Raw genomic sequence first — 72089 nt, forward strand, 5'->3', positions numbered from 1 at the left:
GGCCGAGGCAGGTGGATCACTCAAGGTCAAGAGTTTGAGACCAGCATGGCTGACATGGGGAAACCCTGTCTCTACTAAAAATACAAAAAAAAAAAAAAAATTAGCCAGGCGTGATGGTGCAGTCCTGTAAGCCCAGCTATTCAGGAGGCTGAGGCAGGAGAATCACTTGAACTTGGAAGGCGGAGGTTGCAGTGAGCCAAGATTGCACCACTGCACTCCAGCCTGGGTGACAGAGTGAGACTCTATCTCAAAAAAAAAAAAAAATAGTAACCCTGTACCCTTTAGCTGTCACTCACCTAAACCCCCATTCACCCCAGCTCCTAGCAACCATAGATTGACTTCTTTCTCTATGGATCTGCCTATTCTAGACATTTCATATCAATGGTATGATACAGTATGTGGTCTTTTCTGTCTGGCTTTTTTCACATAGCATCATGTTTTCAAGGTTCATCCATGTTGTAGCATGTATCTGTTTCTCATTCCTTTTTATGATTGTGGATTTACTGTATCATGTTTCTGTTCATCAGTTGATGGACATTTGGGCTATTTCCACTTTGGGGCTTGTATTAGTCCATCCTCATGCTGCTATAAAGAAATACCCATGACTAGGTGATTTACAATTAAAAGAGGTTTAATTGACTCATGGCTCTGCATGGCTGGGGAGGCCTCAGGAAACTTACAATCATGGTGGAAGGCACCTCTTCACAGGGCTGCAGGAGAGACAATGAGTGCAAGCACGGGAAATGCTAGACGCTTATAAAACAATCATGTCTTGTGAGACTCATTCACTATCCCAGGAACAGCATAGGGAAAACTGCCCCCATCATTCAATTACCTCCACCTGGTTCCGACCTTGACACACAGGGATTATCACAATCCAAAGTGAGATTTGGATGGGGTCACAGAGCCATACCATATCATTCTGAGCCTGGCCCTTCCAAAATCTCATGTACTCACATTTCAAAACACAATTATGCCCTTCCAACAGTCCCCCAAAGTCTTAACCTATTTCAGCATTAACCTAAAAGTCCAAGTCCAAAGTCTTGTCTGAGACAAGGCAAGTACTTTCCAAGTGTGAGCATGTAAAATCAAAAGCAAGTTAGTTACTTCTTAGATACAATGGGGGTACACATGTTGGGTAAATACACCCACTCCAAGAGGGAGAAATTGGCCAAAACAAAGCGGCTACTGGCTCCAGGAAAGTCCGAAATCCAATAGGGCAGTCAAGTTTCAAAATGATCTCCTTTGACTCTATGCCTTATATCCAGGTCATGCTGATGCAAAAGGAGGGCTCTCAAAGCCTTGGGCAGCTCTACCTCTGTGGTTTTGCAGGGTACAGTTCCTCCCCTCGCAGCTACATTCACGTCTGGCATTGAGTGTCTGTGGCTTTTCCAGGCACACAGTTCAAGTTGTTGGTAGATCTACCATTCTGGGGTCTAAAGGATGATGGCCCTTTTCCCACAGCTCCACTAGGCAGTGCCTCAGTGGGGACTCTGTGTGGTGGCTCCAACCCCACATTTCCCTTCCACACTGCCCAAGCAGAGGTTCTCCATGAAGGCTCTGCCCCTGCAGCAGAATTCTGCTGGACATCAAGGCATTTCCATATGTTCCGTGAAATCTAGGCAGAGGTTTCCAAACCTCAATTCTTGTCTTCTGTGCACCTATAGGACCAATGCCACATGGAAACTTCCAAGGCTTTGGACTTGCACCCTCTGAAGCAATGCCCTGAGCTGTACCTTGACCCTTTTTAGCCAAGGTTGGAGCAGCTGGGGTGCAGGGCACCAAGTTTCAGGGCTGCAAACGGCAGGGACCCCTGGGTCGAGCCCAGGAAATCATTTTTCCTTCCTAGGCCTCTAAGACTGTGATGGTAGGGGCTACTGCAAAGGTCTCTGACATGACCTGGAGACATTTTCCCCACTGTCTTGGTGATTAGCATGTGGCTCCTCATTACTTATGCAAATTTCTTTAGCCAGCTTGAATTTCTTTCCAGAAAATGGGTTTTACTTTTCTACTGTGTCGTCAGGCTGCAAATTTTCCAAACTTTTATGCTCTGTCACCTCTTGAATGCTTTGCTGCTTAGAAATTTCTTCTGCCATATAGAATTTAAAGTTTTTCAAGTTTAAAATTTCACAGATCTCTAAGGCAGGGGCAAAAAGCTACCAGTCTCTTTGCAAAAGCATAGTAAGAGTGACCTTTACTCTAGTACCCAACAAGTTTCTCATTTCCATCTGAGACCACCTCAGCCTGGACTTCATCATCCATATCACTATCAGCATTTTGGTCAAAGCCATTCAACAAGTCTCTAGGAAGTTCCAAACTTTCCCACATTTTTCTGTCTTCTTCTGAGCCCTCCAAACTGTTCCAATCTCTGCCTATTACCCAGTTCTAAAGTCGCTTTCACATTTTTTGGTATCTTTATAGAGAACTCCACTTCTGGTACCAATTTACTGTATTAGTCCATTCTCGAGCTGCTATGAATAAATACCCAAGGCTGGGTAATTTATAAAGAAAAGAAGTTTAATTGACTCCCAGTTCTGCATGACTGGAAGGACTCAGGAAACTTACAATCATGGCAGAAGGCACCTCTGCACAGGGCCACATCAGAGAGAATGAGTGCAAGAAGGGGAAATGCCAGATGCTTATAAAACCATCACGTCTTTTTTTTTTTTTTTTTTTTTTAAAGCATCAGATCTTATGAGACTCACTATCATGAGAACAGCATGGGGGAAACTGCTCCCATCATTCACTTAACCTCCACCTGGTCCCACCCTTGACATATGGAGATTATTACAATTCAAAGTGAGATTTGGATGGAGACACAGAGCCAAACCATATCAAGGCTATTATGAATAGTGCTTCTTCTTTTTTTTTTTTTTTTTTTCTTTTTTAAGATGGGGTTTCACCATGTTGGTCAGGCTGGTCTTGAACTCCTGACCTCAGGTGATCCACCCACCTTGGCCTCCAAAGTGCTTGGATTTCAGACATGAGCCACCACGTCCGGCTTGAATAGTGCTTCTATGAGTATTTATGTACAAGCTTTTGTGTAGACACGTTTTCAATATCTAAGGGTACAATTGCTAGTCATATGGTAATTCTGTGTTTAACTTATTGAAGAACTACCAAATTGTTTTCCACAAAGGCTGCATCATTTTATATTCCCATCAGCAATGTATGATGGTTACAATTTATCCACATTCTTGCCAGCACTTATTATTCTCTGCTTTTTAAAGTCATAGATAGCTATCTTATTGGGTGTTAGGTAATATCTCATTGTGGTTTTAATTTGCATGTTCCTAATGACTAATGATGTTGAGCATTTTTTTTTTTGAGACATGGTCTCACTTGGTTGCCTAGACTGGAGTGCACTTCATCCAAGGCTCAAGTAATCATCCTGCTATGGCCTCTTGAGTAGCTGGGACTACAGGTGCATGTCACTACTCAGGAGGCTGAGACAAGAGAATCATTTTTTATAATGTTTTAAATAAAAAATAAAAAAGTGATCCTTTTAATTGTTTGTGTGTGTGGAGATAGAGTCTCACTCTATTGCCTAGGCTGGTCTCGAACTCCTGGGCTCAAATGATTCTCCTGCTTCAGCCTCCCAAAGTTCTGGGACCATAGGCTTAAGCCACCATGCCTGGCCCTCAGAGCATCTTTTTATGCACTTGTTGGCTAGGACTGTTGACTCCATTTTACTGATAAGGAAATTGAGGCTCAGAGAGGGTAAGTGACTTGTTCCACATCACACAGTCCAAAATTCATTTGTCCTTCTACTACAGCGCTGCCACCTCCCTGGAAGGCAGGATCCTCTCAGCAGATAATCACGAAACTCAGCCTAGTTCTTGATTCCAGCCACCAGGCCCCCCTTAGGAATCTGCTTCGTCCCTACCCTGAGTCTATTGGTTTGTGTGGGTCAGTTTCTTTGCTGCCACCAAACCCCTGAAATCTTACTGGGTCCTCTGGCAACAACTCACAGTGTTTGTCATCTGTTTGTTCCATCTGAGGCCTTCTTGATGCCCATAACTTTCCTACAGAGGGGATCTTGGCTTTACCCAAATCTGATACTCAGATATCCCAGGTTAGCAAACAGATAGAGAATCCCAGAATGTCAGGACTGGCAGGGTCCTGTGAGAGCATCAAGTCCAAACTTTTATCATTCCGAGGCTAAAATTGAGGTTCAGAGAAGGCCAGGAGCTTCCTAAGTTCTTACAGAATGTTTAGTGGTAGAGTTAGGGGCAGGGCGGAGCTCGTCCTGCTATCCACTGAAGAACATTCTTCGCTTTACACTATTCTCATGCAAGGAAGCATGTGGCAAAGGCTGTCTTGATGGGGAAGGGCAAATGTTTCCTGGCTGCTGCCCAGGCAAGAAGGAGGCTAGAGCCACTCTTCCACATATATTGGTGGGTGCTGATGGTCAAACAGGCTGCAGCCGCTGAAAGCTGGATTTGACATCCCCCTGCACTACTCTGTGTTGCAGCTGTCCTGATTGAGGAGCACAAGGTCTTCTGCCCTGGTGACAGGTTAACCACAGTCACTTGAGAAAGGTAAAGATAAATAGATCTCTCCTCCAAACCCTTTGACCTCTGCTAGCCAGTGGCAAAGCATGCTTAGACTCAATGGAGTTGCTAGGGTGAGGGAAGAAATGATAGGTCTTTTCTTTTTCAGTTTTACAAGCTTTGATCTTCGGCCAGTTCCACTTGTTTCCTCAAAGTTAGTCTCTCACTATGGCCAGCAGGAGGTTGGAAAGCCAGTATCTGCTGGCCCCCTCCCAGTGATGTTGTTCCTATTCTACTTAGAGGACTGGGCCTGTTGGGGCTGGAAGTCATTGTCCCAAAAGTTCACCCCTGCTTATAGAATGTCAATGGTGCAAGAAGTCCTAGGGAAACCACCTCTTTCAGTCCCAGTGGTGTTGAGAAAGCACTCTCGGCTAGCAGATGGAGGCCTGGGTTCTGCCCTCAATTTCTCTGTAAACTCACTCCATCCCTATGGGCACATACTTCGCTCTCTTTCTCTCTCTCTCTCTCTCAATAGAGTCTTGCTCTGTTGCCCAGGTTGGAGCGCAGTGGCATGATCTCCGCTCACTACAACCTCTGCCTCCTGGGTTCAAGCAATTCTCAGCACATATTTTTCTAAGCCTCAGTTTTCATTTATAAAATGGAGTTAAGAATAACACTCCTCATACCTTTCTCATGGGAGCCTTGTGAAGATAAAATCAGATCATGCATCTTGCTGTACTTTTAAAGTTCTGTTTTTTCTCTTTTTTCTTTTAATCAGCCTACATGGAAAAAGTAGTTTTAAAGTTCTGAATGGGCAGATAACCAGGTAATATCCTGATATAAAAAGAGCTATTAATAGGAATAGGGGCAGGGAGTGGTGGCTCATGTCTGTAATCCCAGCACTTTGGGAGGCCAAGGCTGGCAGATCACCTGAGGTAAGGAGTTTGAGACCAGCATGACCAACATGGAGAAGCCCTACCTCTACTAAAAATACAAAATCAGCCAGGTGTGGTGGTGTGCACCTGTAATCCCAGCTACTCAAGAGGCTGAGGCAGGAGAATCGCTTGAACCCAGGAGGCGGAGGTTGCAGTGAGCCGAGATCTTGCCATTGCACTCCAGCCTGGGCAATAAGAGTGAGACTCTGTCTCAAAAAAAAAAAAAGTGTATATACTTTACTCTTGGAGCGTACCTTAAGAAAGCCACTCATATATGTGCAAAAATATAAGTACATACCATCATATTGTTCTTTTAAAAAATTTTAATTTCAGATGGTAATTTTTATTAAAGCAAACTTTTGTAGTGCTTTTAAAAATATACCAATCTAGGCAGGGCGCAGTGGCTAAGGCAGAGGCAGTTGGATCACCTGCCGTCAGGAGTTCGAGATCAGCCTGGCCAACGTGATGAAACTCTATCTCTACTAAAAATACAAAAAATTAACCGGTGTGCTGGCATGTGCCTATTACCTCAGCTACTCAGGAGGCTGAGGCAGGAGGACTGTGTGAATCCAGGTAGCAGAGGTTGCAGTGAACCGAGATCATGCCACTGCACTGCAGCCTGGGTGACAGAGTGAGACTCTGTCTTAAAAAGAAAAATCATATATATATAAAAATTCAAAAGTATATTTATATTAAGATAAAAAATTTTCCTTCTAATTTATCTTCTGACTATTTATTCAAGCAAAAAATTTACAGATTTTCCGTTTTATATTTCCTTACTGTGCAGGATACAGAAAGATACAAATTACATATTAAATATATTTAAGTGGTAGAAATGGAAACTTTTATTAGAGAATAAATACATTTGCCCTATATCCTATATATGTAAAAATGTATAATTGCAAAGTAAAAGTCTACACAGTTATAAGACTACTCTTTATACCTCGTACACCTACCTACTCTTTATATTGTTTTAATGTTTTTTTTGTGTATATGGAATATTTCATAATACACTTTAAAAAAGAAAATAAGGCCAGACACTGTGGCTCATACCTGTAATCCCAAGGTGGGGGGATTGCTTGAGCTCAGGAGTTTGAGACCAGCCTGGGCAACATGGTGAAAACCTGTCTCTATCAAAAATACAAAAAACTAGCTGAGCATGGTGGTGCATACCTGTAGTCCCAGCTACCCAGGAGGCTGACATGAGAGGATCACCTGAGTCTGGGAGATTGATGCTGCAGTGAGCTGTGACCATGCCATTACAATCCAGCCTGGGTGACAAAGTGAGCGCTTGTCTAAAAAATAAGTAAATAAATGAAGAAAAAAGAAAATAAAGAAGGTAAATGTATTATAAACTGGAAAAAATATGGAACAAGGATGATTATCATGGCCTTGCTTATAGCAGTAAATAATTCTAAAAATTTTATGTGTGGTAGATTGTTATAATAATGTCCCCAATGAATTATACCACTGTGTGTCTGTCTTATTTTTACAGTGTAACACTGCTGCTCCTTCCTCTTTGATTCTGGATTGGCCTTGTGACTTGCTTTGACAAATGGAATGCATCGTAAGTGATATTGTGTGACTTTCAAGATTAGGCCTTAAGAAACCTTGCTGTCTCAATTTTTACCCTCTTGGAATATCCAGACAATTATCCTGTAAAGAGACCCAGTATTGGAAGATAAGAAGTGTTCAGTAAAGGGTTAATTTAGCAGGCTTGAGTTGCATAAAACCTGCATACTCCAAAGAAAGGGCTGGCTTTTGGCTCTGGTGAAGACAACCTCTGAGACTTTGGAATAACCTCTGTCTGAGAGTGTTTACATATGCCTCATGCTTTGGGCTGTGCTGTATCAGTTTGACCTCTAGGGGGCTGGATTCTGAGTAACTGAAGTCAGTAACATGGGCATTGCATGCCTACAATACTGAGCCCCAACAAAAACCCTGGACACTAAGGCTCAAGTGAGCTTTCCTGTTTGGCAGTACTTTGCATGTGTTCTCACACGTTGCTGCTGGGAGAATTAAGCATGTCTCCATCCATGAGATTCCACCGTGAGCAGATGCCTGGAAGCTTGTGACTGGTGGTTTCTCTTGGACTTTGTCCCATGGGCCTTTTTCATTTGCTGATTTTGATCAGTATCTTTTCACTATGGTAAACCCTAACCACGAATATAACAGCTTTTCTGAGTCCTGTGAGTCTTTCTAGTGAATCATCAAGCCTGAGGGTAGTCTTTCAGATCCCTGACACAGAGGCATGTAGAGAACTGAGGAGCACTCGCTAGTGGCCAGTACTGACTGGCAGACATATGAGTGAGAACATCTGGGGCCCCTGAGCCACACTCAAGCTGTGGGATGTCAGCAGCTGTGTGAGTGAGCCCAGCAAAGCCCAGCAGGACAGCCAGCCAACCTGCAAAATCATGACACAGAATATATTATTATTCTTTTAAGGCATTATGTTGTGAAGTGGTTTGTTAGCACAAATAAGTACATGAAACAGTAAATGATCAAAAATAGACAATTGGTTAAAGGAATCATTGGATATTTATACGTTGAAACACTAAGATGACACTAAAAATGCTGATGTAGATTCTATACATATTATTTTTATTTATTTATTTTTTTTTGAGACGGAGTTTTGCTCTTGTTACCCAGGCTGGAGTGCCATGGCGCGATCTCGGCTCACCGCAACCTCTGCCTCCTGGGTTCAGGCAATTCTCCTGCCTCAGCCTCCTGAGTAGCTGGGACTGCAGGCACGCGCCACCATGCCCAGCTAATTTTTTGTATTTTTTTTAGTTGAGACGGGGTTTCACCATGTTGACCAGGATGGTCTCGATCTCTTGACCTCATGATCGACCCGCTTCAGCCTCCCAAACTGCTGGGATTAGAGGCGTGAGCCACCGCGCCCGGCGATTCTATACATATTAACAAAGAACTATGTTCATATATATTTCAAGTAACAAAATGTTATAAATATGTATAAATAATCCCATTTTGGAAAATTTTAATATATATATATATTTATATTTATATCTAAATGTGTGATTAGGATGAACCACATTCAATCATTTTTGACTTCCCGAAACAACTGTTTCCGGTGATATTGATATAATCAACTCTGGAAGGTGCCATAGCAAGATGTTAACTATGGTTCTGTTTGGTTGGTGAGTAATACGCATTGTTTTCTTTTTGTTGTTGTTGTTGTTCATCTGTATTCTCTAATCTTGGACTTCAAATATGTATTTTTTCTTGTAGTATTAAGAAAAAAATTCTGGATGTGATGGCTTACACCTGTAATCCCAGCGCTTTGGGAGACTGAGGCAGGTGAATCACAAGGTCAAGGGATCTAGATCATACTGGCCAACATGGTGAAACCCCTGGGCGTGGTGGTGCATGCCTGTAATCCCAGCTACTCAGGAGGCTGAGGCAGGAGAATTGCTTGAACCCAGGAGGCGGAGGTTGCAATGAGCTGAGATCACACCACTGCCCTCCAGCCTGGCAATAAAGTGAGACTACGTCTCAAAAAAAAGAAAGAAAGAAAGAAAAAGAAAAAAAGAAGGCCAGGCGAGGTGGCTCATACCTGTAATCCCAGCACTTTGTGAGGCTGAGGCAGGAGGATTGCTTGAACCCAGAAGTTAGAAACCAGCCTATTTCCTCACAGTAAGAACTGCCTCTCCAAAAAATTAAAAAAAAATTAGTTAGACGTGGCCAGGCACAGTGGCTCGTGCCTGTAATACCAGCACTTTGGGAGGCCAAGGCAGGTGGATCACTTGAGGTGAGGAATACAAGACTAGCCTGACCAAATTGGTGAGACTCCATCTGTACTAGAAATACAAAAATTATCCAGGTGTGGTGATGTGTGCCTGTAGTCTCAGCTACTCAGGAGACTGAGGCAGGAGAATTGCTTGAACCTAGGAGGTAGAGGTTGCAGTGATCTGAGATCGTGCCACTGCACTCCAGCCTAGGCAACAAGAATGAAAGTCTGTCTCAAAAAAAAAAAAAAAAAATTGCCAGGGCTAGTGTCATGTGCCTGTAGTCCCAGATACTTGGGAGGCTGAGGAGAGGGGATTACTTGAGTCGAGGAGTCCGAGCCTGCAGTGAGCTATGATCACATCACTGCACTCCAGCCTGGGTGACAGAGTTAAATCCTGTCTCAACAAAAGGAAAATGTATTATTATTGTTGTTGTTGTTATAAAATGCTAAATAAACTTGTTAAAACGCAATGAATAATGAGAAAAGCCAGAAAGGTAGAAGGGCTGAGTTGGAGCTTGGAGACAGGTCCCCATTTGTTGGGATTTAGGCTAGCTGGGGAGCTAGGCTCATGTTTTGTATCTGCTTGTCCAGAGCCTCATTAATCATTGCCTTTTATTTCTTACCATCTTCTCCCTAGGTACTTAGTTGAGCACTGTCAGCCTCAGGCCTCAGGCAAGTGAGCAAGAAGTGAGAGCCAGCCTTCCCCCTTGGGCAGCCTGGGCAGGTATGAGAGGGCCAGCTTAGGCCTGTGATCTTAAATGCTTAGTGGAACCCCCTGCTCAGGTGGCTGCCTCTTTCTTCAAACTGGAGCATATCTGGGGGCAGGGGATGGGATGTCTTGGCTCTGAAGAGAACATTGAAAATCATCTGGTGCCATCCCTTCAGGATGAGAGGACTCTCCCCAGGATGAGCTCCCTGCACCCCCTACAAAGGTTACCATCCTCTGCTTGTCTGCCCACAGCCTTGCAGTAATGGGCACACACCCCCATGTGGCAGTGACCGAAGAAGGTTCATACTTACTTGATGTGATGGTTAATTTTATGTGTCAACTTGACTGGGCCACAGGATGCCCAGATCTGGCTAAACATTCTTTCTTGGTGTCCTTGTGAGGGTGTTTGTGAAAAAGATTAGAAGTTGAATTGGTGGATTGGGTAACACAGATGTGGGTGAACATCATCCAGTCTGTTGAGGGCCTGAATAGAACAAAAAGACAGAAGGAGGAGGAATTTCCTCTCTGCCTGACTGCTTGAGCTGACACATTGATTGTTTACTGCCCTGGGACTGAGACCTATACCATTGGTGTTCCTGGTTCTCAGGCCTTTGGTCTTGGATGGGAATTTATACCACTGGCTTTCTGGGTCTTCAGCATGCATATGGCAGATGTTATAACTTGTCTGCCTTCATAATTCTGTGAGTCAATTTCATATAATAAATCTCATTGTATATACATATATACAATGAGATTTATAGAAATGTAATCAATATTATATATACATATATGTATATATTTATGTGGATGTATATTTGTGTGCCTATGGTATCTAGATCTGTATAGTCATGCACCACATAATGACATTTTGGTAAGTGAGGGACTTCATATGGAACAGTGGTCCCTTAAGATTATAATACTCTTTTTTACTATACCTTTTCTATGATTAGATATGTTTAGGTGTACAAATACTCACCATTGTGTTATAATTGCCTACAGTGCTCAGTACAGTAGGATGCGTACAGATCTGTAGCCTAGGAGTAATGGGCTATACCGTACACCCTAGGTGTGTGGTAGGCTACCACTTGGATTTGTGTAAGGGCATCCTAGGATGTGTCAGAACAAAATAGCCTAATGATGCATTTCTCAGCACGTATCTCTGTTGCTAAGTGATGAATGACTGTGTATAAGTATGTATATATATATATATATACATACACACATATAGATATGTATTTGTATGTATTTATATCCTATTTGTTCTGTTTCTATGGAGAACCCTGTCTAATAAACTTGGAATCACAAATCAGCCTCAACCTTTGCCCTCTCCCCCAGAATCTTCTTTCTTCCACTCAAGTATGAAGCCCATGGCAACCAGTTTTTTCTAAATGAAATACCTTCCTTAAAGAAATATAATTTTTTTTTTTTTTAAGAGGGAGTTTCACTCTTGTCACCCATGCTGCAGTGTAGTGGCACAATTTCGGCTCACTGCAACCTCTGCCTCCTGGATTCAAGCAATTGTCCGGCCTCAGCCTACTGAGTAGCTGGGATTACAGGCATCTGCCATGAAGCCTGGCTAATTTTTCATATTTTTAGTAGAGACAGCTTTTCACCATGTTGGCCAGGCTGGTCTCAAGCTTCTGACCTCAGGTGATCCACCCGCCTCAGCCTCCCAAAGTGCTAGGATTACAGGCATGAGCCACCACACCCAGCCTAAAAATATATAAATCTTTATTGACTGCATACTATATTTCAGGAATGGGGCTTGGTGTTTTGATGTATATATGATATGGTATTTTATTGAATTTTCAAGCAACCTTGTGAATGTGACATTATTATCTTCATTTTACTGATGCCTACGGAGGCCTACCAAGGGAACATGAATGCCCAAAGTAGCATACTAGGAAGTGGCAGAGCTAGGGTTTCAATCCTGGTCTGTCTGATGAAACCTCTATAGCATACAGCTGTCTTTATTTCATTGATTGACACCTGGCCTCATTCCACAATGGATTTGGGGCAGCTTACAATAAAACACAATTTAATAAAAGAGGAAAAGAGAATCAGGCCTAAAGAAAATAGAAACAGCAGTATAAAATCAAGACCAGGTAAAGAACTGTATGAATATGAAGAACATCAGGGCTATAGCTAAGAGTAAGGATTATTGTTGGCTCTGAATTTCCAGGCTGCCAAAGCAAAATGGGAAAGCCAATTAGTTTTACAATTCTTATTACCAGAAGCAAATGATTTAGCAGAAGCTAACAATACATTCTAAAAGCCATCTTTGAAAGCTGTTGATGAGACTGTCAATTCTTTTTTTTTTTTTTTCTTTTTTTTGAGATGGAGTCTTGCTCTGTCACCCAGGCTGGAGTGCAGTGGCACGATCTCGGCTCACTTCAACCTCTGCCACCTGGGTTCAAGTGATTCTTCTGCCTCAACCTCCCCAGTAGCTGGATTACAAGCATGAACGACCACGCACAACTATTTTTTGTATTTTTAGTAGAGACTGGGTTTCAGCATGTTGGCCAGGCTGGTCTCAAACTCCTGACCTTAGGTGATCCACCCGCTTCGGCCTCCTAAAGTACTGGGATTACAGGCGTGAGCCACCGCACCCGGCGAGACTATCAATTCTTAAAACTTGCTATCTTCCATGTGCCACTAAACCTAGCTTTAGATTAGACGTCAATATTGAGGAAAAAGTATACCTGTACCTATGTCTTCTGGATTTATCTGTCTATACCTGTATGTGTGTCTCTATATGTATCTCTATCTGGTCTGTGTCTCTGCTGTTATCTGTATGTGTATCTATGTGTCTACCTGGATCTGTATTTGTGTTTATATCTGCACTGATGTCTCTATATGCATTATATCTGTGTCTCTCTATCTGTATCTGTGTCTCTAGATGTTCTCTTTCTCCATATGTGTGTGTTTTTCTGTCTCTGTGTATTTGGTTGATGTCTCTATCCACATCTGCGTCTGTTGCTGCATGTATCCATATTTGCGTCTCTCTCTGTGTCTCTACCACTATCTGCATCTGTACCTGCTTCTGTGTCTATAGATTTCTGTGTGTCTATGTCTAGTTCTATCTGGGCCTGTTTATATATTTGTATCTGCATCTCTCTCTACCTTGTACTTAACTGCACCTATATGTGTATCTGTCTCTATCAGTATGTGTATCTGTGTCTCTGTTTCTCTGCCTGTACCTGTATCTGTGACTCTCTATAGATACAGATCTGTGTCTCTGGCTGTATCTGTCTCTAACTTTATTTGTATCTGTGTCTCTACCTGTATCTAAGTCTGTGTCTATGTCTCTACCTTTATCTATATCTGTATCTGTTTCCATTTGTATTTGTCAGTCTATTTGTATCTATATCTGTGTCTTTAACTATATGTGATGATCTATGTGTACCTGTATTTGTTTTTAATTTTTTTCTCTTTTTTCTGCTACTTCTTCTGAGGCAATTGTACTTATATTTGTGTGTCTAGGTATCTATATCTGTATCCGTGTCTTATTTTTATTTGGTTTCTGTCTATGTGTATCTAACTGATTCTGAATCTCTGTCTCTACCTGTACCTGCATCTGTATCTGTATTTTTGTCTCTACTTGAATAAGTATCTGTATATGTATCTATACCTGTATCTGTATGTCTCTAAATCTATCTGTATCTGTACCTTTATGCATCTGTGTCTCTTCCTTATGTTGTCTGTACATGTATCTGTGTCTTTACCTAATCCTGTATTTGTGCCTCTACCTGTATCTGTCTCTCTGTGTCTATCTGTACCTGTGTCTCTTCCTGTATCTGTGTCTATATCTCCATTTGTACCTATATCTATGTCTACACCTGCTCCTGTGTCCTTATCTATATTTGTATCTGTACACATGTGTGTCTTTATCTGTATCTGTGTCTCTACCTATACGTGCATACGCATTTCTACCTGTATCTGTGTCTCTTCCTGTATGTATGTGTCTCTCTCCATCTCTGTCTGTACCTGTATCTGTGTTTCTATCTGTACCTGTATCTGCATCTTTACCTGTATCTATCTGTATCTGTGTCTATGTCTGTGTCTGCATCTCTGCCTGTATCTCTGTCTGTACCTATATTTGTGTCTCTATATCTGCATCCATGTTTTTACTTGTGTCTGTCCTTGTATCTGTGTCTGTATCAGTTTATGTCTCTGTGTCTGTATCTGTGTCCCTATCTACATCTGTATCGGTGTCTCTATTTGTATCTGTCTATACCTGTATCTGTATCTCTACCTTTATCTATATTGTATCTGTGTCTCTCCATTTGTATCTGTTTCAGAATCTATGTTTCTCTCTCTATCTGTACCTGCATCTCTACCTCTCTCTATATTTGTATCTGTGCCTGTATGTGTATCTGCATCTGTGTCTCCACCTGTATCTGTTCTGTACTGTGTCTATATCTGTACCTATATTAGTGTTTCTACCTTTATCTGTATCTTCCTCTGTACCTTTATCTGTGACTTTATATCAGAATCTGCATTGCTGCCTTTATCTCTGGATCTTTGTGTGTATATGTATGTTTATCTGTATCTGTCTACCTCTATCAATATCTCTTCCTGCAGGTGTATTTGTATTTGTGTCTCCAGTTATAGCTGTATCTGTATCTGTATCTGTATCTGTGTGTCTCTACCTATAGCTATATCTGTGTTTATCTTTGTGTCTGTGTCTCTATTTGTATCTGTATCTGTGTCTCTACTTGTATGTATATCTATCTCTATATGTAAGTTCTGTACCTGAATCTGTATTTCTATCTGTATCTATATCAGTGTATCTAACTTTATCTGTATCTGTGTTATACCTGTCTCCATTTGTATCTGATCTGTGTCTCTCCCAGCATATATATCTGTGTATCTATCTGTTTCAATCTTTACCTCTGTCTCTTTCTGTATCAGTATCTGTGCCTCTATTGTATTTATATCTGTGTCTGTGTCTCTATCTTTATCTCTATCTGGTCTGGGTCTTTACCTGTATCTGAATTGGTATTTGTGTCTCTAGTTATATCCAAATCCATATCTGTTTCTGTATCTGTGTCTTTATCCATATCTGTATGTGTATTTCTCTCATCCGAGTACTAGCCAGGCCCAACCCTGCTCAGCGTCTAAGATCAGAAGAGATCAGGTGAATTCAGGGTGGTATGGTCGTGGTATAGACTGTATATATATTTCTACCTGTATCTCCACCTGTGCTTCTACCTCAATCTATACCTGTGTCTCTACCTGTATCTGTGCCTCAATAAGTATCTCTGTCTGTACCTACATCTATGTCTCTATCTGTATCTAATCTGATCTATCCCTGTATGTATATTTGTATCTGTGTCTTCTTGCATGTATGTCTCTATCTGTGTCTCTATCTGTATCAGTGTCTGTACTTGTATCTCTCTGCTCTGATGGCTGAGTCTCTGTATCTCTATCCTTGGTTCCACCTGTGTTTATATCTGTGTCTGTGTCTATTTGTATTCATGTTTTTACCAGTATCTGTATCTGTGTCTATCTACAGCAGTACCTGTGTCTCTATCTGTATCTGTACCTGCATCTGTAGCTGTATCTACATCTGTATCTGCTATTCAATATGTATCTCTTTCTGTAACTATATCTGTATCACCATCTGTAGCTGTATCTGATTTGTTCCTATATGCGTATTTGTATCTCTGTCTCTACATGTATTTGTGTTTTTACCTGTGTTTGTGTCTCTACCTGTACCTATTTCTGCATTTGCGTCTCTATCTGTATCTCTCTCTTCCTGTATCTGTGTCTCCATCTGTATCTCTGTGGCTCTACATGTGTCTATATCTCTATCTGTGTCTATCTGTATTTAGGCCTCTTCCTGTATCTTTATCTATGTCTCATCCTATATCTCTATCTGTACTTGTATCCCTGTCTATCTGTATTTATATCTGTGTCTTTACCTGTTTCTATATCTGTGTTTCTATCTCTATCTGTGCCTCTACGTGTGTCTATGTTTGTGTCTGTATCTGTGTATTTGTCTCTACCTGTTTCTGTATCAGTGACTCTTCCTGTATCTCTGTCTGCACCTGTATCTGTAACTATGGCTCTACAAATATCTTTATTTATACCTGTATCTGTATCTGTGTCTCTTATTATTTTTGTTTTCAACATGTATCTCTACCTCTATCTACATTGGTATCTCTATCTCTATCTCATCTGTACTTGTGTATCTACCTGTATCTCTTTCTGTGCCTGTATGTTTGCTTCTATTTGTATCTGTGCCTTTCTATGTATCAGTTTCTGTATATTTATCTGTATATGTGTCTCCACCTATATCTCTGTCTGCATTCATTACTGTGAGTAGACTTCTATCTCTATTTGCTTGTGTATTTGTGTCTTTACTTACATCTCACTTTGTACCTGTATCTTATCTTTATCTCTATCTGCATCTGTATCTGTGTTTCTACTTACATCTCTGTTTCTGTGTCTTATCTGTGTCTCTTCCTGTATCTATACCTGTATCTGTGTCTTGTCTGTACCTGTATCTGTGTGTCTCTACCTCTTTCTATACTTGTTTGGTAAAAACACTAGTAGGATATTCAGAAAAATATTAATAGTGGCTATTTCTGGACTCTAGGATTATGAGTAATTTTTCATTTTATTCTTATACCTTCTGTCTCACCAAGTTTTCTACAATGAGCACTATTACATTTAAAAAATACCTAACTTTTAATTTTGTTACTATTTTGAAACATTTATTTGTTTAGTTAAAGACAAAAAAGAGGCGGGGCTGCAGATTTGACAGACAGACCAGCAAATACAGCGGGAAGGAGTGGGACAGTCTTTAGCCTGTGTTCCTAGGAGCCCCTGAAAGTCAGTGTGAGGTGCTTTAGGCCTTCAAACTACCCTCACTTAATTCCAATGGGACAGGCTCTGAGTTCATTTTCTGCCTCCATGTAACATTTGGTTTAAAGAAATTACTTTATGGCAAAAAAAAAAAAAAAAAAAAAAAAAAAAAAAAAAAAAAGCTTGGAAAGTGCTGCACTAGAGAATGCCATTGGGGAAATGAGCTTAGCCCAAATTTTGGGATCATGTCCCAGATGTCAGTGAATATATTCAGGCCGGGAGCATTTAGAACTCACCACTCCGCCCAGGCTGGTTACTGAAGGCTCTGTTTACTTAAGATTTTTCACTGGATGAGCTAGCTGAACCCAGCTCAGAGAGACTCAATCCCTCTGGCTGAGAGAGACTTTGGTTTTACACATTATGAAGCTTCAACCTAGGATAATAATGCTGTTAAAATGTGTCCTACCGGTGGCTGGGTGTAGTGACTGACGCCCGTAATCTCAGCACTTTGGGAGGATGAGACAGGCAGATTACCTGAGGTCAGGAGTTCGAGACCAGCCGGGCCAACACGGTGAAAACCCGTCTCTGCTAAAAATACAAAAATTAGCCGGGTGTGGTAATGCACACCTGTAATCCTAGTTACTACTAGGGAGGCTGAGGTGGGAGAATTGCTTGAACTAGGGAGGCAGAGGTTGCAGCGAGCAAAGATTGCACCACTGCACTGTAGCCTGGGTGACAGGGCAAGATTCTGTCTCAAAAAAAAAAAAAAAGTATTCTACTGAGAATCCATTGGCATCAATATGTTTATACTTTGCCTCAATAAAATTATCTCTGTCAAACTCTACCCCTTTCTTCCTAGGTGAGTTCCACTGTGGCTACAAATAGGTCCCAAAAATGTTATGCGGACATTTGGACAGAGAGATTATCAGGCAGAGAGGAAAGACGATGTGGAGACACAGGGAGAATGAATGCCATCTCTGTGCCAAGGAACACTGAAGGCTGCCAGAGGGTAGAAGAGAGGCCTGGAATGGATTGTCCCTCACAGTTTAGTTATCCAAAGGTACTCACCCTGCCAACACCTTGATCTTGAATTTGTAGCCTCCAAAACTGTTAGACAATACATTTCTGTTGTTTATGCTGACTAGTCTTTGCCATCTTTGTTATGGCACTCCAGGCAAATGAATACAGGACCCAAACATCTCTGCTGGGTAGAGCAGATCACAGGCTATGATCACTATCCATCTAGAGCAGCACTGTCCAGTAGAAATACAATGTGAGCCACATGTGTAATTTTAAATTTCTTACTAGCTACATTTAAAAGTAAAACAAAAAACAAAAAAACTGAAAAGGAGTGGAATTAATTTTAGCAATATATTTTATTTAACTCATTATTTGCAACATGAAATCATTTCAAGACGTAATCCATAAAAAAATTATTTTTAGTCTTTGAAATCCAATTTTTTTTTCTACATCTCAATTTTGACCAACCCAGCTTTAAATGGTCTATGACCACAGGGGCTTGTGGCTCCTGGATTGGCCAGCATGTTTATAGCCCGGGTCCCTGCAGTGGGCCTGTGCATGCAGTGTCCCCAGACTTATTTCACAGGCAGCCAGTCAACACCAAATCGAAATGAGACTGGACCTGACTTATAAATCTGCAGATCAGTATTAGGAAGACACATTTTCCTCAGTGGTAATTCCCGGGTAAACAGCTCTTCAATCTACACTGACTTCAGGCAGATCCCCGGTATGTCTGCTTCCACCTGGTATTTAGCTCTCCCGAGCCTTTGGATAGCTTGGATATATATGGCCAACTTGGCGTATGCCTCAAATGCTGTTCAGACTATGGCTGCTGATGGCTTCTGTGAAGGAGAATCCTGCAACAAGCTCCATGTTTTTTGAGGGCTCCAGCGTCCCTCACTCCTCAGTCTGAACATTTGATTCTATCCTCAGTGCTCTCACTCAGCACTCACCTGCCATGGTGCTTTCCTGGGCCGCTTCAGTACAACACACCTGCTGGGCACTGCCACCACGTTCCAACACTGCCTTCCTTCCCACCTACAATTTCAGCTTCCTTTCTGGTATTACTTGTTGGGTTTCAGGGAGCTCAATTCACAGCATTTCTATTCCTCACTGGAGTCTGCAAGCAGCTGAGACCTAAAAAGGGGAGGAAAGGCACAGATAAACTCTCCTTACCTCCTCCCTTATGTATAGGCTTCCTCTCTGGACAAGGGCACTGGAGAGAAGGTGGGAAATGGAAGAAGAGGGAGCTGGCCTACCTATGCCTGGTTTCTCCTTTCAAACTTAGTCACCACCTCACTTGCTTATTATTGTTTGTGGTGACACATTTGAAATTACTCTCTCAGTTATTTTGAAGCATATAATGTACTATTATTGACTATAGCCACCCTGCTGTGCAATTGATTTAACCATTCCACATTGCATACATATGTCAAAACATCACTTTGAACCCCATAAATGTATAACAATTAGGATTTGCCAATTTAAAAATAATATTAGTGAAAAAAATTACAAAGTTGTCTGTCATATAAAGCACCTTCTTCTCTCTGAGGAAGAGGAAGTAGGTGTTCTCCTTGCCCCAACGTGACTCAATCACTGATAGCTCTTGAAATGACACCTGAAAATTGCTGTTTCTATGCACTGCTCTATCCTGGGCGTATGTGCAAGAGTCAGACAACAGTCTTAGAAACCTATGTGTCATCTCAGGGGTGCGAAGGCACATGACAATGGAAGCTTGCTTGACAGCAGTTGCTCTGTCTTGCTGATATGGTGGTAGAGGGGCATATGTCTATCATTGTGGTGGGCTAATATGGGGATGGAGTGCCAGAGACCCTGCACCCCTCAGTTCTAGTAGGAAGCACTGGCTGTTCCTCCCCCATGTGGCTCCACTCTAGGCATTCATTCCACTTTCAACAGTTATTATTTGAGTCTGTAGGTGCCAGGCAATGTGCTGGGTGCTCAGGGTTGGCAATAAATGAGAAGGTGTTCATTTATTCAATTAACAACATTAAATGGAAGCCTTACTATGGGTCAGGCACTGTTCAGGGCTGGGGTGTAGTGGTCAATAAGACAGATGGAATTCCTGCTCTGCAGTGGGTAATGTGGGAGGAAAATAAACAAGTAAATAAACAGAGGTACCAGATGATGTCAAAGTGAGTAATGGATACTAAGGAAATGAGGCAGAATAATGTTATAGAATGAGGAGGAACTTGCTATTTTAGAGTGAGAAGTCAAGAGAGTCCTTTCTAGGAAGGTGAGATTTGAAATGAACTCTGAATGATCAGAGGGAGGCAGAGAGTAGATGACTAATGCAACTGTTGAACGTAAATGCAACAGCAGGTGAAGAGGCCCTGAGATGGGAACTAACTTGTTATGTTTAGGAAAGAAAAAGATAGTAGTATGCAATGAATTGAACTCTGAATAATCAGAGGGAGGCAGAGAGTGAATGACTAATGGGAGTGTTCAACGTAAATGCAACAGCAGGTGAAGAGGTCCTGATATGGGAACTAACTTGATATGTTTAGGGAAGAGAAAGATAGTAGAAGGCAATGAAGCTGCAAGGAAGGCAGAGGCCTGGCCATGTTTCGCATTGGAGGCCATGTTTAGCGGCCATGGGAGACCTGAGTATATACTGAATAAATGGCAGCTAATGGAAAACTTATGCATCTCAGTCCACAAATTTTGGGGTACCAGAAATGTCTCATTAAAGGAATTCTTCAAATAAATTTATATTCAACTCACAATTCCAGGCTGGCAGAAAATTCTATTTCAGTCACTATTGGGGCTTCTTCCCAGGATTATGCCAAAGCCTAGAGGTGTTCTCAAAGTCCAACAACCAGTGGTGGTCCTTGCAACTTTGGTCTATAAGGGTTCCAGCTGGGATGTCTTTTGTTCAAACTCTGAAGGTCCCCTGATTCCAGCCCATGCTCAATAATCTTTGCCTAGTCTGGGGACCCACTTAGCCTGCCCACATCTGCAGCTGCCAAGGGAACTGGGTAACACTCTGAAAACTGCATGAAGGGCTAAAAAGTTTGCTTATGAACACTGCTGCAAATTTCACTACTATTTCTTGTTCCATTAGTTTTCTAAGGCTGCTGTAACAAAGCACTGCAAACTAAATGGCTTAAACAGCAGAAATTAATTTCCTCACAGTTCTGGAGGCTGCAAGTCCAAGACCAAGGTGTGGGCAGGGTTGGGGTTCTTTCTGAGAGCTGTGAAAGAGAATCTGTTTTAGGCCTCTCCCCTAGCTTTTGGAGGTTTGCTGACAATCTTTGGCATTCTTTTGTTTATAGAATCATCACCTAACCTTTAATCCTCTGCCTTCATCTTCACGTGGTGCTCTCCCTGTGTGTGTCTCTGTGTCCAAATTTCCTTCTTTTTTTTGAGACAGTCTTACACTATTGTCCAGTCTGGAGTGCAGTGGCACAATCTTGGCTCACTGCAACTCTGCCTCCCAGGCTCAAGAGGTCCTTCCACCTCAGTATCCTGAGTAGCTAGGGCAACAGGCGTGTGCCATGTCACCTGGCTACTTTTTGTACGTTTTGTAGAGGTGGGATTTTGCCATGTTGCCCAGGCTGGTCTGAGACTCCTGAGCTCTAGTGATCCTCCTACCTTGGTCTCCCGAAGTGCTGGGATTACAAGCATGAGCCACCTCACCCAGCCCCAATTTCCATTTTTTATAAGGATATATCAGTCATGTTGTATTAGAGGTCACCCTAATGACCTCATCTTAACTACTTACAACAACCCTATTTCCAAAGCAGCCCCAGTCACATTCTGAGGTACTGGGGGTCAGGATTTCATATGAATAGGGTTGGACACAATGCAACCCATTAACAATCATCTTATGTCTTCATTTTACTGCCCAGCTTGCTCCTGACCTCAGCCTTCAGGCTGACTCTGCTTTAGGCTTTCACCTGGGCCTGGTACAACTTATTGAGAAGGTCAAAGCAATCATTTGGGGGTAAGTAGCTCCAGGGTAACCCCAAAGACAGGTCTGTGGGGCAAAAGTCTAGTGGAGGGCAGGTCCCTGTGCAGAGGTCCTCAATTATGGTGAAGCAGTGGGTTCTGGATCTGGAGCTGGAATTTGGGAGGAGGGTGTGTCAGTCAGGTTGGGCTATGTAATGCTGCAGTAACAAGCAACCCCCAAATCTCAGTGCTAACTCAATAAGGCTTATTTCTCACTTTATTCTGTGTCCATTGCAAGTCAGCTGAAGTATTCAGCTCTCTATTACCCTGACTCAGGGTCCAGGCTGAGGGAGGTGCCATCCTCACCATGCCTAATACATTTGTAGTGAAAAGAGAAAGACACACATGAGTGACACATTGGGGGGCCTGGATTACTGCCCTGAGCAACTGGCAGCTATGTGAAAGCAACACCCTGCAGGTGTCAGGGACAGCTATGCCAGATTGGCACAGAGAAGTCTGAGGGTGAATGGGCCTTGTGCTAGGCAGTCGTATCTGGGATAGCCTGCTTCTATCACCAGCTGCCTTCATGAGAGTGGTACATGTCCACCCCCCAGCAAAGGAGAGAGAAAGGAGGAAAAGGAGGAGGAGAAGGAAGAGGAAAAGAGGGGAAAGAAGAAGAGGAGGATGAAGAAGAGGAAGGGGAGGAGTAAGATGATGACAATGGCAAATTTGAGTAAGCCATCTAAGCCTCTGTAGATGAGGAGGCAAAGTCATCTAGTAGCACTCATGGGGCTCAGGAGGAGTGAGAATCATCCCCTCTTGCCCTTTTCTGCCTTCTGCCATGTGAGAATGCAGCAAGAAGGCCCTCATCAGATGCTGGTGCCTTTATCTTAGTCTTTCCAGCCTCCAGAGCTACGAGAAATAAATTTCTGTTCTTTATAAATTACTCAGTCTTGTGTGTTCTGTTATAGCATCACAAAATGGACTAAGACGGGAGCCAAGGACTCCACTCCCTGCCAGCCCTGGCCCCAGTTCTGGGACAGATACTGCTCACTAACTCTTAGACAGCCATTCCAAAACTCCCTCTAAGATATATGTCTTGAATTGGTCCACTTCTTTTCTTCCCTATGGCTACTGCCCTAGTCCAAGTCACCATCATCTGTCACCCTCACTATGGCAGTAGCTTCTTTCTGGTGTCCTGGCTCCAATCCTGCCCTTTATAATCCATTCTCTATATGGCAGCCAGAGTGAGCCTTCCAAAAATGTAACTTCAGCTCATGTCACTCCTCTGCTTAAAATCATGCAATGGTATCTCCCTGTACTTAGAATAAAAGGAAACTTCTTTCCTGTGACCCCCAAGGTCCTATAGAATCTGGCTGCTGCCCACCCCCAGCCTCATTTCCTGCCTCTTTCCTTCACTTGCAGGTACTACGGTCACACTTTCCTGCTGCAGGGACTTTGCACATACTCTTCCCTCTGCCTGGAATACCCTTCCCCTATTCTCCTCATGTCTGGCTTCTCATCCATTTGTATTTGGCTAAAATGTCCCTTCCTTTGAGAGATGGCTCCTTATTACTCTCTCTCAGTAGATGTCACCTTCCCTTCATCCTCTGTCAGGGCACCCCATTTATTTCCTTCATGACACTTGGCACAGTTTTTGAATAAGTATTTCTTTGTCAATTTTTATTCTCCCTCTGGACTATAAATTTCATGAGGATAGAAACTATGCCTGTTTTATCATTATTGTATCCCACAGCCTAACATAGTTTTTGGCACATAGTCTTTAGTACATATTTACTGAATGAATGAATTAATGATTAAATAAATGAATGTATTTGTTTGAGTTCAGTTTCTAAAGATTTTTTTTTTTTTTAATTTCCTGGCACTAAAAAACTATGCAGGAAGCAGGAAGGTCAGAAGCATCTTGGAAAACTGAAACTGAATTCTAGTTCAAGATGCGCATTCTTAGAAGGTCAGACACATGAAACAGAATTATTTGGAGATCAGGGTGTAACTCAAGAAATTCGTGAAAACACATTGGAATATAACAAAGAACAATATATATATACATATGTATTTTTTTTTTTTTTTGAAATGGAATCTTGCTCTTGTTGCCCAGGCTGGACTGCAATGGCGTGAACTTGGCTCACCACAACCTGCGCCTCCCAGGTTCAAGCATTTCTCCTGCTTCAACCTCCTGAGTAGCTGGGATTACAGGCATCTTGCCACCATGCCTGGGCTAATTTTGTATTTTTAGTAGAGACGGGGTTTCTCAATTTTAGTCAGGCTGGTCTCAAACTCCCGACCCCAAGTGATCCGCCCACCTTGGCTTCCCAAAGTGCTGGCATTACAGGCATGAGCCACCCTGTCCGGCCCAAAGGACAACCTTAATCTGAGGAGGGCAGCAGGCCTTTTGGAGTATTTTTTGCTACTTCCAGTAATAATCATTCTCCATTGATGGCAAGTTCTTTGGCCATGAAGATTGGTGCCAACACAAGGGTGACATGTTTGAGGCTCACTAGAGATGACACTGTATAAAAGGAAATATATCTGGCTGTTTGCAAGAATGTGATAACTTGGTGGAGAGACCACAAAGTACTGACAGTCTCTCTTTGCCAGATAGAAGTGTAGTATATGCACTCAGTGCTAGGATTATTAGCTCCAGTTTTCAGAAAAAGAAACTGAGGCTCAAAGATGTTAAGTCCATTGTCCAAAGTCATGTTACTACTATGTAGAAGGCAGGCAGGCTGATCTTCTCCACTGGTCCTTGTCCTATATTAAACTCTTAGTTAGTGATGGGGTAAGGATTGGAACCCAGAGCTTGTATCTGAGCAGCACTATCATTGGCAATGCAGATAGATATAAATGTAACTGCTTTGTGATAAACTCTGGGAGGGTCTGAATCCTTGGCTGTGGTGAGTGAAGGTATGTACCTTGATAAAAGCCCCCAGATAATTCTGAGACACTCTCTGCCTTAAGAGCACTTCCTTCAACCACCTGACCCCTTGAGAACCACTGCGTTAGAAGGCACATGGGAAACAAGTTCTTAAGAAACTGACTTTCATTTAATGAGTTCATTACAAAAGTGGCCGAACACATTCCCAACTAGATGTTAGTTACACCTACACTTTTCAAAGTAGCACAATCACTGACACTCAGGGGTCATCAAGGTGACAGTGAGGCTTGCAAGATATGCAAATACCTTCTGAGTGATCAAAGAAGAAGTTTTCTTTGGTGGAGTATTGGTGTTCTGTGTGCTTGGTATATTTCAGTTCTCTGGAATGAACTCATCAAGGTCTGGGAATTCACAGTAATTCTGTCCGGCAGACACTTGCATTAACCAGAATATACAATCCTATCTCCCAGGCCACTTAAAAGGTTTTACTGCAAATGCATTCACTGAATTTCCCAAAGATTTTTCACATATGAGCAACTTAGATAGGACTCTATGCTTCAGTTTTACCAAGGGCTTGTTTGATTTGAAAGGGCTGCCACAAAAAAAATAAAAGCAAGATTTCTTTTGCTCAGTGAATGATTTTTACGTACATGTGTGGACCAAGGAAGCAAGCTCTGGGCCCCTCTGCCTCCAATCACATTCCCAAAGTGCTCACACTTTTAAAGAAAAAGAAATGTTTGTTTCTCTTTCATTTTTTATGGAACTGTAAAATAAGTGAAAAAGCCTATATCCCTAAACTACCTAAAAGTGGAAAACGAAGATTCGCAAGTCAAACTCCTATGCATTGATTATTGGAGACTCTTCAGAATAACTCCGGTGGTCACATATCACTTTCCCATTCAGCTTAAGTGGCACCTCCTCCAGGAAGTCTTTTAACACCCCCCTCCCATTTCTTTATTAATTATGCAGTTCATTCAACCATTCATTCAATAAGTATTTATTGCAGATCTACTATATGATGTCAGGCACTGATCAAAGTGCTGTGTAAACAGGCAGATAACAGGGACCAAAACACACAAAATTTCCATCCCTCATGGAGCTGACATTCTAGTTGAGGGATTCTGACCATATACAAGATAAAGAAGTAGAGGCTATAGTACATTAGAATGTGGTAAATGCTATGGATAAAAATCAAGCATGGAGAAGGTCAACAGGTGCCAGATGGTGGAAGTGGTGCTATAATTTTGAACTCTTTTTCAAGAGCACTAGCTTTGCAGTTGGAAAACTCAAGGCTCTTCTTCTCTACTTAACTGTGTGGCCTTGAATGATTCACTTAATCTCACTGAGCTTCTATGTCCCCATCTGTTAACTGAAAGGAATGAAGAATGCTTTCTTCCTAAGGGCCCATTTGGCATCTGGGCACCGCACTGGCACTTTCAAAGACCTGATGAGAATGTTGGAGAATCCAAGGAGACAGTGCCCTTTGTCATCATAATTCCAAATGCTTGACCAGAGCATTAAATTGCGTCAAGGGGGCCTGGCCTGTAATTGGTGGTCCACATGTCTAATACATTTTTTGGGAAAAGAGAAAAGCATGCATGAATGACACATCAAGGGCCTGGATTACTGCCCTGAGCAACTGGCAGCTATTTGGAGGCCACACCCTACAGGTGCCAGGGACAGCTATGCTAGATTTGTACACAGATAACTAGGGTTAATGGCCTTGTGCTAGGTGGCGGTGTCTGGGATAGCCTGCCTCTATCACTGGCTGCCTTCATGAGAGTGGTGCATGTCTCCCCTCTCCTTCTCTCTCGACAAGGGATCTAGGAGGAGGATCAGGGGAGGAGAAGGAAGAGGAGAAGATGGCAATGATAACAGCAATAAGCATGAGCAAACCGCCTAAGCGTCTGAAGATGAGAAGACATACTCACGTAATGCCACTTCTGGGGCTCAAGATGGTGGGGATTATTAACCTTCTGAACCAGATAGAATGGGCAGGGATGCTGTATAATAATCCTGATACTACTAGTAAGATTAAACATTATTAGGGGGAGGAGACAGTACATCAAAACTCGTGGTTTTATCCCTTAGATTTGCAGAGCCAAAATCTTGCTCTCTTCAGTTTACCCTGAAGTTTGAGGTTTTGGATGGGAGTGAGAAGGGGCAGTAACTCTCTCACCCTAAACTCTCAACGTCAGTTGAGACTGTAAGCCAGATCCATCTCTCTGTGGAGATTGCTGTACATCTCTCTATGAAAATACTAGATTTTGTTGGTCAGGGTTTTCCCTTCCCATTCAGGACATTTGAAAAATCAAATTATTCAGTACAAGTCTCTCAGGAACCAAGGGAATTTGGCTAGTCTTTAAGGTTATATTGCTTCTGGAGGCCAATCTTGATAAATTCGCCAGTTCCATAGTAAAGCTCTGATAATTCACTTTGCTAGACATCAGAATCAGGGAGTCTCTTCATGGCTACAGCTGAATTAGCATTAACACAATTTAACTAACTAGTGAATATATACTTTGTTATTGGCTCAACACCCACTCCTTTGGGGAATCACCTCTGTTCAATCTACCACCTACTAGATGTCTGACTTTGGGCAAGTTACATAACCTTTTAATGCTTTGGTTTCTCCATCCTTAATGTGAGGCCAGTACAGTAGCCCCTCTTTATGCATTAGGAATCTATTCTAAGACCCCCAGTGGACACCATGAACTGCAGATCGTACTAAATCCTATATATACCATGTTTTTTTCCTATATATACATACCAATGATAAATTTTAATGTATAAATTAGACAGAGCAAGAGATTAACAATAATAAATAATAATAAAATAGAACAATTATAACAATAAAAGTTATGTGAATGTTCTCTCTCCCCCTGTCTTTCAAAATGTCTCCATACTTTAGGACTGTGGTTGACCATGGGTGACTGAAACTGCTGAAAGTAAAACCACAGATAAGGGATGACCACTGCACTAGTACCTACTTTATAGGGTTACCGTGAGAAATAAGGGAGTTGATACATTAAGTGCTCAGAACTTACTAAGCACTCAATAGACATTATTATTAGTGGTATCGTAATCATTATATAGTATCTCTGCCCATTCCACGTGGTTCAGAGGGGTTAATAATCTCTACTCCCTTCAGCTTAGGGATAATATTGTGTGACTCAGTCCTGGCTGACAAGAGTACTTCATCTCAGGCAAAAGCGAAGTAAAAGTAAAAAAGAGCAGGCATAAACTTATTATCAGACAAGACTGAATCAAGAGACAAAGGAAGGAATATGATCCTCAAGGATCTAATAGTCCATAAAAATTCTGAACCAAATAAGAGAGTATCAAAATTTATGTAGAAAAAGCACAAAAAAATGCAAGGAGAAATAGAAACATATCTGTAGTAGAGAAATGTATCTCAGCACATAGCAGAATAAGTGGCCAAAAGATAAGCAAAAATGTAGAAGTTCTAAAAAGTATGATAAAAGTTATTTTTATTCATCATCTTTTACTAGGTTATGCTGTGGCAAGAAACAACCTCCAAAGTCCAGTGGCTTACAACATCAAAGATTTATTTACTGAACACATTACATGTTGGTTGGGATAGGCATTGGCTCCACTCCGTCTATTTTCTTCATTTGGTGATCCAAACTGAGGAGGAGCCCCTCTCCAGGACACATCACTGTTGTGGCAGAGGAAAAGAGCAGTGGCAGAGCCAATGATGGCTCTCAAGGCTTCTGCTCACTTGTGGCTTAAGCCAACTCTCTTCATGTTCCACTGGCTAAAGTAAGTCACATGACCAAATCTGACGTTAATGAGATTAAGAAGTATAATCCATCTACACGGTAATACTGCAAGTTACATGACAGTGAGCAAGTGCTGTACAGTCTTTATACACGGACCCCAGAAAATAATTGAGTGCAATAGTACACTCTATTACAACATCTTATTGGTATATATCATGCCATATGATGTGTAATCATCAAATACAGCTTATAAGTACCTTTGCACATTCAGAAAACTTCAACTAATATAGGACTACAAAGAAAACGTCAACACATCCTAAAATGTAGAAATAGAATTTTGCTTTCAGCAAAAGCAGGTTAGTTTGTTTCAGTCCAATTCCTCAACTGAGAAAAACTAGAAAAGCTAGAAAAATATTAAGATAATCTTCTTGAGAGCATCGGAGAGCTACCAAGGCAAGGGAACATTACAGGGCCAAGATATGAAAGAGAAAGGAAGCCCAAAAAGCTGAGCTTAACACTTGGCAATTGTTAATTCTGAAATTCACAACTAAAAGAATAAGAAGTTGTGCAAATCCATGGGACTGGGGCAACAAATTATAGTTCAGTGTCTACCAAAGAGGAACGCTGGTAACATGCTCTCATCCCCTAGGTTTTGAGTTGAGACCAGTTTAAAATCATCTCAATCTCATCTCAATTGAATTTAGTTAATCTGATCATAGCCAACTTGTCTGCCAGAAACAGAACTACAGTGGAGTATATAATTAACCACAACTTCACCATACATAATATCTTAAAAAAATTTTTTGTTAAGTAAACCATGTCTGACACTTAATAAAAATAACTAGGGATACAAGAAGACAAGAGTTGACTCAAAAACCTAAAAGAAAAAAATAGAAAATAAAAAGATTCTCTATTCCCAGTTTTCTGAGAGTTAAAAAAAATCCTAAGTGGATATTAGATTTTGTCAAATGGTTTTTCTGCACCAATTTATATGATTATAAGTTTTTTTTCTTTATCTTGTTAATGTGGTGGATTATATGAATTGGTTTTGAATGTCGAACCAGCTTTGCATACCTAGAATAAATCCCACTTTTTTGTGGTGTATAATTCTTTTTATACATGATTAGAGTCTATTTGCTAATATTTCGTTGAACATTTTTGCATCTATGCTCATGAAATATATTTATCTATAGTTTTCCTTTATTGGAGTAATGCTGGCCTTGTAGAATGAGTTAGGAAATGTCCCTTCTGCTTCTAGTTTCTAGAAGAGATTATAGACTATTGGTATTATTTCTTCCTTAAATGTATGATGGGATTTACAAGTTAATGCATTTGGCCCTTGGGCTTTCTGTTTTGAGAGATTTGTAATTATTAATTCAATTTCTTTAATAGTTACAGGACTCTTCATATTATCTATTTCTCCTTGTGTGAGCTTCTGAGTTTGTATCTTTCAAAGAATTGGTCCATTTCATCTAAGTTAACAAATCTGTGGGCATTAATTGTTTATAATATTCCTTTATTATGCTCTAGTTCATGGGATCAATGGTGATGGCTTTTCTTTCATTTCTGATATAAGAAATTTATGTCTTCTGTCTTTTTTCTTGGTCCGTCTGGCTAGAAGTTTATCAATTTTATTGATCAATATTTTAAAAAACCAGTTTCTGCTTTTATTCATATTCTCTATTGTTGTCCTGTTTTCAGTTTCATTGACTTCTGCCCCAATTTTTATTTTCTTTACTTCTGCTTGCTTTAGGCTTAAATTGTTCTTTTTCTAGTTTCCTACCATGGAAGCTTAAATTACTGATTTTAGGTATTTCGTTTTTTTCTAATACATGCATTTAATGCTATAAATTTCTCTCTAAGCACTGCTTTCACTTCATCCCACATATTTTGATAAGTTGAATTTTCATTTAGTTCAAAATATTTAAAAGTTTCTCTGAGACTTTGGCCCACATGTTATTTATAAGTATGTAGTTTAATCTAAAAAGTATTTGGCAATTTTCTAGCTATCTTTCTTTTTTTTGATTTCCAGTTTAATTCCATTGTGGTATATGAACATACATCATAGGATTTCTACTCTTTCAAAATTCTAAGGTGATTTTTATAGCCCAGAATATGGTCTATCTTGGTAAATTTACCATGTGAACTTGAGAAGAATGTGTATTTTGTGCTTGTTGGATGGAGTATTTTATAACTATTGGTTATATCAAGTTGATAGAAAGTGCTGTTCAGGTCATCTATACTCCTGCTGATTTTCTACCTATTGGATTTATCAATTACTGACAGACAGGTGTTGATGCCTCCAACTCTGCTCCTATTTGCAGATGGCATGATTGTTTATATAGACAATCTCAGCAAATCAATTACAAGAGCCACAACTCTTAGAACTGGGAGGTGAGTTCAACAGTGTCTTAGGATACATGATCAAAATACAAAAATGATTTAAATATATTAGCAATGACCATGTGGCAACTGAAAATAAAAAATGCAATACTATTTTAAATTTTCAAAAAATGAAATATTTCGATGCCCTCAAAGGAGCTTGCAGTGTGCTCATGTAGTGTTCTCTGCTGTGGCCCAGCATGAAAACATGAGCCTAGCTCATCAATTCCCCTAAAGAACTTGAGCTGTAAAACATCTGAAGGATGAGGCAGTGAGCAATGAGAGCAGAAGTTGAAAGGCCATGAGGTCAAGAGGGGTCAGAGGAGCCATGAGATGTAATGTACCTATGCCAAGTTCTTAGGAAGCTGAAGTTATCAGGAAACATGAACCATGAGAATGCAAAAGCCATGAAGTAGAAGTGGAGAGTAGAGGGTGAAGAAGCCAGTTTTTCACAATATCTATGGGTAATGAATACAGAGCAGCTGGCCACATTGGTGGTTCCAGTGAAGATCCATAGAGCCCTTAGTTCTTATTTATGTGCATTGCAGTAGACATAACATTTAGAAATCCAACTCAAACTAACTTAAGCACAAAAAACATTTACCAGCTCATTAGACTGAAAAGTCCATTGGTTGAGTTGACTTTAGGGGCTCAATATTGTCAGGGCTTTGCCTCTCCTTTCTTTTATTTGGTCTGTTTCCTTGTCACATTTCTACTTTATTCTGTAGAGAATTTATTTCTTTTGTAGACATCCAGTAACAACTTGTCAATTAACTTAAAGTTAATGTTATTGATTGTGGTGCTAGCAGAGAGAGACCTCCAAGGATGCACTTCTCTAGAAAGGCTCTCATTGGCCCAGTTTCAGTCATGTGTTCACCCCTAGACCAATTACTCTGGCTGGGGGCATGCGTTATTCCTGTTAGTCACTCTGGGATATGATTGACCACTCCCCTCAAGGCCACATAGATTGAGAGGACTAGTTCCTTAATGCAGAAACAAGGTGTTGTCAGAAGAAGAAGGAAGGGGTATGAGCTTGCCAAACCCAACATGTCTAATTCGTCTAATATCTCCTCCCCTTACTCTGGGAAACTGAAAAGAATCTTTTCCTGGGAACCAGAAGGCCTTCCCTAGAATAAGTGCTCCTTGTCATTTCTGTCCTTAGGTTTTAACTCTCTAAGTGTTTAGGGAAGTTCTGTGTGTCATGTTAAGGGGAAATGACAAAAAGATTTGAGTCTGTACTAACCTGAACTTAAAAGACGCAGATACATTCCTAGGGTTCAGGATATTCCTGAAGTTTGTCAATTGATTCTGATCATAAAGGGATGGGTGGTATTGGTTTTTACCCTCTTACACTCCAACAGTCCCCCTCTACCACCAACTCAGCCCCATTCTGCTGCCTGTTTCTACCATTACCCACTCTCAGGTTTGAAACATGCTGCCATCTCCCATCCAGAACCTAAGCTCCTTTTGAAAAGGTCATTTATTTTTCAATTTTCTATTTTACTTGACAGTGCCCTGGAACCTCTTTCTGGGCAACTCCTCTGGGGCTGGGGTTTCCACTCAGCCTACCAGGTTTGGGGGCTGAGGGCACAGAGCTCCTGAAACTTCTCACCCAGAGATCTGGTTCAGATTCTATGGGCATGAAGGTATATGGTAGGCTTCCTGGCAGAGCTGACACTGTCAGTGTTGTGCTTGGGGTAGAAGAACAATGTGCTGGGGCATGAAATTGGGCCCAGCAAGTGCAACTTGCTAGCAACAAGTGAGAAGGCGAGGGGCACAGGGAGGCAGAGGGATGAAGAGCTGCCAAATGCCTCATGGCACGAGAGTTACTGGAGCCTGGAGAGACCCAGAGTGTCACTGTGGGCTTGCTTGGTTTTCTGAGTCCCCATCTCTCTAAGTCCTTTAGGTATAACACCACTTGGGGTGCTGATATGGGTTGTATTTGTGTCCTTGCCCAAATCTCAGGTCGAATTGTAATCCCTAGTGTTGGAGGAGGAGCCTGGTGGGGGGTGATTGAATCATAGGAGTGAGTTTCCCCCTTGCTGTTCTTGTGATAGTGAGTGAGTTCTCATGAGGGCTCATTGTTTAAAAGTGTGTAGCACCCCTCCTTTCTGTCTCTTCCTCCTGTTCCAGCCATGTAGGACATGCCTGACTCCCCTTCACCTTCTGACAAGATTATAAGTTTCCTGAGGCCACCTCAGCCATGCTTCCTGTACAGCCTGCAGAACGATAAGCCAATTAAATCTCTTTTCTTTATAAATTACCCATTCCCAGGTACTTCTTTATAGCAATGCAAGAATGGATTAATATAGTTGCCTTACCTCCTTTTTATGATGCAGGATACAAATGAATAAACAATCAACATAGGTTGAGAAAATTTATAGTCACTATACTCAGATATGTGAAAATGTTTTGCCTTCCTAATTTTCCATAATTATCATCTTGTTTTGAAGCTTCCATTTCCATTGATACAAGAGAGAAAAACGTGGACTTGTAATCAAAGGAAACCAACCCTTTTTCAGTATAAGCAGTTTTCTTTCAGGTACTTCAGTTTAGCTAAGTCCTCAGTCCTTTTTTTCAAGACAGGGTCTTGCTCTGTCACCCAGGCTGGAGTGCAGTGGCATGATCAGGTCTCACTGAAGCCTCAGCTTCTTAAGCTTAAGTGATCCTTCCACCTCAGCCTCCTGAGTAGCTGGGACCACAGGCATGTACCATCACATCCGGCTAATTTTTCAATTTATTTTTTTGCAGAAATGGCATCCCACTGTGTTTCCCAGGCTGGTCTCAAACTCCTGGGCTCAAGGAATCCTGCCTTGCCCTTCCAAAGTTCTGGGATTACAGGAATAAGCCACTGAACCTGGCCAATGCACAGTCTTTTAGACTTTCTATCCCAAACTCTTCTGTCATTCAAAATGGCATCTGGGTATGGGGAGATGCTCTTGTATTCTCAGAAAGAAGGGACCCCAGATTCACATGCAGTCCCTGTGCTACCCTTCAGGTCCTTGCTGGTCACTGTAGCCATGTCCTTTGTCCAACCTGGTCACTGAGTGGCCTGTGGAATCTGCTTCTGAAATATGCTCTAGTGAAACTTGGGGAGTGGACCATCAGGCCCTGATCAGGCAACTGTCACCCTACTCAGCCCCAAGTTGGGTCTTAATGGTGCTAAAGATCTTCCCCAAACACCAATGCATGGGAAGTCCTAGAGCAACATGATTTCAGGATGGATAATACAACTATTCAAAACCATGTATCACTGAATTTAAGAAGCATCATTATTTTAGATACCCCTAAGAAAGTAAAAATCTTATCAACTAAACAATGAAACATCATTGATTGTGATATGCATTCTAGTTTCAGGATGAAAAAATATGCATCTCAGAATTGTTGAAATATGGCATTTTACTAATGGTTAAGAGCTCAGATACCAGAGCTGGCCTTCTTGAGTTTACTCTGTGCTTTGCTCTGTACAAGCTGTGGGGCTGTGACTCAGTCATTTGCCATCACTGTTCTTTAGTGTCCGCAACTGCATAGTGGGGCTTTACCTACTTTCTAGAGTTGTTGTGGGGACTGAGTACATATGTAAAACATTTCAAAATAGTGTCTGGCACATAGAAACTGCTATATATGTTTGCTATTTTTAGTTTTTAGAAATATATTATCCATTAATACACAAATAAAAGGCCTTTACTACCAACCCAACCACCTTGTTGCCACTCCTCTCACCAGGTAAGCAAAGCTCTTGCCAGCCTTCCACAAACTTCCTGCCAGCCCTTGCCCAGAATAGATTCCTTGCTACTGCATTGCAAATTTGGGGCTGTTAGGCAGCAGGGGGACCATAGCCAGTTATTCCAGTCAGATGTCTCATAACTGTCATCCTCAGACACTTCAGGAAAGACAAGCCTCTTCCCCAACCCAAATCCCCATCCCTTTACTGCTATAAGCAGTCTAACCCCGGTTCCTCCCAACTACTCCCACCCCCAACCTCTTCCCAAAGGCCATTTATAACTCCACTGCAAACAAATGTTACTACCTTCTTGATCTCTTCCCAGAATACTTCCCTCATTATCTTGCAGCTTTAAGTGGAAATGCCTCCCTCCTCTAGGGTGTAACCTTCTCCACTACATCCCATCTTGGGGAGGGACATCTGTGGATTCTCCTGGCATGCTGCTGGATCTAGAGTCAAGCGTGTGTCTTCTACTGTCAAAGTTGACCCTTCTATGAGCCTCCAACTATCAAAGTGTTCAGGCAAAGCTAAACACTTTGTCTTAAAAATAAATGGATTTCCAATTGTGAAATTAATACATAAAGAAATCCTACTTATAAAAATTTCATCCTTTACCGATAAAGCCACCCCCTCAGACTTGGCCAAATCCCTAGCTGCTTTTGGAAAACTCCCAGTTATCCAGTTGGTGCATCTCTCTGCTGACCTTTCCTTCTGCAATAAACCTGTGTGCATGCACACAAATGGCATCTTTGTGTAAACATCATTCAACAACCTGCCTTATTCACCTGTCTGTCCCAGCAATCTTTCCATTTGGATACATATAATTGTACTTCATTCTTTTAAATTATTGCTAATTTTGGAAATACTACAAGGTTTCTTTAACTATTTCTCCAATATGAACATTTACATTGTTTTCACTTTCCCTATTGTAATCAATGCAGGATACACAGCTTTCCATGTGTTGGCTTGCATACAAGGGAGAATATTTTTTATTCTTATTTTTAAAGAACAATAATTACTTTGTTTTTATAAATCAGATAATGCATATTATAAAAATTGAAGCTGTTTAAGAATTACAATGAAGAAACAAATAAATCACCAATGATTTTATCACCCAGAAAAGAAACAAATACAGTTAACATCTGGTGAGCAACATCCCAGCTGCTATGGTTTGAACATTTGTGTCCCCTCCAAAATTCATGTTGAAACTCAATCTCCAGTGCAACAGGATTGGGAAGTGGGGCCTTTAGGAGGTGATTGAGTCAATGAGGGCTCTGTCATGAATGGGGTTAAGTGCCTTTATGGAAGAACTTGAACAAGGGGGTTCATCCCTTTTGCCCTCTGCCTTCTACCACATGAGGCCATAGTAAGAAGGCTCTCACCAGACAGCAAATGCCAACACCTTGATATTGGACTTCCCAGCTTCCAGAACTGTGGGAAATAAATTTATGGTTTTTATTAATTACTCAGTCTCAGATATTCTGCTGTAGCAGCACAAAACAGACTAAGACACCAACCATCGCTTTATATACATGTAAAGGTAGAAAGCATCAAGCTATCAATAAATAATTTTATAACAAGGGGATCATATCAGTCATGCTATATTTTTTTTTAACAAAAAGTGTCAGATTTGGCTTTACTTGAATTTAAAATATACAAAAAGGAACCAGTTTGAAAATAAAGAAACTACTGAACTTGATGTAAATGTTTCTTCCCCATAAGATCTATTAGTTTTTTGAGGCTCTATGGTTAAAAAAATCCTAAAGAAATTACACAATTGGATAAATTATTTTCTTTTACTCTTCTTCCCCTGCCCTTTTTACCTCCCCCTCTCCCACCTTTCCCTTTCCTTTCCTTTTTATTGGTAAATCTATGTGGACACTGCCAATGGACTCCTCACAATGGAGGAAGACATTTATTTTATTGTTCTCCCACCTCCCAATTTTTGTTGGTTATATTGGCTTTACTTTGACAATGGTTATAATGCATTATATTTTGCAATGATGTCATTTCCCCAGTCAGTCATTTAGTGAAGGTTCTATAGTTAGTCTTAGTGTTATATTTTAATGGATTCAATGCTCACAGCTATTTCTTAGTTCTGATATATCCCTTGGTTGACAGCATTTTTCTTATTGGGTAGTTTAAAAAATGTATTTTAATTTTTTAAGAAAAACCAATGAATGGTTAATCTCCTGAGTCTTTCCTATTTGTGAATAGCAATTTTCCTTGAATAATAAGTTGTCTGGGTGGGTGTAATATTTTTGGGTCATATGTTCCCTCAGAACTTTGTGGACACTAGTCCACTGTCTTCTGGCACTGATAGTTTCTATGGAAAAATACAAGGAAAGTCTGGTTTTTATTCCTGTGACACTTTGCTGTTTCTGCTTGAATATTTGAAGAACTCTTGTTTGTACTTCCAGATAATTAATTTAACCAGGACACATACCCAGTTAATGATTCTATGTTCATTTTTATCATGATATGTGGTATGCTTTTACAATTTGCTGATTTAGTTCTTGCTTTATTTTGAGAAAATTTATTCACAATAGATTTCTGATTTTTTGTTGTTGTTGTTGAGCTCTCTGAGCTCTTGTTTTATTAAATCCATTCATCTACTCAGTAAACAAATATTTATTAAGGGCCTGCCAAGTGCCAGGCTGTCTTAGTCCATTTGCATTGCTGTAAAGGGATACCGAAGGCTGGGTAATTGATACAGAAGAGAGGTTTACTTGGCTCACAGTTCTGTAGGCTGCACAAGAAGCATGGCGCCAGCATCTGCTTCTGGTAAGGGCTTCAGGAAGTTTCCGTTCATGGTGGGAGGGGAAAGGGAACAGGCAGCACAAAGGGAGAGGAAGGAAGCTGCACATATGTGGGCACAAGAAAGAAAGAAAGCGAGAAGAGGAAGAAGAGGAGGAGGAGAGGGGGAAGAGGAAGAAGTGGTGGAGAAGGAGGAGGCGAAAGAGGAGGAGGAGAAGGAGGAAGGTACCAGGCTTTTTTGAACAACCAGATCTTTTGGGAACTGAGTGAGAACACATTCATTATCATGAGGAAGGCACCAAGCTGGGCATGAGGGATCCACCTCCATGGTCCAAGCACCTCCTACTAGGCCCCACTTCCAACACTGGGGATCACATTTTAACATGAGATGTGGAGGGACAAATACCTAAACCACAGCACAAGTATCATACCAGACGAAAACCTCTGCCTTCTTGCAGCTGACATTCTAGTGGGGTGAAGGAAACAAGCAATAAACAAAACAACCATGTACAGTAGATGGTGTATTGGAGTGATAAGTGCTATACAATGCAGGGAATATACAGAGCTAGAATTCTCAGCAGTGGGGTCAAGGAAGAGCTGTGCAGAAGGTGACATGTAAGAAAGACTCCAGCTCAGATCTGTCCCCTGAATTCCAGACACCATATCAAGTGGCCTACTTGATTATCTCCAATTGGATGTTTAACAAGAGCCTCAAACTTATCTGGTGTACAGTGAAATTCCCATCTTCCCCAATATGCTCCACTTGCCATTTTTTCATTTCAGTTAATGGCAACTCCATGTTCTTCCCGTTGTTTACGTCAAGAAAATTGAAGTCATCCCTGACTCCTCTCTCTATCTTATACTCCACATCCAATCCATCAGCAACTTTGGTTTGTCTGGTGTCTGTTGTGATTTCTCCCCACCTCTACTGCCCTAACTCTGGTCCAAGCCATTATCACCTCTCATTACTGCCATGGCCTTGTGATTCGTCTCCTTGCTTCTAGACATTCTTTTTTGTGAGCTTCCTGGAGATTTAGAGACAAGAAACCATGGGAATTGGTCAACAACAACAACAAAGCACCACTTCATTTCTAAGATTCTGGTAAACTGTCTGGAATATGCAAACTTAGGACCTTGCCCTTCTCTGCTAAGTCTAAATCCACATCTTGAGAGCATCTCTCAATTGAACAGGATTACAGAGGGATAGGAATTTCTTTGCCATATATGATGTAGTATGCTTGTTAATTGGTTAAGAGCAGGGGCTATCCAGTTAGATAGACCTGTGTTGAGTCCTGGCTCTGGCACTTAGCTGCTGTGTGACCTGGGACAGTTACATAACTTCATTGGTTTTCACTTTAATCAGGGATAAAATGAGGACATAAATGCATGTAGAGTAATTAGCACAGTTCCTGGCACAGAGTGAATACCTAACCAGTAAGTACGTTCACTCATCTTTTCATTTGACACGTGTGTATTGCGTATCTCCTCTGTGCTGAGCACTGTGCTTGGCACTGGAGATCCAGTTTTGATCAGAACTGATGTTATCCTCACCGGTACAGATTGTAAAACTCCATCAGGGAAAATAGGTGACTGATGAATAATTACCTGTTGGATAAGTGCTGTTAAAGGGGAAGACCAGGAAACATTTGTCCTTGGGAACTAAGTTAGTCTTGGAGTCAGGGTTAAGAAGAAACCTCTCAGGCAATGACATTTAATCTGAGAGGAGAAAGAAAAATAGAAATTAGCCAGATAACAGGGATGGGTGTGAGGGGAGGATTCTGGGAAGTAGGAACAGCATATGCAAAGGACTGGAGGCAAAGGAGAGTGTGGAGAGTCCTGGGGCTAAAAGGAGTCCAGCATGGTTGACATGGAGAGGTACCACTCTTCCTCCAGAGAGGGGCCATAGTGGTAGATGAGGAGGACCTTACATAGAATTTAGCTAAGGGGAGTCCCTGAAGAGTTTTATGGAGGGGAGTGACAGGACCAGATATACATTAGTTGACGGTATATTTGTATTATTACTTCACGGTCACACAGCATACTTGGAGTTTTCTAGTTTATTTTTTGAAAACCAAATCTTCCTTAGCTTCACTAGACAGACAGAATGGAACCACACTGCCACTTATGCTGAGATTTCCATGACAGTTTATGCCCCAGGTCTTTGCAGAAAGGTAGCCCCTTCAACCATTCCCTAGCTATTTCTTGGAGTCATGGAGGAGCCTTCATATATCCTGATACCACTGTCTCCTGGGGAGCAACTAACATAAGCAACCAGCTTCCTTCCCGTGTATGTGAACCTCAGCCGCTTGTGTGTACAAATAAAGAAGTCTCATTGTTATCAACAATAAAGGCTCCAGTCCCCATCTGCCCCTGTTCTAAATGTCTCTCCAATATTTCTGGAAGACTCCTAAGGGAGTCCCCCTTACACGTGCCACAAACCAGCCCCACCTAGTGGTCTCTGATTTATGCTTTCTCTTTGTGGCTCTGGTTCCCACATGGGGCCATCTACTGCCCATAGATCCCCTGGGAAGGCCTTGATGCCACTGTTCCTGGTGATGCCCATCATGAAAACGCCACCACCCATACAAAAGTGCTCCCAAAACCACTAATCCTTAAAGTGCCAGAATGGAAAGGGATTCTGCACATGAGTAAGGACTATTGCCTTCTCCCTGTCTCAGAGCTACCCTTTATTCCATGAAGCCTAAAGCAGCTTGACTTATACTCACAGCTTCATAAACTCTCTTAAGAAAACCCTTCCACCAGCTTCTGCTATCACCTCTCTGGTTCAGGGGCTCAGGCCCAGTTTAAGAGGCTGCATTTTCACCTGCTTCCTCTCTCTTCCCAGTCAGCAGCTCTTTCCTTACCCAGTTATAAAACAAAATCTTTCATTGTTATCAATGGACAAAAACGAACCTGTGGGTGGTGATAGAGAGACATTATTCTTTTTGTTGTTGGTGGTGGTTTTTTGAGACACTGTCTTGCTCTGTTGCCCAGGCTGGTGTGCAGTGGTGCAATCATGGCTCACTGCATCCTCCAACTCTGGGGTTCAAGTGATCCTCCAACCTCAGCCTCCCAAGTAGCTGGGATTACAGGTGTGCACCACTATATCTGGCTAATTATTAAATTTTTTGGTAGAGACTGGGTCTCAGTATATTGCCCAGGCTGGTCTCGAATTCCTGACCTCAAGCAATCCTCTTGCCTCAGATTGCCAATGTGCTGGGATGGCAGGTGTGAAACACCACACCTGACCAGATGTTGTTCTTTACAGTGCTAGATTCTGTAGTCTTGTTCAGTTTGCTCCCAGTATCCATATTTAGACAATGAAAACTGGACACCCTCACTCAATAGATACTAAGCCTACCACTTGGGCTTAATGGTGTGGTAGAAATAGCATGGGGTGTGGAGTCAGAGAGGGGTCTAATTTTGTTATTGTTGTGTGTATTAGAGGAATTCGGATAACATCTCTGAATTTCAAGTTCATGATTTGCAAGATAGCAACACCCACCTGTCAGAACTGCCAGGAAGCTTTCATGAGGTATCCTGCAACCTTGTTGAACTTGTTTACTAGTTCTGATAGTTTTACAGTGGACTTCTTTTTTTTTTTTTTTTTTTTTTTCTGAATGTCCTTGAGTGGGAAAGTGCACTTCTTAGGATTTTCTTTATACATGATTTTATAATCTGCCAATGGAGACAGTTTCACATCTTCCTTTCAAATCTGGATCACTTTCATTCATTTCATTTCTTTTCTTTTCTTTCTTTCTTTTTTTTTTTTTTTTTGCTCAGCTCCCCTCTCGAAATTCTAGTACAATGTTGAATAAAAGTGGGTCTTACGAGGAGAGATTTCAGTCTTTTACCATTAAGGGTGTTGTAAGCTGTGGATTTTTTACAGATACCTTTTATTAGGGTAAGGATGTTTCCTTCTATTTCTAATTTGTTGAGTGTTTTTTCATGAAAGGGTGTTGGATGTTGTTAAATGCTTCTTCTGTACCTATTTCTATCCTTTATTCTATTGATGTAGTCTATTGCATTAAGTGATTTTTCGGATGTTAACCTGACTTGGCATTCCTGGGTTAAATACATCTCGGTCATGGTCTATAATTCTTTATATATGTTGCTGGATTCAGTTTGCTAGGATTTTGTTGAGAATTTTTGCATCTGCATTTATATAAGATATTGGTCTATGATTTTTTTCTTGTGATGTCTTGTTTGTAAATACATTGAGTTTGAAAACATGCTGCTAAAACAACACATGTAATGTGATTTCATTTTTGTTAAGAAAAGGAAGTGTGTGTGTGTGTGTGTGTGTGTGTGTGTGTGTGTGTGTGTGTGTCTGTGTTGAACATGGGCATATTTTGAAACTTCATGGCCAAAATTGATTAATCACCATTTGTGGTTTATGGCTGTAAAGACATGGTTCTATGAGAGAAGCAGAACCACTATAAGTGATATAGAATAAAAGGTTTATTATAGGAATTAGATCTTATGCAATTTCTACAAAAAATTATATACAGCATCTTCTACCGGAGACAATGACCATTCAAAACTTGTGTTTAACATTCCCTTATTTAAAAGAAATTATCGACCAGGTGTGGTGGCTCACACCTGTAATCCCAACACTTTGGGAGGCTGAGGTTCGAAGATTGCTTGAGGCCAGGAGTTCTAGATCAGTCTGGGTAACATCGTGAGAGCTCACGTCTGTAAAAAATAAAAACATGGTTTTAGCTGTACATGTTCCCAAAAGTATATTGTTTAGTTTTAGTTGTTTTTAACTTAATACAAATGTTATGCTCTATATAATTTTTGGCACTTTTTCACTTAATATATATTACTAAGATTCATCCATATTGTTGTGTGTGGCTGTAGCTAATTTAAAAATTAGCTGTATAGTCATAATTCATTGAGTAAATGTAACTATAATATATATATATATATTCCTGCTCCTGCCTATGGGCATTTAGATTGTAGTTCCAGATATTTGCTATTATGAATGGAGTTGCTATTAATATTCTTGCAATTTGGATCTGCAGTTTCTTTGTAGGAATGGAGTCTTGCTATGTTGCCCAGGCTAGTCTTGAACTCCTGGCCTCAAGCAATTCTCCTACATTGGCCTCCCAAATTGTTGGGATTACAGGTGTGAGCCACCACACCGAGACTCCATTTTTAAAAAATGTATTTTTAATCAAAGTAATATATGCATGCAATTAAAATCATAGCTCTTTCAATATAAGTGGGCTGACACTGAAAAACAGCAGGTCTCACTCTCCTCTCTAATCCTGAGTGTCACTCTCCAGGGATAACAATGTTCAAACCATAGCTGTTTCTACAGATATCAACCCCATACATTTAAAATCATATTCCTATGCTGCTATTTTAGATAGCATTTATTAAGATCCTACTATATAAAAAGGTGAGTTATCTCTCTCATGCTGCTACTGCCCCATAATCCCTCTTCCTCTTGCACCAAATATAGTTCTATCCTGATCTTTGGTGAAATAAATATTCAGTGTTTTAATTATTATGACCATGTCGATATTGTTCACAGGTCAGCCACACAGTGAACTACAATGAAATTTTATTTCATATTACAGCAGGTCCTTGAATAACATCCTTTCATTCAATGATGTTTCATTATAATGTTGGAGAGAAAAATAATTGGTTCCCAGCTGAGGTCACAGTCTGTGTGGATTTGGCATGTTCTCCCCATGTCTTTGTGGATTTTGTCCAGGTACTCTGGTTATCTTTGACATCCCCAAAATGTGCTTGTTAGGGTCATTGACAATTCTAAATTGTCCCAGTCTGAGTGAGTGTAGGTGTGGGTGTGACTGCCCCCTGCAAAGCGGTGGCATTCTGTCCAGGGTCAGTTCCTACCTTGTGTCCTGTGTTGCCAGGATAGGCTCCAGCCACTCATGACCTTGACCTGGAATAATTAAGTAAATAATTATTCCATTTGTTTTAATTAGTTTTTCTTAAATGTACATAGAGCTCACATTTATTTCAATGTTTAATATTTGAAGTGTTTTGAGTCTTTATTTAGAAGTTTGGTGATGTTTTTGTGACCAGAAATATGCCATAGGAACTTAAATATTGTTTATATCAATTAGCCTTATGGGAAAATTGGTTTTGTTATATGTCATTTCACTGAAAGTGAAGGCTTACTGCCCAATAAACTTTTTGGTTTTCCCTGGAGTCAATATTTGCTTCATTTAATTCATTTGCATTTGCTTTCCTTGCACTTATGATCAAGTTTTTCTTCTGCAGTTTCTAAGCAGAGATATAAAATTCTTTCCAATATAGCCAAGCACATTAAATTAGGTTGCTTACTTTTTACCCTTGGAAGATGCCTTCCTTTAACAACATCATTATTCTGCTTCAATTTGCACTTGTCATCCTGGGCATTTCCTTCTCCCTCATTCTTTTCCATTTTAGATCTTATATTATATTCTTTTTGTCTTAATTCTTTGTTTTGGTGGAAGACATCTTTCAGTAGCTTCCGGACAAAGAGTTTATGACAGTTGCATATTTCAGGGGATTGTATATGTTTGAATCAAGGCATTGTATATGCTTTATTATTTTTTTTTACATGCGATTGACACATTGCTGGATATATAATTCTAAGTTGGAAATAGAATTCTAAGTTGGAAATAACTTTCTTTAAAAAATTTTAAGACACATTTCTAGTGTCTTCTAGTCTCTATTGTTGGAGTTGCTCAGTCTGATACCATCCTCACTATCAATCTTATGACTTACTTTTTCTTTTCTTGAAGTTTCTAGGATTTCATTATCATAGTGTTCTAAACTTTCACGATGCAGCGTCTTCCTGTGGGTCTTTTCTCATTTATTTTGATGTGTACTTGGTGAGTCCCTTTCAATCTCATGTCCTTCATGAAGACTCATGTCTTTCAGTTTTGAGACATTTCATTAAATTGTTTAAAAAATTTTCTCCTCTATTTGGTCTGTTCCCTTTTTCTAGAACTCCTATTAGTTGAATTTTGAACTTCTTAGATTGATACTCTAGTTTAAAAATATTTCCTTTCCTATTTTCATTCTCTCTCCTTTTATTTCTGGAAGATTTTCTCAATTTTATTTTCAATCTTTTTCTTGAAGTATGAATTTCAGTGATCATTATTCTAGAAATTACCAATAACTCTTTTCCTCTCTCCTTTTCCATAATCTACTCTTCAATTGCCATAATATCTTGCCATATCTCTCTGAGACTATTAATGTGTGCATGAGGTATGCTTTTTCTGCTTTCACTGGAGTCTGTGGGGTGTATTTGGTGGGACAGACTAGAGGAAGCTTGTCAACTGGTAGTCCTAGCATTCAGAGTTCTGGGAACTGGAGGAGGGGGAGTTTTACTAATTAGTGGGTAGATTTGCTCAATCCCTCTTCACAGTGCCTGGCATATCCCCTTTTGCCAGATAATAAATCTTTCTCCTTACTTGACTGGCTGCGACAGATATGGGGAACTGTTCCTTAAAAGACTTTTAATTGACTTTTATTTTCAGCCCCATGTTTTACTCTGTCTTCCTTCATGCCTGGCATCTCCAGTTCTGAAGGCTTTCTGGGTTCTGTGGAAATCAACTTGTTTCTCCCCTCTGATGGCTTCCTCTGGCTAGCTAAGTTAGCTACCATTCCTCTCTCCACTTTCCAACCTCCAAAAATAGACAGTGCCATTGGAGATCTTTTCTTTTACTATTTTGCCACTGTGAGCTTATAATATTAAAAAAAAATCTCTGCATAGTCAACTTGAGTGAGATTTCTGGAGGAAACAATAACAAACTAATGTGTTCAATCTGCTATGCTTATCCAGAATTTTTAACTAATTCTTTTTATTTTCCTCAGGACCTCTGTTTACAAAGAATCGGATTACTTATAACCCTTGATGTATATATAATGTGTTATCACCACTGGTTTTTGCATGACCTTTATTTGTTCACTTTAATCACTCAATTGCTATAAAGAACACCTATAATCCTTATACCCAACTTGAAAGCTAATACATTATGTGTATCTGACATCTGAATTTGTGCTTATACTCCATCCTTCTCTCTCCCACAATTCCAAGATAACAACTTTCCTTCATGTTTATATTTTTAACTCAAATGATTTAAACTCTAGATATAGGCTGGGCATGGTGTTTCCATGCCTGTAATCCCAGCACTTTGGGAGGCCAAGTTGGGAAAATTGCTTGAGCCCAGGAGTTTGAGAACAGCCTGGACAACATGGCAAAACCTTGCCTCTACAAAAAGTACAAAAATCAGCCAGGCGTGGTGGTGTGGGCTTGTAGTCCCAGCTACTTGGGAGGCTGAAGTAGGAGGATTCCTTGAGCCCAGGAGATTGAGGCTGTAGTGAGCTGAGATCACACCACTGCACTCCAGCCTGGGCAACAGAGCAAGATCCTGTTTCAAAATACATATGTATATATGTATTTACTTGCGTATGTAATTTTATTATATAAGTTTATAGAGAGCTGTCTGATAGGTTATCATTTTTGCTTTTTTTGAGCTTTGTAAAAAGAGGGTCATACTACATATGCAGTTTTCATGGCCATGCTTTTTTTTACTTAACATGTTACAAAGATTTTTTCATGCTATTGTTTGAGATTGTAGTATGCTCATTTCATTGCTGAACGTATACCAGAATTTGGTTTTCCATTCTCTGGTTGATTGTCACTTAGGTTGTTCTTGTTTCTGCCATTGCAAACAGTGCTGCTGTGAACATTCCCATACATGTCTACAATTATGCCTAGAGATATAATTGCTGCATTAGAGGGCATACAAACATACGACTACACAATATTATGCCAAATTGTTTTGTTTTGGCTAAGTGGTAGTGCTCATTTTCACTTCCATCAGCAAAGTATAAGAGATTCTGTTATCCCTCATCCACTCCAACACTTGTCAGAATCTTTTTTTGCCAATTGAATGGGTGTAAATGGCATCTCACTGTAGTTTTAATTTTTCATTTCCCTGACTGCTAATGAGGTTGAGCATCTGCTCACATGGGTGTTGGCAGTATGCATTACCTCTTCTATAACGTGTCTGTTCATATCTTCTGCCTATTTTCCTGCTGTCTTCTGTTTTCTTCTTATTGATTTTTAGTTCTTTATATACTAATCCTTTGTCAGTCATCTGCATTGCCAAATATTTTCTCCTAGTTTGTGGTTCGTCTTTTCTTTTCTTTTCTTTTTTTTTTTTGAGACAGAGTTTCACTCTTGTTGCCCAGGCTGTAGTGCAATGGCACAATCTTGGCTCACTGAAACCTCCCTTTCCTGGGTTCGAGCAGTTCCCCTGCCTCGGTCTCCTGAATAGCTGGGATTACAGACATGTGCCACCACGCCGGCTAATTTTGTATTTTTAGTAGAGATGGGGTTTCACCATGTTAGTCAGGCTAGTCTGAAGCTTCTGACCTCAAGTGATACACTCACCTCGGCCTCCCAAAATGCTGGGATTACAGGTGCAAGCCACCATGACTGGCCTGTCTTTTCATTTCCTTTAAAATGATTTTTGATGAATAAAAGTTCTGCATTTTTATATTGTAAACTTTTCTTTTATAGTCAGCACTTTTGTAAATAATTTAAGAAATCTGTGCTGATCATTTGCCTATTTGTTCTCAGATTCACTCTCTGTCCTCCTGCTCTGCTTTGAATCACTAGGGCTAGCATCCTTTAGATGCTCATTGGCTGCCAGTTAGGTTTGGCCAATGGGATGAACTGGCATGATATTAAAGAGCAAGAGTAGGGAAAAGCCAGGATATTTCCTCCCCTTTTCTCTGCTTCAAATAGCATCTCTGGCAGTGGCCATATATCTTCCATAGTTCTAGCTCCTCCTAGGCTACCATGTCTCTGCTCCTGCTGAGTGGTATATTGATGCATACTAAGTACTTCCCCACTCCAAGAGAAAAATATATTAATCTGCAGTTCAATCTAAAAGTTTAAACATTTTTGATATTCAAATTCTTTTCCTTTCTTTCTTTCTTTCTTTTTTTTTTTTTCCGAGACAGAGTCTCACTCTATTGCATGATCTTGGCTCACTGTAACCTCCACTCCAGGGTTCAAGCAATTCTCCTGCCTCAGCCTCCCAAGTAGCTGCAATTACAGGCACTGGCCACCATGCCTGGCTAATTTTTTTTTGTATTTTCAATTGAGACAAGTTTTCACCATGTTCAACAGACTGGTCTTGAACTCCTGACCTCATGATCCACCCGCCTTGGCCTCCCAAAGTGCTGGGATTACAGGCGTGAGCCACCGTGCCTGGCCCTTCAAATTCTTTCTCTTATTTTATGTATTTTTATTTTTTAGAGATGGATTGTTGTCATTTGTTTCCTAGGCTGATCTCAAACTCTTAGACTCAAGTGATCCTTCCACCTCAGCCTCCCAAGTAGCTGGGATTAAAGTTGCGAGCTGCAGTCAACTTTGGTATTCAAATTTTAAATCCATGTGAAGTTAATTGTGTATAATGTCAGGTAGTGCTCAAATTTAATCTTTTCATGTGGATAATCATTTTTTTCCAGCTCCACTAATTGAATAATTCCTTTTCTCCTACTGCTCCATCATGCCCCCTCTCTCATATGGCAAATATGTATAAACTTTGTGTCTAAATCAGCTACTCGTCTCTTTTTTTGTTCCATTAGATTATTTACATCTATTTGTCCATGCACTAATTCCATTCGGGTTTTTAAAATTTTATTTTATTTTTAATTGGTAAGTAATAATTATATTTAAAGAGTACACAGTGATAATTTGATACATGTATACATTGTGAAATTATAAAATCAGAGTGTCATATCCATTGCTTCAAATATTTATATCACGTAGTCAGAACATTTAAAATCCTCTTTAGGCTATTTGAAAATACACACTATATTATTATTGACTATAGTTACCTTGCTGTGCAATAGAAAACCAGAGCATTTTTTTTTTTTTTTTTTTTTTTGCTTTTTCACCTTTTTTTTTGTTAATTGCATTTTAGGTTTTGGCAGAGCATGTTTTTAAGTGTAACTTTGTACCCATTGACCAACAGCTCCCACTTACCCATCCACACTTTTCCCTTTTTTTTTTTTTCTTAAAGCTGAATAGTATTCTCTTGGGTATATATGTCACATTTTCTTTATCCTTTCATTCATTGATGGGCACAGGTTGATTCTATATCTTGGCTATTGTGAGTAATGCTGCAGTGAACATGGGAATGCAGACATCCATTCAGCATACTAATTCTATTTCTTTTGGATAAATTCCCAGTAGTGGGATTGCTGGATCATATGGTTGTTCTATTTTTAGTTTTTTTGTGGAAACTCCATACTGCTTTTCAAAATGGCTGTGCTAATTTACATTCTCATTGACAGTGTATGAGGGTTCTCTTTTCTCTACACCCTTGCCAACATTTGCTATTTTTGTCTTTTTGATCATAGCCAATCTAACAGATGTGAGGCAATATTTCATTGTAGTTTTAAGCTGCATTTCTTTGATGATTAGAGATGTTGAGCATTGTTTCAAAATATCTGTTGGCCATTTTGTGTGCTTTTTCTTTTTTCTTTTTTTTCAGTAATGTCTATTCAAGCCTTTCACCCATTTTGAAATTGGGTTATTTCTTGTTATTGAGTAGTTTGAGTTCTTTGTATATTTTGGGTATTAGCCCCTTGATGTATGGTTTGCAAATATTTTATCCCAATCCATAGATTGTCACTTCATTCTATTTAAATTGTTTCATTTGCTGTGCAGAAATTTTTTAGTTTGATGCAATTCCATTGGTCTATTTTTGCTTTAGTTACTTTTGTTTTTAGGTTCACATCTAATAAATTTCTGCCCAGATTAATGTCATGGAGCTTCCCCCTATGTTTTTTTCTAGCAGTTTTATAGTTGAAAGATGTATGTTTAAGTTTTTAATCCAGTTTGAGTTAATTTTATACAAGTGGTGAAATAAGAGTTTTCATTCTTCTGCATGTAGATATCTAGCTTCCCCAATTCCATTTATTCAAGAGACTGTTCTTCCCCCAGTGTGTGTTCTTGGCACATTTGCATAAATCAATTAATTGTAGACGCATGGGTTTATTTCTGGGCTCTCTATACTATTCAGTTGGTCTGTGTGTCTGGTTTTATGCCAGTACCATGCCATGCTGTTTTGATTACTATACCTTTGTAGTTAGTTAGTTAGTTTATTTATTTATTTATTGAGACAGAGTTGCTCTCTTGTTGCCCAGGCTGGAGTGCAATGGCGTCAACTTGGCTCATCGCAACTTCTGCCTCCCAGGTTCAAGTGATTCTTCTGTCTTAGCCTCCCAAGTAGCTGGGATTACAGGCATGTGTCACCACACCTGGCTGATTTTTTATTTTTATTTTTCTGGGAGGGGAGTATGAACAAAAGTAACAGAGGAGATTCTCACAGAATTTAATTGTAGAAGCTGCCTTAAAATGCCAGGGACTGATTTAAAAGGGGGGAGAAATGGTAAAATCTAAACTGAGATTATAGAAAGGGTCAGGAATTCATGGCACTGTAAATCTATGAAAGTGGCAATGAAGGACTATTAAAAGAACATCGAAAGAATAACGCATAACTGCTAATCAGTCCCCAGAGTTCTTGCCCACCACGCATAGCCTGGGAACTGCCTCTCCCACCTGTTTCTCGCCCTACTTCCCTAAGGAGGAAGACTGGAGGGGTTGTGCCAACCACAGGGAGTGTGACTGGAGTCACCGTGCATAGCTGAGAATGGGTACAATGATGAAAACAGGGGCTCAAGTGAAAGAAAATATGATGGGGCTTCTACTCTTTCCCATACTTAAATCTCAGAACAATGGTACCCAGGCTTTTACCCCTAAGGCAGGAGATTGAAAGATACTTTTCTGGGGAATTTGACCAGCCCAAAAAAAGAGACCTATAAATACCAACAACCAGAGTTTTTCTAAGCCAATCTTTCTGGAACTGTGTTGTCTAATATGGTAGCCACTAGCAACATAAGGCTACTGAACATTCAGACTAATCAGATTAGTCTGATTTGAGATGGGCCTTAAATGTAAAGTACACTCTGAATTTTGAATGCTTAGCATAAAATATCTTATTAATTTTTATTACCGTGTTGAAATAATATTTTTGATGTATTGGGTTAAATAAAAGATATATTAAAATAGTTTTAAAAACGAATAAGATACTGAATTTCTTCCAGATTGAAAACAGGAAAAACAACTTTTATGGCACCTCAGTGCTTTCTTTCATTAATTGATCTAAAGCAACAGCACAGTATCAACACAAGGGGAGTGATTAGCCAGGCAGGAGAAAAAAATAGTTGTGACCACATATACTGACATATGTGATGTATCTCTTTCTTGCTGGTTTCTATTGAAGTTAGTTTTTTAAAAGGCACAATCTGTTGAATGACAGTAGATAGGCTGTCTAGGCATCCCTATATATTTCATCCTCTCAAGTTTAACTTAAACTTGTCACTTTGGATAAGAGTGACATAGACATTGGGCATAGCAAGGAGGCTCTTTTTTTAAAAATTATACTTTAAATTCTGGGATACACGTGCAGAAGGTGCAGATTTGTTATATAGGTATACATATGCCATGGTGGTTTGCTGCACCCATCAACCCATCATCTACATTAGATATTTCTCCTAATGCTATCCCTCCCCTATCCCCCTACCCGCTGACAGGCCCCAGTGCATAATGTTCCCCTCCCTGTGTCCATGTGTTCTCATTGTTCAACTCCCACTTATGAGTGAAAACATGCGGTGTTTGGTTCTCTGTCCCTGTGCTAGTTTCCTGAGAATGATGGTTTCCAGCTTCATCCATGTTCCTGCAAAGGACATGAACTCATCCTTTTTATGGCTGCATAGTATTCCATGCTGTACATGTATCACATTTTCTTTACCCAGTCTATCATTGATGGGCATTTGGGTTGGTTCCAAATCTTTGCTATTGTGAACAGTGCTGCAATACACATACATGTGTATGTGTCTTTATAGTAGAATGATTTATAATCTTTTGAGTATATACCCAGTAATGGGATTGCTGGGTCAAATGGTATTTCTGGTTCTAGATCCTTGAGGAATCACCACACTGTCTTTCACAATGGTTGAACTAATTTACACTCCCATCAATAGTGTAAAAGCATTCGTATTTCTCCACATCCTCTCCAGCAATCTGTTGCTTCCTGGCTTTTTAATGATCACTATTCTGATGTGAGATGATATCTCATTGTGGTTTTGATTTGCATATCTCTAATAACCAGTGATGATGAGCTTTTTTTTCATATGCTTGTTGGCTGCATAAATGTCCCCTTTTGAGAAGTGTCTGTTCATATCCTTTGCCCACTTTTTGATGGGGTTGTTTTCTTTTCTTGTAAATTTGTTTAAGTTCCTTGTAGATTCTGGATATTAGCCCTTTGTCAGATGGATAGATTGCAAAAATTTTCTCCCATTCTGTGGGTTGCCTGTTCACTCTGATAGTTTCTTTTGCCTATTAAATAGGGAATGCTTTCCCCATTGCTTGTTTTTGTCAGGTTTGTCAAAGATCAGATGGTTGTAGATGTGTGGTGTTATTTCTGAAACCTCTGATCTGTTGCATTGGTATATATATCTGTTTTGGTACCAGTATCATTGCTGTTTTTGTTACTGGAGCCTTGTAGTATGGTTTGAAGTCAGGTAGTGTGATGCCTCTAGCTTTGCTCTTTTCGCTTAGGATTGTCTTGCCTATGTGGGCTAGTTTTTGGTTCCAAATGAAATTTAAAGTAGTTTTTTTCTAATTCTGTGAAGAAAGTCAATGGTAGCTTGATAAGGATAGCATTGAATCTATAAATTACTTTGGGCACTATGGCCATTTTCACAATATTGAGTCTTCCTATCCATGAGCATGGAATGTTTTTCCATTTGTTTGTGTGCTCTCTTACTTCCTTGAGCAGTGGTTTGTAGTTCTCCTTGGAGAGGTCCTTCTCATCCCTTGTGAGTTGTGTTCCTAGGTATTTTATTCTCTTTGTAGAACTCCCATTGTGAATGGGAGTTCACTCATGATTTGGTTCTCTGTTTGTCTATTACTGGTGTATAGGAATGCTTGTGATGTTTGCACATTGATTTTGTATCCTGAGATTTTGCTAAAATTGCTTATCAACTTAAGGAGGTTTTGGGCTGAGATGATGGGGTTTGCTAAATAGATAATCATGTCATCTGCAGAGAGAATTTGACTTCCTCTTTTCCAATTTGAATACCCTTTATTTCTTTCTCTTGCCTGACTACCTTGGCCAGAACTTCCAATACTATGTTGAATAGGAGTGGTGAGAGAGGACATCCTTGTTTCGTGCCAGTATTCAAAGGGACTGCTTCCAGCTTTTACTTATTCAGTATGATATTGGATGTGGGTTTGTCATAAATAGCTCTTATTATTTTGAGATACATTCCATCAATATCTAGTTTATTGAGAGTTTTTAGCATGAAGGGGTGTTGAATTTTATAGAAGGCCTTTTCTGCATCTATTGAGATAATCATGTGGTTGTTGTCATTGGTTCTATTTATGTTATGGATTATGTTTATTGATTTGCACATGTTGAACCAGCCTTGCATCCAAGAGATTAAGCCGACTTGATCGTGATGGATAAGCTTTTTGATGTGCTGCTGGATTCAGTTTGCCAGTATTTATTTTATTGAGGATTTTTGCATCAATGTTCATCAGGGATATTGGCCTGAAATTTTCTTTTTTTGTTGTGTCTCTGCCAGCTTTTGTTATCAGGATGATGCTGGCCTCATAAAGTGAGTTAGGGAGGAGTCCCTGTTTTTCTATTGTTTGGAATAGTTTCAGAAGGAATGGTAGCATCTCCTTTTTGTACCTCTATTAGAATTCGGCTGTGAATCTGTCTGGTCCTGGACTTTTTTTGGTTGGTAGGCTATTAATTACTGCCTCAATTTCAGAACTTGTTATTGGTCTATTCAAGGATTCGACTTCTTCCTGGTTTAGTCTTGGGAGGCTGTATGTGTCCAGAAATTTATCCATTTCTTCCAGATTTTCTAGTTTATTTGCATAGAGATGTTTATAATATTCTCTGATGGTAGTTTGTATTTTTGTGGGATCAGTGATGATATCCCCTTTATCTTTTTTATTGTGTCTATTTGATTCTTCTCTCTTTTCTTCTTATTTGTCTGGCTAGCAGCCTATCTATTTTGTTAACCCTTTCAAAAAACCAATTCCTGGATTCATTGATTTTTGAAGGGTTTTTTTTTTTTTTTTTTTTGTGTGTGTGTGTGTGTTTGTGTTTGTGTGTCTTTATCTCCTTCAGCTCTGCTCCGATATTAGTTATTTCTTGTCTTCTGCAAGCTTTTGAATTTGTTTGCTCTTGTTCTCTAGTTCTTTTAATTGTTATGTTAGAGTGTTGCTTTTAGATCTTTCCTGCTTTCTCTCATGGGCATTTAGTGCTATAAATTTCCCTCTTAACGCTGCTTTAGCTGTTTCCCAGAGATTCTGGCATGTTGTGTCTTTGTTCTCACTGGTTTCAAATAGCTTATTTGTTTCTGCCTTAATTTCATTATTTACCCAATAGCCATTCAGGAGCAAGTTGTTCAGTTTCCATGTAGTTTTGTGGTCTTGTGTGAGTTTCTTAATCTTGAGTTCTAATTTGATTGCACTGTGGTCTGAGAGACTGTTATGATTTCCGTTCTTTTGCGTTTTCTGAGGAGTGTTTTACTTCCAATTATGTGGTCAATTTTAGAATAAGTGCAATGTGGTTCTGAGAAGAATGTATATTCTGTTGATTTGGGGTGGGAGTTCTGTAGATGTCTATTAGGTACACTTGGTCCAGAGCTGAGTTCAAGTCCTGAATATCCTTGTTAATTTTCTTTCTTGTTGATCTGTCTAATATTGATAGTGGAATGTTAAAGTCTCCCACTATTATTGTGTGGGAGTCTAAGTCTCTTTATAGGTTTCTAAGAACTTGCTTTATGAATTTGGGTGCTCCTGTATTGGGTGTATATATATTTAGGATAGTTAGCTCTTCTTGTTTCATTGATCCTTTTATCATTATATAAGGCCCTTGTTTGTCTTTTTTGATCTTTGTTGGCTTAAAGTCTGTTTTATCAGAGGCTAGGAGTGCAACCCCTGCTTTTTTTTTTTCTTTCCATTTGCTTGGTAAATATTCCTTCACTCCTTTATTTTGAGCCTATGTGTGTCTTTGCACATAGGACAGGTCTCCTGAATACAGCACACTGGTGGGCCTTGACTCTTTATTCAATTTACCAGTCTGTGTCTTTTAATTGGGACATTTAGCCTGTTTACATTTAAGGTTAATATTGTTATGGGTGAATTTGATCCTGTCCTTATGATGCTAGCTGGTTATTTTGCCTGTTAGTTGATGCAATTTTCTTCATAGTGTTGATGGTTGTTGCAATTTGGTATGTTTTTGCAGTGGCTGGTACTGGTTTTTCCTTTCCATATTTAGTGCTTCCTTCAGTAGCTCTTACAAGGCAGGCTTAGTGGTGACAAAATCCCTTAGCATTTGCTTGTCTGTAAAGGATTTTATTTCTCCTTTGCTTATGAAGCTTAGTTTTGCTGGATGTGGAATTCTGGTTGAAAGTTCTTTTCTTTAAGAATGTTGAGTATTGGCCCCCACTCTCTTCTGGCTTGTAGGGTTTCTGCAGAGAGATCCGCTGTTAGTCTAATGGGCTTCCCTTTGTGGGTAATCTGACATTTCTCTCTGGCCGAACTTAACATTTTTTCCTGTATTTCAGCCTTGGTGAATCTGACGATCATGTGTCTTGGGTTGCTCTTCTCAAGGAGTATCTTTGTGGTGTTCCCTGTATTTTCTGAATTTCAATGTTGGCCTGTCTTGCTAGGTTGGGGAGGTTCTCCTGGATAGTATCCTGAAAAGTGTTTTCCAACTTGGTTCCTTTCTTTCTGTCACTTTCAGGTACACTAATCAAACGTAGGTTTGGTCTTTTCACATAATCCCGTATTTCTTGGAGGCTTTGTTTATTCCTTTTCATTATTTTTTTCTCTAATCTTGTCTTCATGCTTTATTTATTTCATTAAGTTGATCTTCAATTTTTGATATCCTTCCTTCTGCTTGATTGACTTGGCTATTGATATTTGTGTATGCTTCATGCAGTTCTTGTGCTGTGTTTTTCAGCTCCATCAGGTCACTTATATTCTTCTCTAAACTGGTTATTCTAGTTAATAATTCCTCTAACCTTTTTTCAAGGTTCTTAGCTTCCTTGCATTGGGTTAGAACATGCTCCTTTAGCTCAGAGGAGTTTGTTATTACCCACCTTCTGAAGCCTACTTCTGTCAATTTGTCAAACTCATTCTCCATTCAATTTTGTTCCCTTGCTGGTGAGGAGTTGTGATCCTTTGCAGGAGGAGAGGCATTCTGGTTTTTGGAATTTTCAGCCTTTTTGCACTGGGTTTTCCTTACCTTTGTGGATTTATCTACTTTTGGTCTTTGACGTTGGTGACCTTCAGATGGGTTTTCTGTGTGGATGTCCTTTTTGTTGATGTTGAGCTTATTACTTTCTGTTTGTTAGTTTTCCTTCTAACAGTGAGATGCCTCTGTTGCAGGTCTGCTGGAGTTTGCTGGAGGTCCACTCCAGACCCTGTTTTCCTGGGTATCAGTAGTGGAGGCTGCAGAACAGCAAAGATTGCTGCCTGTTCTTTCCTCTGGAAGCTTTGTTCCGGGGGGCACCCATCAGATGCCAGCTGGAACTCTTCTGTATGAGATGTCTGTTTGTTGACTCCTGCTGGGAGGTGTCGCCAAGTCAGAAGGCATGAGGGTGAGGGACCCACTTGAGGAGGCAGTCTGTCCCAGAGCAAAGCTTGAGTGCTGTGCTAGGAGATCCACTGCTCTCCTTAGAGCCAGCAGGCAGGAACATTTAAGTCTGCTGAAGCTGCACCCACAACCGCCCCTTCCCCCATGTGCTTTCTAATTTTGCATTTTTAATAGAGACGGGGTTTCTGTATGTTGGCCAGGCTGGTCTTGAACTCCCGACCTCAGATGATGTACTCATCTTAGCCTCCCAAAGTGCTGGGACCACAGGAGTGAGCTACCATGTCCAGCCTGTAGTATATTTTAAAGTCAGGTAGTGTAATGCCTTCAGCTTTGTTCTTTTTGTTTAGGATTGCCTTGGCTATTCAAGTTTTTTTTTTTTTTTTTTGGTTCCATATGAATTTCAAAATAGTCTTTTTCTATTTCTGTGTACAATGACATTGGAATTCTAAGAGGGATTGTGGTGAATCTATAGATTATTTTGGACAGTATGGATGTTTTAACAATATTAATTCTTCCAGTCCATGAATACAAGATATCTTTCTGTTTATTTGTGTCATCTTTAATTTCTTTCATCGGTGTTTTATAGTTTTCAGTATACAGATCTTTCGCTTCCTTGGTTAAATTTACTCCTAAGTATTTGGTTATAGTGAGACTTGATACCTTATAGAGAAGGTCCTCCTGCCTTATCTTTTTTTCTTTTTTTTTTGAGATAGGGTCTTGTTCTGCTACCCAGGCTGGAGTGCAGTGGTGTGATCACTGCTCACTGCAGCCTTGACTTCCTCCCACATCAGCCTCCCTGGTAGCTGGGAGCACAGCACATGTCACCACACCCAGCTAATTTTTTGTAGCAATAGGGTCTGGTCATATTGCCCTGGCTGGTCGCAAACTCCTAGACTAAATTGATCCTCCCACCTGACCTCCCAAACTGTTGGAATTACAAGCATGAGACACTATGCCCAGCTCTTATTCTTTTTATTCAGAAATGTCTTTTATTTGTGGCAATTTGCTCATCCTTATACATTTTAGAGCCAGTTGTCAGGCTCCATGGAAAATGTAGAGTTTTGGTTAGCATCGTCATTGGATCTGCGGATCAATTTTGAAAGAATTGAAATCTTTATTATATTGTGTATTTCTAGCCATGAACACGGACTATGTATCAAGTTATTTAGATTTTCATAATGCCTTTCAGAATAAAGTTTCATAAATTTCTGCATATGAATTATGTACATCTTTTATTATACTTATTCCTCAGTATTTTATGGATTTATTTGTATTATAAATGGTGTTTTTTTAATTTAAGAAAACATTTTCTAATTGTTTGTTGCTTATGTATGAAAATGTAATTGTCTTCTATGCCATAATTTCGTATTCTGTCACTTTGCTAAAATATTTTTTCCTCTAGACAATTTTCTGTACTCTGGGGTTTTATATGTAGGCAATTATATCATCTGCAAATAAGGACAGTTTTATTATTCTTTTCCTACTCTTTCCATTATAGTTCTTTTTTTAAAAAATCTTGTTTCCCTGGCTAGGAACTCAATCAAATACAGTGTTGAATAGATGTGGTAAGTTTGGAATTACTGTCTTGCTTCTGATTTAAAGGAGATGCTTCTAACTTTCCCATATTTGGAATGATATTTGCTTTAGACATTTTTGTAAATACCTTTATTGCATTAAGAAAGTTTCCTTTTGTTTGCAGTTTATTATGGCTTTTAAAAAATAAGAATGGTTATTGAATTATATCAATACATTTTCTGTATCTATTAAGATGATCATAGGATATTTCTTTTTGACCTATTAATATGTTGAATAACAATTTAAGTATATTTTCTAATATTAAAACATCCCCATATTCCTGAAACTTAAATTGGTTAAGGTATATTGTCTTGCTTATAAAGTACTAGACTTCATTTTTGTAGTATTTTGTTTAGATTTTTTTTGTCATAAAATAGGCTTGACATTTTCTTTCCTGTTATGTCATTATTTGGTTTTTGCAACAAGGTTATGCTCACTTCATGAGAGTTTTTTGGAGAATATTTTCTCTTTTTCTGTGTCTTGCAACAGTTTGAATAAGAGTAGAATAATTTGTTTCTTGTTAGTATGGTAGAATATTCTCTAAAATCATCTGGGCCTAGTGTTTTCTTCATAGGAGAAGTTTAAAACCACTGCCTCAATTTATTTGGTAGTTATAGTACTATGAGAGACTGAATGTTTGGTCCTGATTAGTCACTTCTTTATAACAGAATTATACACCTACATCCTTGCCATGGCTTAATAGCAGGAGGAATGTATTTCTCTGCTCCTTGATTTTGAACTTGCCATGTACTTTGCTTTAGTAAACATGATGCCAACAGAGGCTTGAAATATGCTGTCTTTGTTAGGCTTGCCTTTTTGCATACCAGTGACCCTCAGTGAGAAAAGCTTTTCCCAAGTAGCTACTGCCCTTTCACCTTGGCCCAGAATGATCACCTATTGAATATACCTGAGCCCAAATTGTAACCTGGAAATAAGCCTAGCCAGCCCACAGCCTGAAGCAGAGGCAGTTGGATGAGTTCAACCTAGATTATTCAAACTGTAGTTGATCTACAGATCCTTCAGTATGACAATACATGCTTGTTGTAAACTATTGTTTTTTTGAAAGTTGCTTGCTATATAGCATTATTTTGGCAATAGATGACTAACACAATGACAATCAGGCTTTCTACTGTTTCACGAGTCAGTTAAATAAGTGGTACCTTTTCTATGCCTTTGTCCATTTCACCTAAATATTCAAATTTGTTGATATAAAATTGTTGAACACATTCTCTTACTACATTTAATGTCTGCCTTATGTGTAATTATGTCTTTGTTTTCACTAATAATATTATTTATTTGTGCCTTTTTTCTGTTGATTAATCTTGCCAGAGATCTTTTTGTTTGGCTTGCTTTGTCTTTTGACTTTGCTAATCGTTCCTATTGTGTCTTTGTTTTCTTTCTTCCCTTTCTTCTAGTTTCTTTTGGCTTATTTTATTTTTCCTTTTCTAGTTTCTTAAGTTGGACACACATGTTAGCAATTTTTCAGCTTTTATTATTTATAAGGTAAGCATTAAAGCTATGAATTTTCACTGAATCCCACAAGGTTTCTTATGTAGTGTCTTCAATATTATTTAGTGGGTTCTCTAAAAAACATCTTTTTGATTTCTTTTGTTTGTTTACAACAATAAACTCTATAAACATTCAGTCTTTGTCATTCTTTTTCTGATAAACGTATCATTGTGTTTACACATTGAAACTACTAGAGGTGAATTGAAGCATGACGTCACAACAGTAATTGGCAGGAGACATTTCAAAGGTAGAATCGTAGGCTTTGTAAATGGCTGGTAATGTGTATAAAGGAATCAGGAGATAAGACCTAAAGGTTTCAAGTTTGGGTAACTGGGGAGAGGCAATTTAAAATGTTAGAGAAGAGTCAGAAAAGGAAACTATTGACAAAATTCCCATACATCCACCATGCTGAAGAGGTCGTCTTCTGGTGTGAATAAATTGACACTTCTGTGTTTTTGACTGCAGACTGAAAGCTTTTTCACATTTCACTCAGGTGTAAATCTTCTGATACCAAATAAGAGCTGACTGAAGGATTTCTCATGTTCTTTTTTTTCTTGAGATGGAGTCTTTCTCTCTTTCCCAGGCTGGAGTGCAGTCGTGCAATCTCGGCTCACTGCAACGTCAACCTCCCAGGTTCAAGCGGTTCTCCTGCCTCAGCCTCCTGAGTAGCTGGGTTTACAGCTATGTGCCACCACCCCCCGGCTAATTTTTATATTTTTAGTAGAGATGGTATTTTGCTGTGTTGGCCAGGCTGGTCTCAAACTGCTGACCTCAGATGATCTGCCTGCTTTGGCCTCCCAAAGTGCTGGAGTTACAAGCATGAGCCACCACACCCATCTCCCATATTCTTTAAAAAAATATGAGGATGTCCTTTTTATTCAGTTATTCATTCAAGAACATAGAATATACCATTTGCCCAACAACAACGATACCAGTGTGATTGGTTCACTGTCCCTGCTCTCAAGGAGTTCACAGTAAGGTTATGGAGATAGGTAAACAGTACTTCTTTGGAAGTAACAGTTTTATTGAGATAGAATTCACATACCATATCATTCACCCACTTAAAGTGTATGATTCAATGGCTTTTAGTATATTCACAGAGTTGTGTAATTATTACCACAATTGATTCCAGAAAATTTTAATCATCACCCAAAGAAACCCTGTACCTTTTAAGCAGTCACTTCTCATTCTCCCTCCCTCGGCCACTGGAAACCACAAATCTGCTTTCTGTCTTTGGATTTGTCTATTCTGAATATTTCACATAAAGTGAAGGACACAATATGTGGCATTTTGTGTCTGGTGTCTTTTACTTAGGATGATGTTTTCAAGGTCTGCCCATGTTGCCACATGGATCAGTACTTCATTCCTTTATATGGTTGAATGATATTCCATTGTAATGACATAGAATACTATTTTTGTCCATTCATCCTTTGATGGACATTTGGGTTGTCTCTACCTTTTGACTATTATGAAAAATGCAGTTATAAAAATTTATGTATAAGTTTTTATATATCTTCATTTCTCTGGGTTACATATCTAAAGTCCACTGACTTTTTGATTTTTTTTTTTTTTTTTTGAGACGGAGTCTCACTCTGTCACCTGGGCTGGAATGCAATGGTGCGATCTCACTCACTGTAACCTCCACTTCCCGGGTTCAAGCAATTCTCCTGTCTCAGCCTTCTGAGCAGCTGGGATTACAGGCACGCGCCACCATGTTTGGCTAATTTTTGTATTTCTTCCTTTTTTTTTTTTTTTAGTAGAGATGGGGTTTCACAATGTTGGCCAAGATGGTCTCAAACTCCTGACCTCAGGTGATCCACCCACCTTGGCCTCCCAAAGTGTTGGAATTACAGGCGTGAGCCAACATGCCCGGCTGACTTTTTGATTTTTAAATTTTCTTTTACTTTGCAGGATCCTGATTTTCCCCCTCTCATTTTTCCCCCTTATTCATGCAAGTTCTGAGGGTGTCCCTCGTGCTTCCTTCTTTGAAATCCTTCAGACTGTCTCCTGAGTTGCGTGTGTTCATATTTATTTAGTGTTAGATATTATACGTAACCACGTGTTCTCTAAAATCATTTTCCGTAATCAGTAGTGTTTTGATGCCCCAGGATACACATAATGGATCCATTCAACATACCAACAACTGGAGTCTTTGGACTCCTGCATTGTATAGTAACTCAGAAAGTTCCAAGATTTCAACCTCATTATGTACAGGCCATTACGTAAGTCAAGGCTTTGATTAGACAATCTCTCTTAACACTAGTCCTAGGGACTTGAGGCAACATATTAAACATTGCAAACTAGATGAATACATTCATGGCAATAAATTTCGTCTTTGCTGGGGTCTTGTAACTCTTTTGGAATACGAGCTGTCTCTCTCTGAACAGGCCTTGTACTTCTCCCTCTGGGCTATGTTGGAATTCAACTCTTGTTATGGGCCTGGAGGCAGTTGGTTAGGAATATTTTTCAGCCTTAAAAAGGAATGGAATTTTGATACATACTACAATGTGGATGAACCTTGAAAATATTATGATAAATAAAATATACCAAACACAACAGGATAAATATTATGGGATTACACTTATATGAGGTACGTATAATATAGTTAAATTCACAGACATACAAAGTAGAATGGCAACTGGCAGGAACTAAGAGGAGGGAGAGATGGAAAGTTGTTGTTTAATGAATACAGAGTTTTCAGTTTGGGATGATGTAAAAGTTATGGGGATGAATTGTGGTGATGATTGCACAACGATTTGTATGTACTATGCCACTGAGTCAAACACTTAAAAATGGTTAAAGGCATTAATTTCAGGTTACATATATTTTACCACAATAAAAATGACTTTGATAGGCTGAGCACGGTGGCTCACACCTGTAATCCTAGCAGTTTTTGAGCCAGCAGTGATCACCTATGGTCAGGAGTTCGAGATCAGCCTGGCCAACATGGTGAAATGTTGTCTCTACCACAAAATACAAAAATTAGCCAGGCATGGTGGTGCACACCTGTAATCCTAGTTTCTCAGGAGGCTGAGACACAAGAATCACTTGAACCCAGGAGGTGGAGGTTGCAGTGAGCTGAGATCATGCCACTGCACTCCAGCCTGGGTGACAGAATGAGATTTTTTCTAAAAAAAAAAAAAATGACTTTGACAAATATTTATTATGGAATCATTTTTGTTTGGGTACCCTCACCCCTTAGAAAATATCTGTACTTTTGACCAGGTGCGGTGGCTCACACCTGTAATCCCAGCACTTTGGGAGGCCGAGGCGGGTGGATCACGAGGTCAAGAGATCGAGACCATCCTGGTCAACAAGGTGAAACCCCGTCTCTACTAAAAACACAAAAATTAGCTGGGCATGGTGGCGCGCACCTGTAGTCCCAGCTACTTGGGAGGCTGAGGCAGGAGAATTGCTTGAACCCAGGAGGTGGAGGTTGAGGTGAGCCGAGATTGCACAATTGCACTCCAGCCTGGGTAACAAGAGCGAAACTCTGTCTCAAAAAAAAAAAAAAAAAAAAAAAAAAAAAAAAAAAAAGAAAAGAAAATATCTGTACTTCTAATGTGGCTTCTCAATGTCCTTTAAAACGTTCATTTTAAATAAAGCACCATAGAATAAACTCTTTGCCTGTCAATATGAGGAGAAAGGCAATATCAATTAAAACATTTTTTTGGAAAAATGAACATACATACAATGCATCTGCTCTATGGGCTGTAATATGCTAAATAGGTACATTTTTCAGTGTCCCAACTCTTCCATATTGGTGCCCTTATCTTAACCTAAGAGACTTAAGTGCTGAGCATTTCATTGGTGCTGCAATTCTGCCACCATTACAATGAGACCTTGAGCTGGCCTTCAGTCACATCTGCCCTTGCCTAAGGAGGTAGGAAATGTTCTAAGATGCAATGGAAGCCTTCAGCTGCTCTACTTGTGTTATTTTTCCCCCCACATATCATTCCCAATCCAGTTGTGCTCTCAATTGCATGTTCATATTTTTAAAGTTTTTTTCCCCTGTGATTCGTAGAGCCTTAATACGGATTTAAGTGCTACCGCAATCTTTGCAATCACGGTTGTTGCCATGTAAACCGAGTGCCATAGTCACTTTATCTCCTATCACATTGCCCTCCACTTGCACTTCATCCCAGTTTCGGGATGGTGATCATGTGAGTAATCATGATGTTACTGACTATCATGGATAACCATGGAATGTTACATCTTGGTAAGAAGACTATTCCTTGTACTGCTCCAAAATATGTTAAAGCTAAATCCAGAATCCCATTAGGAGAATTTGTTTCCTGGGTCTATTTCTGATACCAATGATTGTACTAGTCAGGGTCTCAATAGGAAACATATTGTACAAGAGAAAAAGAAGATAATTTAAAAGCTGCAAAAACCTGGGACTTAGTAACAGCTGACCTGTTACCACTCCTAGGCCTGAAGGGATTAGTAGAGGGAGTGTTTTCCAGGACTCAGTTGTATATAGAGTTTATGAAGTCACTTGTGTTGAAAGGGGCAGTGACTTCTATTCAGCCAAAGGACCAGTCAGCTCAGGGGTGACCTTGCAAGAATGGAGTCAGGGGAATGAATAAATAATGTGACTTGATTCTTTGTCCTTCCTCCTTTTCCCTGCTGGGGTATCTAATTGGCTAAACCCAATTTGGAAATAGAGGTCAAGGGAACAACACTGATGAAGTTCATGGAAGTCAGCCTTTTAAGGTGGTCAGCAGGTTACAGAAGGGTGAAGGGCGGATCTGGGAGGGAATGTATGGACAATAAAACATAGATGCCCAGCTCAGGTACTTTTTGGGTTCTTTAACATCTGAAAATGGCTGCATCTTTTATTCACAACACTGGTTTGAGTGGATATAGAATTTAGCATGCAATAATTTCCCCTTGGAAATACATAAACATTGCTTTGTTGCTTTCTAATGTTTAATATTATAAATGAAAAGTCTAACTCTGATCTGATTTTCTTTCCCTGTGGATAATTTTGATTTTCGTTTTGGAAGCTAGTAGGACTTTCTCTTCATCCTTGGGATTCATGAATTTCCCCAAGGTGGTTAATGTGTGAGGTTATATTTTGTTTTTCCTGCTCAGCACTTGGTGGGCCCTTTCCACATGGAGACTCAAATCTTTAACTCTTTTCTCCTAATTCCAATTTCCTTGTCATTTTGCCCTGCTCTCTGTGATCATTCCTTGTTTGTTTGAGACAGAGTCTCACTCTGTCGCCAAGCTGGAGTGCAGTAGCGTGATCTCGGCTCACTGCAACTTCAGCCTTCTGGGTTCAAGCGATTCTCCTGTCTCAGCCTCCCGAATAGCTGGGACTACAGGCGTGCACCACCACACCCAGCTAATTTTTGTATTTTTAGTGGAGATGGGGCTTTCCTCATTTAGGTCAAGATGGTCTTGATCTCCTGACCTCATTATCTGCCCGCTTTGGCCTCCCAAAGTGCTGGGATTACAAGCGTGAGCCACTGCGCCTGGCCAGTGTTTTTTCAATCAATAAATTTGGTTTCAATCTACTAGTCTTTGTACTTTTTTTTGTCAATCCTGATGGATATTTCTAAGGACTTTCTTGTTCTCTAATATTGTTTTGTTTTTCGCAGTGACCTGCAGGAGAATATCTGCATATTCTCTCAAATTCCCCTCAGATCTCATATCTCCCAAATCTAATTCCCCAATAAGCTTTTAGAAAGTTCTTTCCTGTTTGCTAGATTGGCTCTGTTTCACTAGTTTGAATCAATTTCTCAGATCGAATTTGCTGGTTTATTTATTTATTTATTTGCTGACTGTCTGTGTTTCTTTGTTTTTGGTGTTGGTAGCTTGTACTGTGTTTGATCAACTCTTCCACTCCAGCCCTAGCTTAGGTGAGAAAGAACCACTTCCCTGATTTTTTTTCATTACGAGTTGGCTTTAACAAGAAAAAAAACACTATTAGCTACCATAATATCTATTCCACTCTGCAGTGATCTTCAGTGGGGGAAAAATTAAATAGAGGAGGGTTTCTTGTCTGTTCTGAAACACTTTTTAGATTATGTTCCTCTAAGCCAGAGAAAATTATTGAGACTAGTTGGTTCATGCCTAAAAAAGAAATAATAAAAACAAAAGATTGTGAATTGTGTTCAAGAAGTTAGAGAGAAACAGTAATATCAACAGCAGTGAAAACCGTAAAGAAGATAAAAAGAAGCAATTATTAAAGACAAAATAATAAATCACTGAAGTAGAAGACAGCTGAAAAATAAATTTCAGTTAACAGAGTAGCTCTTATGGTAAAATGAAAAATAAATTAAAAAAAAAAGAAAAGAAAATTTAAAATATATATGTAAAAAGAAAAATAAATAGAGGAGCTGGGTCTTTGAAAAGATAAAATAAAATTGGCTGAACTTGGGCAAATAATATCAGAAAAAATGAAGGATTATACAAATATACATGACTCAATGCCAAATGATATCTCTGGTTCAGATACAGAGGTTTAAAATATTATACAATAATATTTTGTAAATTCTATGCTAAATTTAGAAACTCTGGGATATCATGGATGGTTTTATAGGAAAACATAAATGATCAAAGTTGACACAATGATAAATAAGGAGTTCAATGGATGAATAATATTAAAAGAAATCAAAAGCATTAAAGCATACTGTTTTCCAAATAATGATCCTTGGACTACCAGTATCAGAATCTCATGGAGTGCTTTTATTTTTCTTTAAAAAAATTTTTTTTGAGGCAAGATCTTGCTCTGTTGGCCAGGCTGGAGTGCAGTGACACGATCACAGATCACTGCAACCTTGACCTCCTAGGCTCCAGCAATCCTCCCACCTCAGCCTCCCAAGTAGCTGGGACTACAGGGACGTGCCACTGCTCCCAGCTAATTTTTTTATGTGTTATTTTTATTTTGCAGAGACAGGGTCTTGCTATATTACCCAAGCTGATCTCGAACTCTTGGGCTCAAGTAGTCGTTGTGCCTCAGCCTCCCGAAGTGCTGGGATTACGAGTATGAGCCACTGTACTCAGACTACTGAGTGCTTCTAAAATGAAGATTCCTCAAGTTTTAGTGTTTAATAGCACTGTAGAATGACTATAATTAACAACAGTTCATTGGACATTTTCAAATAGCTAGAATAATGGATTTTGAATGTTCCCAAAACAAAGAAATGATAAGTGTTTAAGGTGATGGATATACTAATTACCCTGATTGGCTCATTATACATTGTATATGTGTATATTGAGATATCATACCGTACCCCATAAATATGCACAATTATTACATGTCAGTTTAAAATGATAAAAGCAAAAATACAATAAGAAAAAAGGAAGATTCTTAGGCTTTGACTTGGACCAATTAGATCAGCGTATTTAGCAAACAGAATTCAGCACAATATCAAAAGAATTATGGAAGCACATTTAACAACGATTTATTCCACATGCATCTGTCCAGATGCCCACTTAGCATCTCTTTCTGGATGTCTAAAGGGCATCTGAAATTTAACACATCCCAAACCAAATTCCTGATCTTCCTTCCAAAACCTGCTCTTCCTGCAATCCTCATTTCAGTCTGTGACAACTTTATTCTACTACCTGTGACTCCTCTATTTCTCTCATGCTTCATAGCCCATCTGTCAGTGAATCTTGTGGGCTTTTACTTTCAAAACATATACAGTCATGTGCTATATAACGACGATGCTTTTGATCACCAAGGGACCACGTATACGATGGTGGTCCCATAAAATTATAATACGGAATTTTTATTGTGTCCTTTCTATGTTTAGATACACAAATAATTACTCTTGTGTTACAATTGTCTATAGTATTCAGTATAGCCACATGCTATACAGGTGTGTAGCCTCGGAGCAATAGGCTATACCATACAGCCGGGGTGTGTGGTAGGCTAGGCATGTATCCTACCTATGTGTGTTTAAGTGCACTCCATGAAGTTTGTATAATGACAAAATTGCATAACAGTGCATTTCTCAGAATGTATCCAGTTTGTTAAGTGACGTATAATTATGTGTCCATAAGCTACCTCCACTGCTAGCTCTGTGGTCAGAGCCAAGATCCCCCGTCAGCTCTCACCTAGGTGAGTGCAACAGATTCCTAAATGGTATCCCTACTTCCACTTGTGCCTTTCCTCAACCTATTTCCTACACAACAGCCAGCGTGATTTTTTTACACATAATCAGATTGTGACCCCCTCACTTAAAACTCTCCAAAGGCTTCCCAGTCACAAAAGTAATCTTGCCATTCCTCAGACATGCCAAATATATGCTTGTCTTTTGTATGGATGCTCTATGTTTATTTCTATTTATTGCTTCTCTCCACCACTAAAGTGTGAGCTCCATGACAGCAGAGACTTTGTCTTTTTTGCTGTTGTAGCCTCAGAGCCTAGAATAGTGCCTTATATACAGCAGATGCATAATAAATGTTTTATGAATAAAGAAATACCCAAATGCAACTTTAGAAAATTCACTGTTAAAATTAATCACATCAGCCGGTAGTTCAAAGGTAACTGAACACATAATTTTAATAGATACCAAGGAGATGCTTGATAAACTAGCAAACATTCCTAGTAAAGAATTTTGGTGAGCTTCCTGATTTTAAAAAATTGATTTCAAATGAATAGCCCAGCTCATAGGGGATTGGAAAACCCTAGAGACAGTCTTATTAAATTTGGGACAGAACATGAAGTCCTTTATCCTTGGAGTGTATAGCCCCAACTTAATTTTTCTTCTTGTACTTGTATTGGGACTGAGCGTCAGATACTGTGATAAGTTCCTCACACATGTGGTTTTATTAATTGTCATGCCAATCCTATGAGGGCAGCGGTATCCTCTGTTCACAGTCAATATAATGGTGCCTCTGCAAAGTTAACCCCTTTCCCAAAGTCGGTGAGTACAGGAGGCAACTAGGATGCAGAGCCAGCGCTAGTGGAGAGAAAGGGTCTGGCTTAACCGAGCCCCAGAATAAGAATGAGCATCAGAATGATAAACTCTAAATGGCCCACAGGCATAAAAATAGTTCACTCTCACTAATTAACAGAGAAATGCGAATGAAAGCAATAATGCCTATCAAATGACAAGTCATATTTATTTATTTATTTATTTTACTTTAAGTTCTGGGATACATGTGCAGAACATGCAGGTTTGTTGTATAGGTATACATATGCCATGGAGGTTTGCTGCACCCATCAACCCATCATCTAGGTTTTAACCCCCTATGCATTAAGTATCAAACGGCAAGTCTTTTTAAACGCGTAAGAATGGCCACACTATTTGTGAGAGTACAAATGGTGGGCACTACCTTTCAGCACAGAAGAGTAAAAATCGTTTAGTCTTTCTAGAAGGTAATTGTCAGCCTGTAGCTTAAGCTGTGGGACTGTTGTTCATTTGCCTTGACCCAGCAATTCTGCCTCTAGTAATTTATCCTTAGGGAATAATTCAGGTTGTGGGCAAAGATTTAGTTACAGGGATATTAAGTACAGGGTAATTGTACACTATGAATTCAATTTTTGATATATCTATACCCATTTACATATATGTTCATATCTATCTCTATATGCAGAGAGAGAGAGAGAGAGAGAGAGAGAGAGAGTGAGAGAGAGAGAAACTGGGCAGGAATATACCAAAATATTAACAGTGATTTTCTCTGGACAATCAGATTACATGTGACTTTTTGTTTCCTTCTGAACAATTTGCTCTATTTTCAGAAGATTTATCATGATCATACATTACCACTATAATTAGACAACACCATAAAATTATTTTCATTTTGGAAATAATGTGGGTATATTCTTCCCACATGCCTGGCATTTGAGGTGTGATCGATCACTGTATTTCATTCAACAAATACGTTCTGTAGCAGGGATGGAAATATAGCAGTGAATGACAGACCCTAAGACCCTGCTCTCAAAATGTCTTTTATATTTACCCGCATTTAACTGTTTAAATGATGCTTACCACTCCTTTGTGCAGATCTAAGTTTCCATCTGGTGTCATTTTCCTTCTGCTTGAATAGCTACCTGTAACATTTCTTATAGTGAAGCTCTGTTGGTGACAAATTGTCTCAGCTTTTTCTTTCATCTGAAAATGCCCTTATTTTATCTTCATGTTTTGAAGGATTTTGTCCTAGATACAGAATTCTAGGTTGACTCTTTTTTTCTTTTTTCTTCTTTTTTGAGATGGAGTCTCGCTCTGTCGCCCAGGTTGGAGTGAAGTGGCTTGATCTCGGCTCGCTGCAACCTCTGCCTCCTGGCTTCAAGTGATTCTCCTGCCTCAGTTTCCTGAGTGGCTGAGACTACAGGTGTGAGCCACCACACCTGACTAATTTTTCTGTATATTTAGTAGAGACAGATTTTCACCATGTTGGGCAGTGTAGTCTTGAACTCCTGACCTCAGATGATCCACCCCCTTCAGCTTCCCAAAGTTCTGGGATTACAGGCGTGAGCCACCGCGCCCAGCCTAGGTTGAATATTTTTAAAATTTCAGCAAGTTAAAGACGTTTTTCAATTTTTTTCTGATTTGCATTGTTTCTGATGAGAAATCAGTAGAAATTTTCTTTGTTCCTATTCATGTAACATGCAATTTTTTTCTGCTGTTTTTTAGATCTATCTTTTATCACTGATGTTCACCCTTTTGATTATGTGCCTTGGTGTGATTCAAGTTTTAAAATTCTGCTTGGCAGTTGTTGAGATCCATGCCTGTCTAGGTGCAGTCAGGGCTCTGTGTGTTGACATGTTTGAGTTAAAGTTATAAAAAAAAATTTGTAAGAAACCCAGGAGACTGCTTTTATTCCCATTTTACTTCCGAATAAACAGAGGCCTAGAGAAGCAGCAATCTACCCAGGGCCCCATAGGTTAGTAGTGGGAGAGCCAAGTCTGTGAAATGAATGTCATAGCCTCACTCAACAGTTACTATTTAGGGGCTATGACAGTGTTTCATCGGTTTGATAAACTTGAAGATGGTGATAGCTCCTGGTTTAATTTCAATTAAAATTAACAACGTTAAAATTATGTAAATATTTCCCCCTTCAAAACCAGACTGTTTGAAAGTATCTCAGTGGGTGTTGAGTGAACATGTGGTTAATATCAGTTTACAATTTAGCTAAATACTTTTATTCCCGGTGGTCATTTTGACTCATTATGCAGTTGAAAATTGATTTTGTTCTTATGTAAAGAAAATATTGACTATTTATATTTGTAAAGGACCAGCACTTCAAGACATAAACATAAGGACCACCTGATATTCAAATACAAGCAAATGACAAGGATAAAATGATAATGATTTTGCAAATTCACCTCAAGATGATTTTTACCAGATATGTAAGTTACATCCATCTCACCAAAATTCCTATAAAACACACTGAGAAGTTTCTATTACATACTTCAAAAACAATTTTAAGAAGAGAAAATATAGCGGCAGATACCAAAATGATTTGTTGCTTACTTATTTTATTTTATTTTTTTGAGGTGGAGTTTTGCTCTTGTTGCCCAGGCTGGAGTGCAATGGCGTGATCTCAGCTCACTGCAACCTCCTCCTCCTGGGTTCAAGCGATTCTTCTACCTTGGCCTCCTGAGTGGCTAGGATTACAGGTCCTTGCCACCACGCCTGGCTAATTTTATTGTATTTTTAGTAGAGACGGGGTTTCACCACGTTGGCCAGGCTGGTCTTGAACTCCTGACCTCAGTTGATATACCAGCCTTGGCCTCCCAAAGTGCTGGGATTACAGACTTGAGTCACCGTGCCTAGCTGGCAATGTTTTGGTTTTTAATTTATTTGGAATAGACACTAGCAAGCTGTTTTTGGAGAAAAGTGCTTATAAGTATAGCAGCCTTAAATGTACACACAAGATCTGTACATTTCAAATAATAACTACATGATTTTTAAAGTTCAAAAACAAGAATTTCCAACATTAGGCCACAAAAGTAATTTTTGTAGCTGCAGTATTTGATCCCGTAATCTGTGTGTTCTTGCTTATTTTTATACAAAAAGTTTTTTGGTAGAGTCAGGGTCTTGCTATGTTGACCAGGCTGCTCTTGAACTCCTGGCCTCAAGTGATTCTCCCACCCTGGCCTTCCAAAGTCCAGGGATTATTGGCATGAACCACTGTGCCCGGCCTTTTAACATGTGTTTGAATGTAATCTACCTCTTAATACACATTTGGTCTTCAAGTCAATCACGCAAATCATGCTTTGTTTCATAACTAATATAAAATAAAAATGAGTACATTTCAGTTTTTGAATTGGGAAAAGTCTAAATTTGTCTATTTATTATGAATGTTATTAAATATTATAGTTAACCTGAAAATATGAATTTTGTAGCCATATACAAATCTAAATAAAATATTTTGGATTTAAAATAAGTTCTTTATTGTATGCCGTGCAGAAACAACAATATGATATTTAAAATTCTTAATGGAGGTTGAGAGATTATATACTGCTCTTTCTTTCCCTTTCTCTTTCTTTTTTGCTTTCTTTCTCTTTCTTTCTTTCTTCTCTCTCTCTCTCTTTCTTCTCTCTCTCTCTTTTTCTCTCTCTCTTTCTTTCTTTCTTCTGAAAGGGATTACAAGCCACGAAAAGATGAAGATATGCCAGCCTGGATATTTCTCTGACTCTTTTGCACTCACCTCCATCCCACAGAACAGTACTGAGGAAACTGATTAGAGGAATGAATGTGGGTGTTTGAACATGAGGGTGTCAGTGTGTGAGTATATGTGTTTATGAGTGATTTCTTTTGTGTGTGTATCTGAGTGTGTTGGTGTATATGTGTAAGCATTTGTGTGTTAATGTATATATGTGTGACCGTGTGCATGTGTATTTGAGCCTGTGTATGTAAGTATGTTTCTGCGAGTTTGTGTATGTGTGTGTAAAACAGCCCAAGCTCTGGGGAAGAAAATCTAGATTGATATGACAGTAGAACAAGAAAATTCAAAAACACAAACATTAAATTCAATGAAATAGATTCCCAGTATCCTGAATGGAGCTGACAAGAGCCATGTCATCTCTTTCTCTGCTCATTTGATGGTAGTCATGTAGCAGTAAGGATGGATGCATATGTGCACCTGTGTGTGTGTGTGTGTGTGTGTGTGTGTGTGTGTGTATGTGTGTGTGTAAGGAGGGCCAGTGGGAAGCACTCAACAAAGTGGAC

The sequence above is a fragment of the Sapajus apella genome, unplaced genomic scaffold, assembly GCF_009761245.1.
Source record: "Sapajus apella isolate SASKATOON/1434 unplaced genomic scaffold, GSC_monkey_1.0 scaffold142, whole genome shotgun sequence".
NCBI classification, from domain to species: domain Eukaryota; kingdom Metazoa; phylum Chordata; class Mammalia; order Primates; family Cebidae; genus Sapajus; species Sapajus apella.